The sequence below is a fragment of the Sylvia atricapilla genome, chromosome 1 (genome assembly GCF_009819655.1).
Source record: "Sylvia atricapilla isolate bSylAtr1 chromosome 1, bSylAtr1.pri, whole genome shotgun sequence".
Taxonomy (NCBI): domain Eukaryota; kingdom Metazoa; phylum Chordata; class Aves; order Passeriformes; family Sylviidae; genus Sylvia; species Sylvia atricapilla.
Genome location: NC_089140.1, coordinates 128629009 through 128689956, shown reverse-complemented (window position 1 = coordinate 128689956; position 60948 = coordinate 128629009). Strand labels below are relative to the sequence as shown.

General features: G+C 39.3%; 1 long non-coding RNA gene across 1 annotated transcript; it reads left to right on the top strand.

Annotated features, from left to right (window-relative positions):
- The first annotated feature begins 24932 nt into the window (after window positions 1–24932).
- Window positions 24933–27234, top strand: LOC136371640 (uncharacterized). The gene is made up of 3 exons (XR_010745385.1): window positions 24933–26118; window positions 26769–26843; window positions 27194–27234. It is a non-coding gene; the product is annotated as an uncharacterized lncRNA (long non-coding RNA).
- Window positions 27235–60948: the final 33714 nt, after the last annotated feature.

Sequence of the window (60948 nt, the reverse complement as noted above, 5' to 3'; positions counted from 1 at the left end):
GATTGTGCTGCAACACTGTCCTGGTTGAGGGCAAATTTGGGAGGAAACCTCCAAATGGGGTTCCTCTGGAGACAAAACCCAAATGGCCTCTTCCCCCAGCTGGTCTGGGAAAAGAATTTCCTCAGAGAAAAGTGGAAAAAACTATTTAACAAACAAAATGCCCACGAGCATGAGGAATGAAAAAAAAAAAAAAATTGAAACAATAAAACCTCTCGCTGCTCTGAAGAGAGATGGCAAAACTGAGGAAGTCCTTGCCAGGAGTTAGCTCAGCTCTCTCAGTCTCTTATCAATCCCAGTCCGTTCAGTGCTGGAAAATGCCGAGGTCCAGGCCCCGGTGGGCCACGGGTACCAGATCCCAGTCCTCCTCTGGGTTTTCAGTCCAGAGCAGATTTAAACAATCCCAAGAAAAGGAAAAAAACAGTCCAGGAAGCTTCTTTGCCTCAGCTAGCTAAACTAACTAAAAGTTAAAAAAAACCCTCTCTCTTTGCTGCTGTCCGATGAACACATAGTCCCGAGGAAGAAGGACAGAAGAATGTGGAGGAGTGAACACTTTTCGAAACAAACTTCGTGCATCTTCTTTCCCTGCTCACCCTCCAAACTACTCTTAAAGGTACAGAACACAACATACGGCACACACAGAACAGACAATTGGGGATACAGAGGCATCATAGTCACCCCACAGGACAAACACCTAACTGCAGGTAGCTCCAACACGAGCAAACTCATCTGTTTACTTGGGTGTCCTCTAGAGCAGCTGACCTAAAAGTTTTGTTTGAAAACATAGGTTTTTGAACAGCTCTACTAAAGGAAAACGCAGTGAAAGCCCTCCAAAACTGTTCATGCCTCTTCCATGAAAGTTGCTACCATGGAAGAGGCTCATCTGCTGACTTAGGGCCAAGTTTTGAATGCTGCCATTTTTAGAAGGAAAACTCTGCTAGGAGCTCCCAGTAGAGTGCTGATTGATAAGGGATTGTCCCTGCAAGGTGCAACTGAGCCAGTTGGGGAAGGTCAAATGCATTCAGGAGATTCTCTGCAGAGAACTGAAAAGCCGAGTAGGCAAGTTAGACTGCCAGCAAAAGAGATACTAGAGATCTTGATCACATTTCAAGTTCCACTTACAGTAGCATAGTAATTAGTGGTGCTTATGACTAAGAAAATAACAATATGGCACCTCAATAAGACAGCAGAAATGTGATTTTGGAACTGCATCCTAAAAGATTTTATAGTGGATTATGCCTGCACTTTGGGAAGTGAAGCCATGAGATGAATAAATTGGCAAAGATTATCTGTGATCTTATGCTTACAATATTTTTTCCTGAAAGAGCCGGCAGAGATATTTTGCAGTACTTTTCCCCATCATCCTCTTAGTTTGCTGTAATGCATTTTTGTAGATGTATTTCTTTCTACACATTTCCAAGAGTGAAAAAAATATTTTTTGCAGTTCATCTATTCATTTAATTGACAGAATCCTCTACTCATCCTTTTATCCCCCCTTAATCACAATCAAATTAGTGGGGAGACAGCCAAAATGTTAGGTACCAGTGTCTCTCAAGCAGATGTCACACCACTATTTTTTAGCTCGTTTAAATGAATAAACATGTTAAACTGTGAAGTATTACATTTTAGATTTTTTCATTAAAAAAATGGGACAATCTGTTTACTGTCCTTAATTGAGACAACAATCGTGGTGGGTGCCAGTTTTGGCAGTTGTAATGATGAACTATAAATATTGGGACAGACTAACTGATGATTGTGGAGGATAGTTCAAGTACAATACTCATTCTGCATGAATACTTTTTTCAGTGCTACATTTTTTTCTAGCTTCCATGATTGTTGTACTGGTTTTGCCTGTTAAATAAATACCTGACTAGTCAATCAATAGGTTTGATTCTGTTGTCTTATTCTCCATAGCCATATACAGCATGGGAAAGCTGTCCACCCTGGACTGCAATTCATGCCTTGCCCAAACTCTCCCTAAAAGGTGTATGTCCACATCAGTTACAAGTATGAACTGCAAAGAGCTTGGTTTTGCTGAACTGTGGAAAAACTGAGCAATATAAAGATCTTTCATACTCTTTTTGCCATTTCACAAAGATATTGTAGACATTAAAATCGTGCAGCCACAGGTGAGTATGCACTTTGGAGTTTGATGACAAACAGGTGTCGTTGTTCTATCACACTTCATCCAGAAACAAGACTGGAAGAAAACCAAAGCAAAGTGGCTGGTTTTTTCAGGAGCCATCCACCTCACAACTCACCCTGTTGGTCAAGAGGAGCTAAGTCTGATACAAAGTCAGAGCTATCACAACTTCTGTTTTCACAGGATGAAAAAAGGACCGCAAAGGAAAAAAGGTGCCTGGAGCAAAGCAGCTTCTTGGACCAATGGGTCATTTATTTAAGTAAGAAAGAAACAAGGTTTGGGAGTGTACACAAAGCATAAGCCAGAGTAGTTGCTGCTACCTTCATGTGTAAGGAAGTCACATTATGCCAAGCTAGAGTAGCTTTGTGTGTCTGTTGCAGCGTTAACTGTAAATGTTTTGATACTGGCAATGTCCACATTTCTTTAGAGGCACCTTCTCTGTGAGACTATTGGCAGAGAGAAGGGATGTGGAGGGCAAAGGCCGGGGAGCCCTTTTGCTGATTCTGCACTCCTAAAGCATTTCTCCTGCTCAGTGGGGAGCTGCTGGTGTTTAGAGTAGGACTGCAGTCCTGGATTGCTTTGGACAGGCTACAAAAAGAATAGAGCAGAGCTTAACCTACAGGGTGAGTCTCCTACCATTACTGGTGTCTGATTTGTTACCACAAGTCAGCAGAAGCTGAAACATTCAGCCTTTTCACTTTTATTTATTAGGTTCTCGGGAAGATGCCAGAAAAATTGTCTTTTGTTGTCCTTTTGAAACTGTTCTGCATAGTTGCTTTGCTTACTGTCTGTGGGACTCCTGTCAGTCAAAGAATGCCTCACCCATGCCTACTGCTCTTGGGTAGTATGAGGTCTGCTGCATTATCCTTTTGCAAGGATGGGCTGGGGAATGACCTGTCATCTCCCCTGATCTCATCCGGCTGAAGCTGAAGAGGCCTCAAGTCACTATTGCTGTGTAATGTGGTAAAACCTTTTCTGTTTTGGTGAGGACAGCAAATTGTGAATTCAGGGCAGCTTTATTTAGCCTTTCCTGCCTTAGGAGCCTTTAGAGCCACAAGCATGGTGAAACTCAGGTTTGTCACAACTTCCCTTTTGATTACTTCCTTCAGCTTAAGATGAACTAGGGTACTATGCTTGTCTACTCAAGGCAGGGCTGTTTTAACATGGGGTTTTGCTGCCCTAAAGAGCTCATGACTGCAGGTGACCATGTTTATCTTTATCTGCTCATTAATCATAGCCTGTCTTGAACTGCTCTTCTCAGGCAGTATTCTGCCTTTGTTTCACTCTATCTCTGCTGCTCCAGTAATAACAGGATGCACTAAACAGGAAAGAGAGTAGAGTGGCTTTTTTAGATCATTACCAAAGCCACAAATTAATTTAAAGTTGGGCAATATATGTGTGGGCATTCTTCCAGTACACTGTATAGATGTTTATTTTGAAGAGCAGCCTGTTCTTGTGAATTACATTTTACAGTCCTTGCACTTATACATGGAGGCTTCTGAGTTCACTTTAAAATAAGTTACAAACATGACTGTGTTATTCATGAGAATAAATCTGAATTTTTTATTTTCTCATAAACTGATCATCAGCTGTCTTTAATTAATAGAAGAGGCCTTTATTTTTTAGTGATACAGTTCGTTCAAATACAACTTCTCATCTGAAATGTTACAGAATAATATATGCATCCCTTTGGTTAAGGGTTACCTCAAAATAAAAATTACTTGTAGTATGTATAACTGTTTCTAAAGACTGTGATGATGAAATTTGATAAATTCTCCACAGGAATATCAGATGTATGACTCCAACAAGAGCAATGGTTTTGAAATTTTTCCTTGTCAGTGAGTTTTATCTTCTGTCTTAGGAAATTCTCAAGTTGCTATCACAATGGAGTGGGAAATGTCTGAAGGACAAATGAAAAGACTAAAATAAATGCTCAAGAGACTGTTCCCATGCATTATTCAACCTCTCATGTACACACAGCTGCAACTGGGCTTATGTCACTGTTATGGGGTGATGGAGAGGCAGCACATCTGAGACAGCCCACTTTGCTTCTGAATGTAGCACCCTCAAACCCACAGTGGTAAGTGCTTCTTCTACACTATATTAGGCTCCTATACACAGAAGAGATGTCTTTTGCTAAATTAATTCCTATCTACAGAAAAAAAAAATCTGTTTTATACATTTTTACAGATAGAAAAAAGAAAAAATGTTCCCCATGAGCAAGAGCATTGAAAATAAGAATCATTCCTGCAACACAGGATTTGTGCATAGTCATCAAACATGTTCATTCAATTTTGAAGATAATACAAATACAGAAAGGAAGATTTCATTGATCCACCATTCCTTACAGAACAGATCTCTAGAATAATTTCCACAAAGCTATTTTTCCACCAGTAGTTTAAGGATTGTCATTGCAAACTCAGAATGAAAAATGACTTTGTATTTCCCAGAACTTAAACAAGAAAATTAACGTATCTATGTTAAACATTGAGTTACTCAATTGCTTTGAAAGGGTCTACCAGAGGGTGTTTACAATAATGTATAACTCAAAGTGATGTAGAATAACAGAAGAAAATATATAACTGGATTTCAGCCAAACAGCTATGGAGCTGACCTGGGCACCTTCAGCACTTCCTTGCTGCTTCCTTGCAAAGCCTTGAGGAGCAGATCTGTCACATCCACCCACTGACATTTAGATTAGTTACTTAGCTTTCCAGTCATCTGTAAAGAATTAAAACTCCTTGATCATTGGTCTGGAGAAGGCTGGATCTTATCTTTGCACCTAGATCAGGCTTTCCAGCTTGCTCAAATCTCGGTTCTTCATCAGGTTCCTTCCAGAGAGCCTAAGCAGTTTGAAGAGTCTGAGTAATCTTCCATCAGGTGAGCAATGAGGTAACACAAGATAAACACACTGAAAAACTGACACAGCCTCCCTTGGAGAGAGAAGTACTTGCTGAGGTTGTCTGGCAGTGGGGTACAGGATCTGTCAAGTTCTATATGAAGGGAGGAGTGAGCCTGGGCAGACAGATCTGAGGATGTCAGCAGGGACTTGATGCAGATGTTCTGCCAGATGCTGCTGCTTATGGACTCCCTCCTCCAGTGGCAGAAGCCCAAGAAAACTTATGAGAGGACCCCAATGCAATCTTTTCATGAGTAGGATCGTGAGAAGTGTTTCTCATGCTAAGAAGGAGGAAAAGTTGTCCAGTTCCTTAACAACTCAGGATTATGGGAACTGCAGGTGCTGCAATAAACCATTTTTAGCCTAACAGCAAATGTTCCTTTGTAAATGTTCACAAAAGTCTATGCAAACTAAACAATTTAATTCTTTTAATCAGGAAATTGATGCAACTGTATATGAGAGAAAAAAAACCACACACAACAAAAAAAACCTCAAATCCCAACCCCCAAAAACATTTCAATAAGAAGTATGCTAATTCTCTTCCTGAGGAACCACAGAGGCCCTAGATCTGATGGAGTCTGAGGAAGGATTCATGTACACTACTGATGTCTCCTTTTATCATGTGGTAGTCACAGAGTAACACATCTTTCTACCCAGCTAGCAGGAATAATTTTATTAAGTAAAACAGGATTAGGAAACACTAGGCTACCTAACTGCCCCCTGCAGAAATAAATTCAGTTCATTGAATTACAGCTTATATAGATACCCCACAATTACATCCCTCACAGCCAAATATCAAAAACTGATCCACTAGCAACATATTCATGCTCTGTCAAGTTCTCCTGTGTCTTAGAAGTCTTGAGGAATACAGAGACACTGTGGGAGATTTTGTATTATACTGGTGCTCTGACAAGGTGTTTCTTGACCTTAGCATGGGCTGAGAGATGAAGTTGGCAGACTAATGAGGAGGAAAAGAAGTCTGTAAAAGCCTCTTCTTTAAGCTTATCTTAATTATTTGGAAGCCTTCCTGGTTTGGAAAAACAGATATCTGTTAAGGAAGGCAGGACCCTCCCTTGGAATGAGGAATATAACCCCCCTCCCTCTGAATTATTATTATTTTGAAATTAAGGGGCTCTCAGGCAAAAATATGGGAATAGGTATAACAGTTCTTTACATGGAAAATAAAAAAAAAAATGCAGTAGTACAAAAAAACCCACCACTGACAGAGTCAGAATGCAGCCTGGCACCCTGTTGGTCAGGGTGTTGGTAGCAGTCCAATTAAAATTGTGGCTGCTGTCCTCCTTGAGTGACAGATGCATTTCTGTTGAAATAATGATCCTGTAGAAGGGTGTAGTTTCCCTGAAGGTCCAGTGATGGTGTAGATGGGTCCGGTCTTCCTCTGGGAATCCAGTGGAAACAGGCTGCTCTGATGTTCTGACTCTCAGATTTTTAACTAGGTAGGAATGCTTGGCTCCTCCCACTGGGTGGAGGAGCAATGGCTCCTCCATTGAGCATATCTCAATGGAATGATCTCATTTTATCAGTCATGCAGTGAGCCTCAATGGCCCATTAACAGAAGATGTCCCCTGAAGGGAGGATGGGTCATGGAAGAGAGAAAGAACACTGCCCCTCCTGATTTCAACTGATGGTGATAGAATATGTACCCCAGTTACATTTTGCATTGCAACCCAAGACGGAAGCAGATATCACAGCTGTCCTTGGAGGTGGAACTGGAATAAAGTATTTCAGGAAAGAGACTGTTGTTCCTCTTTGGAAAGCACAGTGGAAAAAGCTTTGGACCATCTATGTCCCAGTGGAGGAATAGATGGTACTGAAATAAAGAAAGCAACCAGCAAGCAGAGCAGGCTCTTCTTCCAGAGCCTCAAATTCACAGCACTGCCGTGGCCTGGAGGAGCAGCATTTCCTCTCCATCTGAATCCCAAGCCTTTGGCCAGTTCGCTCTGCCTGGGAGCTTGGGAAAAACAAACCTTGTGCGACCTTCGGCAGCAATTATGCAAGAGGTCACTGCAGGGATGAAAATTTGGTCACATGAAAGAAAAGAGCTTGGAAAACTGCGTCATACTCCCACCCACTGACACTCACTACTTGTGAACTGTATCACTGCTTTTCATCCCTCTGAAAAACAAAGTTCATTTGACTAATACTGCTATGCTCCTAATGACTTGTTTTTTGGATATATGGCAGCTGCATTAAAGGGAAAAAAGCACCCACACAGATAATGGCTTGATTCACTGTGGCTGGCACGGAGATGGGTGCAATGTCTCTGGCAAAGCAGCTTGTTTTGGAGAGGGCAGGACTCTGTTCATGGTTACACCATCATGACACACTTCTCCCAGTGGTATTTCCTGCTTGGGAAGTCGGGAGTCCCTGCAGGGCCAATGCAGCTGATGTGTTCTCTGCTGTTGCATCAGCCTTCCTTTCAGGCAGATTTAGTATTGACAGGGCTTGTCTCTGCAGTGGACCTGAGCAAGCAAAACCCTGGAGACAAAACTAAGTCATGAATGCGCATGGCAGTATGAGCAGAAGCCACAGGGGACACAGAGCCTAGACTTGCTAAATGGTCAGGGCTGGTGTCTAAATCCAGTCCTGGTCAGAAATTAAGGGAATTTAGAGGTTGGTTTGGTTAAGGACTGATTCTCAACTAACCCTGAATATACAGTGAACAGCTGGGCACACCATAAGTCTCTGTAGAGCAGAAGGCAGTCTGGAGTTGCAGATATATGAATATGCCACCAAAGGGCCACCACCTGCCAGGATGTCTGTTGCCAGTCCACAGTGCACAGGTGACTTGCAACAGCCTGTCTGGTAACACACTGACCCACTTCGTGCCCTAGCAATATTAAATTTACTTGTGGATGTGCTTGGGTGTATGGTCTCTGAAGGCTTCTCCAGCTGCTCCCAGATTAGCCCATGTTTGTTGCCTATATGAGGGACAAATACATGATTATGCATGATATTGTGCTGAGCAAGACTCTGCGGGCACATGCATAGAAGCATAGGATGATTTGGGCTGGAAGAGCCCTTAAAGATCATCTAGTTCACACCTCCCTGCCATAAGCAGGGGCACTTCCACTAGACCAGGTTGCTCAAAGCCACATCCAACCTGGCCTGGAGCACCTCCAGGGATGGGACATTGTGGGAACTTCTGTGGGAAACTTGTTCCAATGTTTTACAATGCCACTCTCACAGAAAATAATTTTTTACTAATATCTAAACCTATCCTTTTCCTATTTAATGCCATTACCTCTTGTCCTCTCTCTAGTGGTATAAAATTTGTAAATTTTCTCTGGCATAATTATAACCTTTTTGTTGATGACTTGTGATTTGTTTTTTTCCAGTGTTCTTCACACCACTGTATCTAATCACCACTGAGATTTTAGCAGAGTTCTAGGAAACCATGTCACTTTCTTTTTCCCGCATGCATGTGTGTTTTCTTGGACTGCATTAAATAAGATGTTTTGCACTCACTACATTTTGCAACAAGCCAGTATAACAGAGCTCCAACTTCTAAACAGTGCTGAATTGAAAACGCAGGGAACAGAATAAACCTAGACCATTATTTGCAAAAGAATGGAATTAATAATATGCATTATTCAGTCACTGATTAAAATACTTATTTCTAATTATTAATTCATTAATAATTTAAATACTTTAAATATCTTTAATTAAATCCACTGTGCTGAATAATACCAAATTCATTAAGATGAAAGTGATAGGTTGGGATGTAAATCGCCATCTTAAAAAGCAGTTCACTTCATTCAGTGCATGGTGCCAATAGGCTTCCTCCTGAAACTTCCTCAGGATATGTTTTACAGCCTTATTGGGAATTTACAGTGCTGGTATGTCACAGCCAGGTTTTGTCCTTCCTCCAGTATGATGTTGGGATCACTGCACAGCTTAAGGTTTTGCCATTAGGTTGAAGCAAAACTCAGAAACCTAACAATTTCTAAACACCATATGGGACTTTTCTTGGAAGCAAAGAGGTTTTAGCTGTTTTTTTCCTACAAACCTGAACTCAAATACTTTCCCTTTCATTATTACATAATAGTAATAATGGCTTATTCCTTCTCCTGATCATACAGGATTGACCTTACCCATATTTGAGCAGATGTTGTGATTGACTCCTGAGGTGGCTGCAGTTCAGTAACTGAGTAAAGTGGTCCCACTGCATCATTTTGCAAAGTTTATAGAATTATTTAATGGAAACATTTTATTTAGATGTAAATTATTTCACTATTATCATCATGATCATCATCACTATTATTACTGTCATTGTCATCAACTACTAGGGGTGAATACTAAGAATTTTTCTATCCACATTAGGAGTAGAAAGAAACACAGGAATACACCAGTGGTAATTGTCTGCCTATTCTTTAGTGTGAATGGACTCATAGTTTACTATCAGCTTTGTATTTTTTACTTAACTCAGGTGTTAGTAAACGTAATGAAAGCAGTTCGGAGGTATTTGAGTTCAGTAAACAAGTTGTTTTAAACAGATTTAACATTAATTTTACATTATGTCTCTTAATTTTCCTGGCAGACTTTATTATTCCTTTGTAGGACATCATTACACTGGGTCTGTGAAGGCTTCAAAGGAATGTTTTACAGGTGCATCTCACCTGTTGTTCATTGTGATGAAATTCGTGCCATTAAGAGAATGGCTGTAAAATGTTCTGCATGGAAGTGCATTACCTTGTTATCTAAACATAGTGCATGAAATTTATTCCTAATAAAATCTCTTAGTCATTATAAACATAGTCTGTCCTCCAACAGTGGGGAAAAGTTTGTCCTTTGTACTTCTGAAGCATGCTGGCCACTGGCAGAAAAATATTTGGAGTTTCCCAAAAATACAAATCCCAGGATTTAAGAGGGTTTAGAACTAGTGCAGGTTTTACCCATCACAACACTCTACCACTGATGTATGCAATTTCTCAGTCCCTGGTCCTTGACTGTATGTCCAGAGCATATGAACAGTCCATGGAGGTGCTGGTAGGTGGAAAATGCCTGATGACAGGATATGGAGATGTGGAATTCAAGAAGGAGCCTGTCTGAAATCCCATGCTCTTCCCTACTTTGGAATGACTTTTAACAGTCTTTTTAATTTCAATGCCATCAAGAAGACTTGTCCATTTCCCCTCCATCTGAATGCTGTCTTGATGGCAGTAGGTGCCAGCTCTGTCAAAGGTGGAGCACCTTTTAGACCTCTTAATCGTGGTCCTGATTGAAATTACCCTTCCTTTTCTATGAGAAGGGATGAGAAAATCTCACAATGACTTCCAGGGAGATCAAATTTTCTGACTGGAGTCTATCACAAGAGGAATATGTTCCTCCGGAGTTCCTGGTCAGTGAGAAGTTGAAATATGGGTTGGCAGTGGCCCAGCAGCCAGGAGAGCCAACTGTGTCCTTCAGTGCATCAGGCACAGCATGGCCAGCCAGGCAAGGCAGGGGATTGTCCAACTCTCCTCTGCAATGGGGCAGCCTCACCTCAAGTCCTGTGTGCAGTTTGGGTGCCACAATATAACACAGATAATAAAATATTAGAGAGTGTCCGAAGGAGGGCAACAAGGATCGTGAAGGGTCTTGAGGGGAAGCTGTGTGAGTAGCAACTGAGGTCACTTGGTCTGTTCAGCCTGGAGAAGAGGAGACTGAGGGGAGACCTCATTGCAGTCTGCAACTTCTTGTGAGGGGAAGAGGAGGCAGGCACTGATCTCCTCTGTCTGGTGACCAGTGACAGGACCTGAGGGAATGGCATGAATTTGTGTCAGGGGAGGTTTAGGTTAGATATCAGGAAAAAATTCTTCACCCAGAAGATGGTTGGGCACTGGAACAGGTTCCCCAGGGAAGTGGTCACAGCACCAAGCCCGACAGAGTTCAAGAGTTGTTTGGACAATGCTGTTGCTCAGACAGTGTGACTCTTGGAGATGGTCCTGTGCAGGGCCAGGAGTTGGACTCAATGATCCTTGTCACTTTCAACTCAGGACACTGCAGTTCTGTGAGCTCTGACTGGGCATAGCAAGGTGTAGAGCTGCTTCTCTCATATCCCATTCAAATACTACAGTAGCTCATAGCAGGGGAGGACTCCAGCAGCTGTATTTCAAAAGAAATCAATAGTTGCCATTGTGTTTTATGAAAAATCCAATTTCAGAGCTCTGGTAGAAATTCTTGGAGTGCTCAAACCAGCCCTTGGGGAAGATAAACAGAGGAACATATTTTTGTGTCTGAACTAAGGTGGTGCCTGAAGTCAATGCTGAGCAACTTGACCTTTTTAATACCAGAGAGCTCTTGGGTATGACCCAAATTCAAGATGCCTAGGAAGCTTTTGTACTTGCAACTGAGCTTAGAGTTTGGAAACCTTCTGATGCAGACAGCAGAATCTCTCTTCTGGCTGTAACCACATAAATTGCAACTCTGACACATTTTAAGCACCTAAGTCCTCTTCTGAGTATAAAGCCATGGCAGATACATGCATGCCCTTCCATCTGAACTCCAAGATTTCATTCTTACTGCACAAGCCAGGAAACTTTTAAACCTTAATTTATGCTGAATGTATATTGAGGAGTATGCTGGTTTTGGCTGGGGTAGAGTTAATTTTCTTCTGGGCTGGTCCATGTTTTGGATTTGTGCTGAACACAGGGCTGACCATATAGAGATGTTTTGGTTATTGCTGAGCAAGGCTCACCCAGAACCAAAGCCTTTTCTGGTTCTTGTACTGCCATGATGGTAAGGAAGTTGGGAGTGCGTGGGAGACTGAGAGGAGACACAACCAGGAAAGGTGACCCCAAATGACCAGAGGGATATTCCAGACGTTATTATATGCTCAGTATATAAAGTAGTTGGAAGAAGGAGGAAGAGGGGATGTTTGGATTGATGGTGCTTGTCTTCCCGAGTAACAGTTATGTGTGTTAAGGCCCTGCTCTCCTGGAGATGGCTGAACACCTGCTTGCCCATGGGAAGCAGTGAATTAATTCCTCGCTTTACTTTTCTCGTGTTCATGGCTTTTGGTTTCCCTGTTACACTGTCTTTATCTCAACCCATGGGTTTTCTACTTTTTGTCCTTGGATTCTCTCCCTGATCCTGCTGGTGGGGGAGTCAGCTAGCAGCTGTGTGGGACTTGGCTGCTGACTGGGGTTAGACCACAACAAAAAGCATTTTCATCCTGAGTTTTCCTTTCACCATTTCTTGCTAAACTATCATACAGCAGACATGAAAACACATGAGGGGTTTCTATAACAACACTGTGAAATAATAAATTCCACAAAGCAGCTCTGGAATCTACAAATGATGTAAATGTTTTTTTCATTTAATTACTATCCACATTTGTGTCCAACTTCAGAATAATACAGCTGCAAAAGTAATTAATTAATATAGGAATGCAGTTTAATAACAGCGCAAGGGTTCTGTGTTCACCGGTTGGTTATGGGCACTAGCTAGCATGTTGATAACAGGTTGTTGCCATTGTTGCCACCTCATTAGAAAATTAGCATTTAATTAACTTAGGAAGATATGGAACAATTTTGGTATGGGAAATATTTGTACACATTGTCTATTGGAATTAAAATCTCCCATCCAGCAAAAAGCACAGCAGCCTCTACAGCTGGTGGCTGTTGGCCCACAGAAACTAAACAGACTCGCTGGTCTGTGCAGCTGCAGCCGCTGCCTTTGATTTGGAGGGGAAAGGGAAGCTGTGAGACAGTTATCCGAGGCACCAGCTGAAAGGAATGATCCAGCTGTGACGTCAGTGCTTGCCTTGCAGGCACCCAAAAGTATTAATGTGTAGACATTTCAGGCTCCGAACTGTCCAGAAAAAGTTTTGGAGGAAAGATGGGTCTGCTTCAAACTGGGCTTGATGCAGCCTCCCCTGAAGTCAGTGGGAGTATTTCCACTGACTTCACTGGGCTTTGGATGGCCTCGCTGGGATTTCCTGGCCTGAGCATCAGTGCTGATTTGAGCCAGGTGCAGGGAGAGGCAGGTCAAGCTGCTCGAAGGAAGGTTAACCACTGCTGGTTTGGAGGGGCAGAGCGTGGGGAAGAGGAGACAGCTAGGAAGGGAATGGACTGCTGAAAGGCAGCTGGATTTTCTTGCCGTTGCTTTGTTCCTGTTAACACTGGCTGAATGGTCTGAGATTATGTATGTTCTTGTGGATTAGAAGATCCTCTTTAAACTTCAATGTTGAAAAATAGCCTTAAACCTCTTTCTGTCAAACACAAAACAGAAAAAAAAAAAAAAAAAAAAAAAAAAAAAAAAAAAAAAAAAAAAAAAAAAAAAAAAAAGCTCCTGGTTACTAGGGTGAATTATTTTTCTGACCAGCCTCTTCTATGTAGTTAGATGCAAAACCAGAGGAACAGTCAGATGACACTGAGCCTCGCTCCTGCGGGGCAAGGAATTCACACTTACGTGTGCCAGCTCTGCCATGGGCATCTGTGGGGGATTCCTCCAGGCGGGGGTAAATGGTTATATCACCTCTGTCATCCCTTGGGCTCAGGAGCACATACTGCAAACCCTCTGCACGTGTTTAATGTTGCACATGTAAAGCCATGGAGTCGTGCCAGCATCCCACAAGTTTCTCCCACTGACATCCCCTCAGCTGCAGCTGCAGCAGCAGGATCTATCCTAACCCCAGGCTGAACCAGCGCTCTGCAGCAGCCAGCCTGCCTCAGCTGCTCTGGCAGCCCTGCTCCAGCGTCTCCAGGTACTTGTGAGAGAAATGTCACTGCCCTTGCCAGCGAAAGCTGCGCTCCCAGCTCTTCATTTGCCCTTCCCCCGTCCTGCCAGGCAGATTGCCACCTGCCAGGAGCGCTGCAGCAGGACATCAGGGTGTCACTGAACAGGACGGGTGGGCTGTATTGTGTAGGGCTGCCTCCCCTGGGGGATGTCACTGCTGTCAGTGCAATGAGCTGACAGGTAGGGACCGACAACACCCATCAATCACACCCTTAAGAGCCTGAAATGCTGCCATTTCTCTTGTGGAGAGCAGCAGCCAAGCCGACAGGCTGCGTGGGGCTGTCAATGAGGCAAATGTCCTCGTTGACAGAGTTGCTCCTGAGAGGATCTCCCACAGTCATTCGTGTTTATCCCGAGCAACTGCCCCCTATTCTTCCTCCTGGTGTGAGGTGAACAAATGCCAGAGCTGGAGGGATTAAGAATAATTGTGTTGTGATTGGCGCAGATGCTTTTTAAGGCAGATGCTGAGGTGTGTGACACTGCTCTGCACTGTGTGTCAGGCCGTGAGGGAGGCAGATAAAATTCAGTGGTATGCCTTGACACAAGGACAGACAGACCTAGCACAGTGGGGGTGAGGGGTGCATGCCTGCACTACACGCCCTTAATTGGTGACAGCAATTAAAGGCTCTTCACGCGTGTGAAGGAAGGGATGTAGATGAGCATAAGTACCAAAGCTTCACCATTTCTTTGAGGAGAAAATTATTTGGGCTTGAGAACTGCAGCAGAATTTTATCACCCTAAAATAATCTGGCCCATTCACAATAAGATTAGTTCTGAAGGTCAAAGGTGCAGGTAATGTAGCTCAAAGTCTTTTCACTGCCCAGCAGCAATGGTTAAATACTTGAAGGTGGGACTAATAAATTAGGAAACACCGCAAAAAGCAGCAAACAAACAAAACATCTCATTAAAATCTCATTCACTGTCGGTTGTATTTTTTCCCATCACTAATTCAGAAGAACTGGCTGCTTGTACCTTACAGTGATCACACAGGCTTATTGTATGGAGCATGGATTGGGCCCTCATGGACAAGTGAGTGTTGCTGTGTGTGTGGCTCTGTGGGAAGCAAAAGGACAGATCCCTGTCTAGCAGGACCTGATGAGCCACTGTGTGACACAGACTGACGTGGGCTGAGTGTTCAGAAGAAAACACCTTGTGGTTGAGCACTTTTATGCTGGCCTTTCCATTTACACTTTCCTCTGTTTACTCATTGCTGTCACAGCCAGTAATTTATCTTTGATCGGATTTGGACCTCCAGCTTTGGCACTGAAATTCAAGAATATGATTTAAAAACCTACAGGCCCCTCTAATTTAAGCCTAGAGGCACCTACACCCATTCTAGTAGATCCCCAAAGTCCCAGGGGCAAATGCCTCCTATTCTTGAAAACATTTGGGCATTTAAAGGAGTAGAAAATAGAACACAGAGCCATCATCTTGTCACATCCTTGCTCCATATACTTCATTCCCCACACTCTGAATACCTGTGGGACACATCCACATAAGCAAACCATGCCAGGCCAGAACACAGTTGTGCCTCCTGCAGTTGTCCAAAAGGCTTCTTCAGCATGTTTCTCCCCAGCAAGATTGATGCTTCAGCCCACCTGCTATCACCAGTCAAGGTCTGGTGACAATCTGGGACACTATGTCCATCTCTGCTCATCCTTTATCTAAGAGCCACCTCTGCTATCCCTGGGTACAAACATGCGGTAGCCAAACCCTTACAGCCCATCCAGTGCCTCCTCTCAGAAAATGTACAGACAGTTACGCTGCTGAACACTGATGAAATTTCAGGTAGTGCTAAATCTCCACTACACACTACCTACGTTCTAGCATTTCGCTAATTTGAATTGCTGATCTATTTAAAATGTAAATTGCTGATCTATTTAAAAGACTACAGCAGGAGCACAGTTTACATGGAGATCCAGCTGGGATGGAGGGTCAACATTCAAGTTCAGTGTTTTCTTTCTAAACAACTTGGCTGCTGGAACAACACCTCGAGGATTTGAATTTAGTAGATCAAATTTTCTTCACAGTACATTCCCACTGACACCACTTAGGTCAATGGACCAGCTTGTGAACTCAGTTAAATCAGCATGTATTGGGAGTAACATTACAGAGAGCAGTGGAACTATTCCAGATTTAAATTGGTGATAATGAGACCAAAATTTGGTCCAATGTGCTTGCAGAGATCTGAGAGCAAAGCATTCATTTCAATCCTCAAGTAAAATACACCACCCTGCAGACTGTTTTAAATCCTTGAACGCAAGTCTCTGTATAACAATAAGCATAAGCAGAGTGAACACTAAGAGAATAAAAGATTGAAAGTTATCCACTAGCTTATACCAAAGCTAGTAAAACCTGGGAATGTTCCTGGGTAGATGAAAAAAAAAAAAAAAAAAAAAAAAAAAAAAGTCGTATAAGCTACATTTATTTTCAGGTTATGAGTTTGCAAATATTTTTAAATGTTCTAGTTTAACACAGTATTTTGAGATGAGAACTATAATTCAAGGTTCCACCCTTACAATAACTAGGTGCACTACTTTTGTTAGTGGCACTAGCATCCCATTTATTTTATCCATGTTTTATTAATCACCCATATCATTCTTTGTACTTCTGGACTTTGGACTTCTGACTAAATACCAGCCAATTTCTTTCCTTTTACTCTTCTCACCTTAACTGCTTAGTGATTTACCAGATTTTTCAGTGATTATTTCAGAAATTATTTATTATATGCATGAAAATTTTATTGTTGATTAGTTCAAGTTCTTGAATTCGTATTCATAGAAGAGACCTCCCCCTCTTTAGCTTATTAGAAACATCTGTATCCTTCCTGTTTGGACAAGGAAAAGTGATAACTAGCACTCTGACAGCTGAGCTCCCAGAGTTAATACATACGTGATGCAGTTGTAGAAACCAATATGCCAGCCAAAAATAAAAGTAGGAACTGGAAAACAACCATAACATCTCCAGCTTCTCCAGCATTACTGGAGCTCAAATACCCTGCCTATCTGGGTGGAGGAACAAAAATCTGTATATTGCTTTGCACCAAATCATTTACTTTTTCCAGGTGTGCAAAATGATGGTGCAAAAGGGTGGGATCAAAAATGAAAACCAAACCAAACCGAAACCCACAAAATACCCCCACCAAAACAAAAACCCCACACAAACAAACAAACAAACAAACAAACAAACAACCCTAAAACAAAAACAGCAGGAAAGATTTTTTGTGTTTTGAAAAATAGAGAGAGAGAGGTACAGCAAACATAGATACCTAAGCTCTCCTACCCCTTTCCTTTCAAATTAAATGAGAACACAGAAGTAGGTGGTAGGAGAGGGAGGTTATGGCAGGGAAACTGGGGAAAGCTGAAGAAAAGTTTTAATTCCTTTTATTCAGAGATACCTCTGAAGAGGGACATTTCCTATCCTCCTGTTCTGCAAGTCCTATTTCTTGGGGCTTGCATTTTTTTCTTTTTCTTTTCTCCTTACTTCTACAGTTATATATACATGGACTGAACTTCAAGACAGAAGAATGTATATACACATGGGGGAGGTTCAGCTGTGTAAACCACTACAGTTTTTAAGTGGAGCTGTGCTGATTTACATGACAATCGGATCACACTTTTGTACCTGGTATTTAAACTGAAATAGCAAACTACTGGTGGCTAATGTGGACAAGGTTTGTATTTCTGCTTTAGCCGGTTTCTGATACGGACTAGGGGGGGGAAAGCAGAGATCTTTATTATCATCTTTAATAAAAATCTGAGCTCCAAACTTGATAGTATGTGACGGTGCATAAAATTAACTAGATGTGTCAGATAGCAGATCTGGCTGAAGTTGTGCCTGATTATATTCTGCATGCATGTTTGTTTTCAGTCATATTTACAGGGGTGCCTCTATCCTGATGCTTCAGTTAACTGTTACTTTGAGGAAATAAACAGAGGTGAGGGTCCAGTCACCTTCAGCTGTTGGAAGTTAATAAGGTGTTAATGAAACGTTGGCAAATAGCAGCAGTTTAGCACTTGGTTGACACTTGATTTTTAAAAGAGACAGAGTGTAAATAAGCTGTGTTTGCAGTGAAAATTAGAAAAAGTGGGAGGTGGGGGGAAAAATAACACTCTCACAGCTTATTAGTTTTAAGCAGGAAATACTCGATAGACCACATCAGGGAGAGTAACTCTGATGCTGCTGTCACTGGCAGCAAACAATGCCCGAAGGCAAAGGAGTCTGTTTTCATACAGGCTTTTTAAGACACTTTTCTGATGTAAGACCAGCCAATGCACCTAGCGAGTGTAAGAGGACCCTTGGGCACCGCTGCCTCTGACCTCTGGAAGTGCTCTGAGGGAGCATCTGGCCCGTTTCAGACCACAAATCCTATGGACCCTTGTAGTTGTTTATGAGGGATGGGCAGTCTCTTTCTGCAGGACACTCAAGGCTGTCAAGGAACATGAATTCTGTTATTCCTGCTGCATTAACGACAACAAACTACACCTTGAGAAATGGTAGCACTCTGAAGATTTATTAACTACTGTGTGCTGTAGCGGGGTTGTGGGAGTGATCTTTGGGATTCAGGGAGCAATTTAGGCTTGATATATATTAGCAAACTCTACATAAGATGGTACAGCATCATCCTGAGTGAACCTTGCCTTTTTACACTTCTTGTGGTATATGAGCGTCTACGGGAGGTGGTACAGTCAAGCTTTCTTTACGCGGTATCTTGCTCCTAGCCCTGAAGAAAGAGAAGGATAGTGGTGAACCAGGAGCTTCCCTGGTGTGGGAGTAGAATTAAACAATGGTAGTTCAGCAGGCTGGCATTTCAGTTGTTAATGATCTGTGGGAAGATCGTTAGCAACTTGTTTCAGAATGGCTTCTTTGAATAAGGATCATTGACCAGGATACCTAGCATAGATCTGGACTCAGTAGAAATATGAACATTTGTAACTAGTGCATTGAGAATTTTCTGTTTATGCAATATAATCAGAAAGATTTCTTGATAAAATGTTCAGCGATGGAAGAGTTAATGGCAAGGCCATTCAAAAAGGGAGATACCAGGGGGACAACACTTTTTCTGCATGATTACAAGGACATGGTTTGTTTTTGCAGGTGAGTAGTGTGTGAGTGATGTTTCTTTGCCAGGCTGGAGAGATTGGTGGGTTTTGGCAGATTATCAGCCACATCTAAAATTACTTTCGCAGTATGGAGTTGTTATAGTCAAAAGCTGGAGGTACTTGATGTATCTTTTCCCTCATTCTCATATGTCACATTCATTCTCAGCAGTCCTTACTGTGGTGTACCTTGCCAGCATAAGGTAGCTCCTTTGGCACACATACTGTATAATAATCTCTTACAATGTATTACGATTGCAAATTAGAGCTACCTTTAATTTAAAATTTCATTTTCCTGAGGTAAGCATTGTCAGAGGAATAAACCTGTGGGTGTAATATACCCATGAGTATTAGCAATTCTAAAGTGTTGAATAAATGAAAAGCACAAAGCCTGTATTTTTGTGTAGGGTAAATAATGCCATACATAAATATTGAAGTGTTGAACATAAATACTCTATGCAGAGACATAGACTTTGTTTGCTTGGTTCTCCTGATGTGTTGGAAAAGCTTTAACCCAAGGGGGACTGTAAGTACAGTCTTTAAAATTAATTCAAGTGTCACACGTTGTCTATAAATTTCTGTATTGAATTACTGTCTTATTTTAGTTAGAGGCACTATATTGTTTTGTTTATGAAGACTACAGTGTAGCAGGGATCTTTTTCATATCAACACACTGTGAGATAAACATCTTGCTATATTTTTGAATGCATCTGCAAATCCATGCTTCCCAAATGAGGCAGAATCTCGAATTCTGTAATGTACTTCCCAGTAGCACAGGAGTTTGGCTACAGTCAGAAATGGGATATTGGGCAAGGCACAGGGGGTGTCCCAAGTTGATTGTGAAGCAGTTTGGGCACCTGGCTGTTCAGTCACTGAGGACTTGAGGTCAGGATTTCCCTCGACAGGCTAGCAAAGAACATTGAGAGTCCTTTCTCTGCCTTTGTAGTATATGGCCAATTTCCTAGGATAATCCATTTTTTCACTAGCAGCTATTATGGAGCCATAAGACACCAGGAGGTGCACTTTGACCTCTCCGGTTCTCTTCTGTCATACACAGAGCATTTGAAGCTTTTGGCCTTTTGTACCAAAGGTCCAGTTTTGTTGTAGGATGTCAAGGCTCCTTTTGTAAGAGACACAGAGCATAATTCCTGTGATGCTTTTGTCACAACAGTGTATTTGTTTTAATGACAAATAAGCCACCTTTAGCAAAACCAATTGACCTTGGTGATGGATTGACTTGCTTGCCATCAGAGTATGGAACATTTGTTTTGACATTAATACAATAATATCAGTACTGCTACTTTCTCTAACTATTTTTCTCTTACTATTGTATCTACAATTTTTGAATGCAAAACCCTCATGTTCAGTAGATACAATATAGAAACTGAGTAAAAAATCTTTTGCCAATGGAACTTTCATCCTTTTTCTCCTTGTTTAGCATTTAAAATGTAGAATACAAGTCCTGTTTTCTTCAGATCCAGGTCAGTGCAGCAAAAGATTGTGTAATCACTTATAAAAAGAATCATCTGGGGCCATGAAACGAGAGAGAAGGTGAAGCAAAAATGCTATAATTTATGGTGTAGCAGAAAGTAAAGAGGGTACCAAGATGAATAGAAGGAAAGAAGCACTAATGTTACTTGAATGAGATTATTTCCTCTGGAATATTTTAAATATATTATAAAAACGTAATAAGGGATTAATACTTGAGGAAAAACTGCTCTGTGATTTTGCTCTGAGTTGCTCTTTGCTCATAAGACTGAAAATAACCCATTTTGGTTAGTCAGGAGCTAAAAAATGCCTGCACAGACTTCTGTTTGATTGAAGACCTTGGGGGAGATTATTGCGGGTGTACCTTTTCCTCAACCTATGAAAACAATATTTTCCTAGGCTAGGCTAGAAGCTTAGGGCAGTGTTCAGTCTGATATTAAGACATTCATACTTGAGTACATAAATGCAAGTGTCTTAATCTAAATCAAGTTTAAACCATCTGACCTTCCATGGCTATTCTGGCTATTTAATTTCCATATATGCACATTGAACATGAACAGTCTTCTCCAGAGGAACTGACATCCAACCAGTGGTCAGGATTTCAAACTAAGTGGGAACAAAATTCCTGGATGTACTCAGGTGGCTAATTTGTACTGGATACCTAAGCAAATTTCATTAAGATGACTTCTACATCAAGGCTTTGAAATTTACTTTTCAGCTATTCCAGATTCCTGTCAGTCCTTGAGCGTCTTTGAAAAACACGTTGTCCTGTATTGGCATACACGTTTGTCATACCACAGGGACAGTGGTGTTTACAGACACTTCTGATGGACAGGATGACACGTTGCTGGGGACAGAAGTCAGTCTGTGAACAAGAGTGTGCTGGACATGCCAGGATTTCAGCTTCTGCTCTGGGCAGCTCTGGAGGAACTTATGGCCTCCCCTCATGGAATTGCCACTAGTTTGCTTGCAGTGTGCAGTGGAGAGTTGTTGTTTCCCATGCTCTGATCAGGACTTTTATTTAGCAGTATCTAGAATGTACTGCTTATTTTGCTGCCCTTCTATACTATCTGTGAAATTCGCTTTTGGGCAGTCTTGGTGTTTGTTAGCTGCTTTCCTTGTTAGCTGTGGCACATGGAATACATATATAGCTTGCATTCAGGCTGCTGCCCTGTTTGGGTAACTTGTCTGGGGCTCATAAATGTCTTGCACAAGCCCAGTCCCCTCACCATGCATAAATCACCATTGCAAATGAGAGGAAGGGAGGCAGACCTGGACAAATGGGCCAAGTTCCTAAACTAGCAGTGATGCAAAGGATGTTGAGACCTTTCTCCCATATGTAATAATACGTTGTAGTTTCTCTTACTGTGGCTAGTTTGAAGTTTACACAGGTGATTTTCTGATGGATACCTATTAGGGTGCTCTGGTGCCAAGCAGCTGAACCACTAAAGTTGCAAGCTGTGTTTAACTGCATTCTCCATGTCCAGATCAATAGTCATTCTGTTATGAAGCAACAAGCATGACTGTGCACAAAGGGTTGAGTCCTTTTTAATTAAGTGCTCCCATGATGATTATTTTCCTGACATACAAAAAAAGGAGAATTAACCTATGCATAGTTTGCCTCCAAGCACTCTTCAAGGGTTTCATTTAATTTGTCAATGATACAGAAAGAGGACTAATTTCTTAGTAGATATTTATCTGGAGGGAAGAAGGTGGTAAATAGTTACCCATGCCTGTGAAGTGCAGGTGTTCATTAAGTGTACCCTGACATAAATATCTTCCTTTTTTTCTTTTGTCTCTTCTATTTGTTTGCTCTCTGCTGTTTTATTCAGGAGCAGCCAAGTGTTACCCAGCAGGGATATCCACCTGTGGTCACTGGGGTAGATATGTCATAAATGTTCCTGGAAGGTCATTAAAATTAATTTAACTCCCATGCAGCTTTTGTTTGCTTTTGAGCATTCTCTGAAGAAACTCTGTAGCCAACATTTTTTCTTACATCAAAACTCTCTTTCTACTCCTTTCTTTTAAATGGACTTGTCTTTCATATCACTTCAAAAAGAACTGGCTGTGCTCTTTCTTCGAAGTGAGAGTTAAAATTTCATTTGTAATTACAGCAAGACCACGCTTCCTTTATAGGCTAGAATAAGAGCCTTAAAAGAAATTCAATAACAAACAAAACAAACAAAAAAAAAAACCAAACCAAAACAACAACAAAAAAACCAACAACAACAAAAACCCACACAAACAACAAAAAAACCCCCACCATAACCAAAAGCCAGAACTTCAGAGAGCTTTAAATTTTAGTCTGCAGTTTGCATTACTAACTTTTTGTTTGTTCAAAAACTGGCCAGACAAAACTCCCTTTTTATTCTTTCACATTTTTCTCAGTTTGACTGTCTGCGTTTTTCTGGTACAAATATTTTACAGGTATGCCTCTTAAATGATTGAGAAGCATTGCAGCCAGCAAAAGCAGGTTTAAGTCAAAAGGACCTTGAATATGGAGTCACATTACAAAACAGCTGCACTTTGCGTTTTGCTGACCTGTTTCTAGGCATTGGTTTCAAAGCTTCCACCTCTTCAAATATTCTACTTCCAAATTTCAATGGTCTTCATTATGGTCACAACCACTTACAGTAAACTTTAGCACGTGGAGTTGCAGCTACCTTGGTGATGCCTGAGTTGAAAGCAGCTATTATTATGGCAATGACTTTACCTGTTATCTTCTTTGAAAATTACAATCAAGGCACTGACCTCATGGGGTTAGACTGAGAATTAGATATGAGTTTGGAGCAGACAGAAACCCCAGACTTTTATTGCCTTTCTCTTTTATTAAAACTATAATTCCCTTATTTCTATGCAATTTCAAGAGTATCTTAGGATTTCTGATAGATGCATGAAACTTTTCCAAAAATAATTTTATTTGTTAATAAACAAAGTTATTATATAATAAAACATTGTTTTCCTAGTTTGTTAGGATTGTCATGTATGACACAGTAATAAAATCCAAATACTTAAAACAGAAAACTTGGAGTGTTTTTTTGCCATATTCAAGTTTGCAGAAAGCTGTTATTAAGGGACTGAATGCCATTAATTTTAAAGTTTTTTGGCTCTTGGTCAAAAGAGAATAATGATGTTTTTGTTTGAATGCATATGGTTGTGTCTATATTTCACCAGAAAATAGTACTAAAGAGCAGAATAAAAGTAGTAGGCATCAAAACTCCATTGTCATCAACTCTGAGAGTAATTTCTCAAGGTGGGTGTGAAAGGCCAGCAGAGAAGACCACATAGACCAAGAGGTGTCAGCAGTTAAGGTCTGGGCACAATGAACTTGAATCAAACACAGCCTGAGAAATGGACTCTGCAAGGCTTAGGGACCCAGTGTGGTCTACTGGTGGGTTTTGCCCTTCCAGCTGGAGAACCCTGGGCAGTGATGTCAAATGTAAATCAACTACAGATGCAGATGGACTGTCTAGAGTGTGCCCATGCTCAAGGCATCACATTTCACACAAAGCATTTCTGCTGGAATGACACTGCTCTTTTCTGCCTGTATTTGGCAACTTCTCTAGCCTTGCCTAATTGATAATGAAAAGTTTGGTCAGCAAACAGATATTGGAAAAGAATATTTGTCATTTAGATATTCATATAGTTATTATTCAGCATATGTTATATTCCAGTGGGGAATAACAGGCTGGGGTGTTTGGGGATGAATGCATAAACCATTCAGGAACTGTTTGATAGTAATTAAGGAAATAAGATGCCTAGTGTATATAAAGTGGGCTTTTAATTATAATAGAAAAGAAATTCTTCAGAAATAATTTGTGAGATAACTTATTTCTCAAGTATGTTTTGGCAGGGTTTCAAATAATGTATGAGATAGTGATCACATATTCTGTGAATGAATTGCAGCTAACCCAACACATTATGCAGGCCAAGCTACTGAAGCCCAGCTCCCATGCAAATTTAATGGTATTCCAGGGAGATACTGGAAAACTTCAATCTGTGTGCAAAATTTTCTGAAACTGAGTCAGAAGCGAAAGCATGTTGATAGGATGATCTTTGCTGAGAATGTGAGAAGCACTTACTCCCCCTTGCAGGAAGCTGGTGGCTGCAGAGGACAGTATTGGATCTGTTAAATCCACACCTGATCTGGGTCAAATACCAGCATGTGATAATTTCTGATAAATTAGCCAAACCATACACTAGGGTTTAGACCTCACTTTTTTATGTTATTCCTTGTCAGGACAGAGAATAGGACAAAGGCATTAAGGCTGTCAGAAAGTTTTGTTAGAACTTTTGTGTGAATTTGTACTGGGAAAGCGAAAGCTTGATTAGCTCTTTTTATCATATCATTACTACAGGTTTTGCCCCATGAGAATTTATAGCAGGAGGTTTGTGCATGTTCTGTTTAGTGCACTTTGGTCTGGTGGGAAAGCTAATGCTGACCAGTGCTTATGCTTGTGAAGAGAGTATGTGCTGCTCTTTTCTTTACTCAGAAAGACAGAAGATGGAGAATAACTGCAAGGGAAGATTGTCTTAGGTTTAGCTTCCTCTTTGTTCATTTGCAGGGATATGACACTCTACCAGCAAACTTCCAGGAGACAGCTGCAAGTGACTGAAGACCTTATGGGATCTGGAGGCGAGCTGTTGGCAGTTCTGGGGACAAAAAAAACAAGGAGGTTCAGTGGTTCTGGCATTACCCAGGAAAGAAATACTAAATTTCCAGAGTTCCAAGATATGTTGCAGTGCATATTTTGGTGTTTCGTATGATAACACGAGTGTAGTAAAGCTGCAGCTAATGCTTTTGTGTTCATGCTTTCTACTGAGCACAGGAAGGCCAAGCTTGCTGTGTCCATTCATTTACCAATAATATCATAGTAACACCTACAGAGAAGATAGGAAAAATTCAGAAATTTCCACCTTAGATTACAAGATGCTGATTTAGGTGTTTTCTTGAGAAGATGAGGGTGAAAAGGAAGGTACCTTGGATGTGGTATGTGAGCAGCCATTCACGTGGCTGTGACAGGGCACAAGGCTGTGTACCATAGCTGGTTGTATATCACAGTTGCATGCCCATCACCTGAAGGCTAGTTATTAGAGAATCACAGAACAGCTGAGGTTGGAAGGTGTCTCCAGAGATTACCTAGTGCACTCTTCCCCCACTCCAGTTTTAGGAATATTTCTACAGAACAGGGAGTGAGTCCTACTTAGCTTTATGCTTTTGAAACCTCTAAACCTGTGATACTCTTGACAATATGACCTTTGCATGTAATACCTTGAAAGTTATTATAGTAAGATCTCCCTCTAGAAATACATATAATTCTTATTAATTCTCTAGCTTAGAAACTGGTGTAGTATTTGCAGTTGTTGTAAACTGCCCTTTGCAAATGGTTTCTTCTCTTCAACTGTGAATCTCAGGCTATATACAAAGCCAAGGGTATAGCCCACAGTTTGCATTAAGTAGCATTTGATTAGGTGGTAATAACATTAATTGGCACCCAGAATCAGTTGGCTGTAGGTGATCTGAAGTGATAATGCACTAGAGCCTCTAACATTCTAAGTCGAAATGCTCCCTTAGCCTGGGGAAACATGCAGGTGTTTGGGATAAAAGAGTGTTTTGTAAATGAAGGACTTGAACACTGTGATTCCACTTCATTGCTCCTCTCCTGATGCTTAATGTAAAATGATTACTTTATTGCCTTCTCTCTTCTGTGTTTTAAAAGTATTAGAAAATTAAACAGCAAACTTTAAAGGTAAAATATGTCCCAAGCTATTAAAAAAATTCAACGCAAAGAAGCAAAAAAGATACTGAATAACTAAAAAATAATTTCAAAACATTCCCGATTCAAGCCAGCATATCTATTACTAAAAGATACAATTATAAATGATCAATTCTTGATTATCTTGCTTGCCTTTATAACAATGAACCCCCTCAAAACAATTGCCTTTCCTGAAAGACTGTTTCAGCTTTGTGGATTAGGGGTCTTCATGGAGATAAAATATATGTATGCAGCTGGCAAAGCAAGTGTCTTAGTGAATGGTAATTGTTCCCCAATTCCCACAAATCCTTTCATAAACCTTAGGGCTCGTTCCTTTTTTAATGTTCTTTCTTATATTTCATTAACAGCTGAGCCATTACTGAATTATACTTGATATAATCAGGAGTTAGGCTTTAGCAAAAATAGCATTGCCAATTGAGGGGCAGTGAGTGTTCCAGTAATTTTGCACTCTTTGAAAAAGGAAAACATGAGAAAAAATATGAAAATCTCTAAAATTTGTCTACACTATATATGCCCATATAGAATACTGGCATAAAATTAAATTTGGCATTGTTGTGAAATTGCAGGCGTGCATTTAATGTCTTATTGTCTTCTCTGAAAACTTTTTTCCTGTATTTTTCAAGGCCCAGGACCACGTCTGGGAGAGATGCTCTGTGCATGTGCAATGACAGAACCAGAGCAAGCCTGGGGAGAGCAGGGTGGTCTTCTGCAAATAGAGAGCACAGCACTTGGTGCCTGAGTCAGGGAGAGCATGGCATGGGGTGGTCAGGCAGTACAGAGGGGGTCTGGCTGAGGTGCCTTTGACAGGCTTGTGCAGGAGTGTGGTCTGCATCTTGTGCTGGATGGGTGGACAGCACTCGAGCACACGGTGGAGGCGAGTGGTGTGATCTGCAGGATTAAACACATCCCTCTTCTTAAACATATGCACTGTATTTGTCTGTGGTCTAAATTATTCCCAGGGATTGTTCTGAGCAAGGGTTTGGTGTCCTCAGTTGTATCCCAGAATAAAATTGGTTTTCTTTATTTTTAAATAACAGGAAAGAACAAGCATAATAGAGAAGAACAAGCTAATAATGAAGACACATGAGGTGAGTAAAGCTGTGCAAGGAATAAAACAGCATTTAGACATGTAGATCAGTATTTCTTAAACTATGCTATCATAATATCCATGGAGTTCTGTGGGCAAATCATTTGTATAAAACACTGAAGAGAAATGTGTAGTGTAAACACAACAAAGATCTGATTCTTTTCTTAAAGACTACTATGCAGTTTACATAGCTTGTGATTCCCAAACAAAGACTGGTTTTGTCAGACAAGGAACAATGTGCATTGCTGCAGGCATGAGAAAGGAAAGCTGCATTTGGAAAGTATTACAATTATAATGGGAGTAGATTACGAAGTAGATAATTAATGGTAGAGATACAGGATCTTCCTTTCCCACTGGGATTCATTCTCACTCTGTTGGTGTAACTTATAGCCCTGAGGAACACTCTTTTTAGTTTCAAGACTCTCTTTTCTAATCTCTAGGTCTTTTAGTGTTTTATTGCCTTGGTCACAAGGTTCAAGGAGGTCACTCCAGAAGATATTCTCTGCAACGGATTAAAGTGACTCAGAGGAACAAAGTAATTTAGAAGTTTTTGCAGAAGCCTTCTTCCACCTTTAAACTAAAAAAGTGTTCTTTTCCACTCCTACAAGACCATTTCTGAAGTGTTTTGCTCTTCTGATTTATATAATCCTTCCTTCAGGAAGATCAGAAAAGAATATGTAAATCTAAATTGACTTATAAGTTCTGTCTAAACAATGGAAATGGTACATTAAAAAATGTACATGCTTGGAATGATGAATCAGTTAATGATATTATTACTGATAAATATAGTGTTGTTCTCTTCAATAACATTAAAAAATATAATTTTCTCCCCCCAAAAGTAAGTTTTGCTGTCACAAATAAGATTTTGGATGAAAAAACCTAATTGACAGAGAATGATACTTAATAGGGTAGATCAATGTGTGAGATTTATTCCTGAAAAACTTGGAATAAATATTGAACGTAGTAATTCACAAGGACTTAAGAAAGCAACACAAACATTGCAAGCAGACAAATAATTTCTAGATTTTGAATTGTGGTTTGAATTGACTGGTCAAGTATATAAACAATAAATAAGAAGCATAGCTTACTATATTCTTTAGATTATCTGATACAGATTGTTTTTCACTTAGTGTCTGGCCTCTAAATAGAAATCTTCCAATTTGCATGCTAAGCACATATATAAGAACAAGAGAAGACTTGTAAGTGGAACACAGCATCACCTTGAAGTCTTCAAAGTTATCCAGAGTCATCAAAACAGTAACTCAAAGTATCATCAAAGCAGTAAGCAGCATAGCCTCCATATAGCAAAATGTAAATAATTAGCAGAGAACCATCTGTAATGCATTATGAGCAAGTGTGTTCTGGGTATTGATCTATTAACGCATACATATATTAATGTAGTCAATGTGTTGGGATATGTCATGCTGTACAGACTGCTAAAAAAGAGGAAAACTATTTCAAAAGCTTTTATTTTTCCTGTGTACTCTAGCATTTCTGCCTTTTTTTTTTTTTGTCTTACATAATATTTATTTTAAAATTCATTGATTATATTCATGTGAAGATAACTTGAGTCTTTCAGTAGACCAATTGGTATGGCCTCCTGATAAGGGTAAAAAAGGCTTTTATCTTGTCATTCAGTCCCTTGTTGTCTAAAAAGCATGCATATCATCCATATACATACATCAGCATGTATTTCAGTGCAGAGTAAAAAAAAAAAATTAGGCAAGTTTTATAATTGCTGAGGTTGCTGGAAGAAAAGGTATATATATTCATGAAGTGGGCCCTGTACTTTGATGTTTTGCATAATATAAGCCCTAGAACCTCACCAAAAGACAGTCCTGCTTAGAGAAAAATGCTGACTATATTGTTTAATAAGAAAATGGAAAATATTATTGATTTTATAGTTAAATTATATATGCAGACTTATTTAAGATTGAATGATGTTTAATTCATAGCTGATTGTATTTATTTTGCAGAAAGTTTTCTGCAGTTCAGTATTACTGAAAAAATAGTATTTCTGCAGTCAAGTTTAGGGCTTGTGATATGGTAAGGTTGAACAGTGTTGAAATATGTAATCTAAATATACATAAAATTTGTGTTTTATGAATAGCATATACATATGGTTTCACCGAGTCCTCAGCATTTGTCTCTAGCAATTCAAACAGATTTTTTTTAAAACCAATCTTACTGTCAAATTTTGCATTTCAGATTCCTTTAACCTAAGTGCCATGGGGTATTTTTTCATGAAAAGGAAAAAAAAAATATCTAACTGGCATTTAGGAGAGAGAACTTCCCATGCCAGTGTTTCTATGGGTGAAGGTGAAGAAAGAGGACAGAGAAGCAGGAAGACAAACAGGTGCAGGTATTATCATATATAGGAAAGTGATGTGGAAGAGGGACTGGCCAGCACAAAGTTATTCAGGGAAACTTCATCACAACCAAGAAGCAGGTCACTTGTCTGGTCTCAAGTACTATTACAGGTTCTTAACCACAAGACTGTTTTCCTTCTTCAGTTGCAAATAATTAATAGCATTCTGACATTATAATTTCACTCAGTCTTCTTTCCTGTTGTGCTGGCTGGTGGTTTTCAGTGTAGCTGGTATCTTACCTCTTATTTTTCATTAATTGGTTGGCATTTGATTAGCCACCAGCCCCTCAAACCACAGGGAGTTTTCTATTTGAGCAAGCTGAGGTGAGAATTGAGTCCAATATAAGTCATTTGAGTGCAGCTGAGCTGGAGATTCAAGGTGTTAAGTACTTACTGAAGACTGTTCTTATAAATCAGGTCAGTCTATGTGTATACAACTGTGCAATTTGAATTAATACACTTCTGCATGTGCTGTATTTTAATAGAGCTGGACAAAGGAGGTACAGTAAGGAACTGAGTAACTCAGGGAAAGCTAAGCTGCCTTAATGCCAGTAGGATAAAAATCTTGCCATATTTACCTTCAGTGTAACCAGACAATTTTTTATAAAATTAGTCTACCCTCAATGTGAAAATGGAGGTAATATGGGACATTAGGTTTGTTGCTGTGTTTTTGCTTCTCTTTGCAACTAACATCTTGCTTTTCTCCCTCAGCTAATATTGAGTTGAGGACACCTTATAAGAAAAGAAGTTCTACAGATGTCTGCTCTGTTCCCTAAAGAAAGATTTTATTTTTTTTAAAGGTTTTTGCTTTCGATTTTGTTTTCTTTATATGTGGTAGAGCAAAGGGCTCCAATTCACTTCTGGCTGGTGTTGAAAAGGGCTTCTTACAGTCTGTCTCCTTTTATGTTTTGTACCCTCTGCAGTGCTCCTTTGCTGCCTGAATATTTACTGCGTGGCGGAGGAACAGAGATCCCATAAATGTGAAACAGTTTGCAATGTTTTGGAATCAAAATACTTTAGCACTAAAGCTTCCTGTTTTTCTAGCACTATTGGAAGAGAGGAGTCCGTAAATTTGTAAAGCAAGTCACTAGTCTGAATGTCATAGACGTGACTGTCATACAAATTTGGAAACTGATTTACAGGCTGAAAATGTTGTCAATTGAGCTAGAGTATTATACCTGAAGTAACTGCTCACCCTGCATTATTCAGAAGCATGTATTTATTAAAGAAAAACAAGTTGAGCTCAAGTTTGGTTTTTTGTTAAATTTAAAATGGGGAGGAAACAGACAATTAATCAGTCAGAGCTTGTAAAAATGATTTGTGACTAGAAAAGGGAAGGGAAGGGAAAAAAAAGATGAGGGGTAAGAGGTAAACATTGTACTCTGCAGATTGGTTGTGCTGTATTCTGAAGTAAACTTGTCCAAATGTGTTATAAATGTGGTAGCTCAATAAAAAATGAAGAGAAAGAGAGTACAAGCAAAAAAATTAGGTGAATTCATAGAGTCGTCTGTATTTAAGTGAAGTGGATGCTGTAATGCCCACATATCCTGTTGTAATGAACATTGCTTCATTATACTGGTGTAGTAAATGTTTCTCATTTCCAAGAACAGAAGAGGGTATCTTTCTGTGGGGGAAAAAAAATATATTTATTAAACTGCAAGTTGCCAGCATGCAATTCTTGACAACCACATACACACACACACACACGCATACATATGTATAGAAAGCATAAAATAATTAAAATACTCCTGAACCCATGCATACAATTTCATTTTTGTTAAATTCATTTCATCTGTTATAGAGAAATGCTGTTTAATTTGAATGAGGCTGTGAATTTCGCAAAATGAGCTGGTAATAGCATTTTACTTAAACTTATGGCATTTCTGTTCATATTGTATGGTTCCAGGAATGGTTTCTTTATAATTAAAGTGTCAAAAACCCACATTTGAATCAAGAATGATGAAATTAATTCAGGATGATTTGCTAAAGAATAATAACTTTAAACTTTCTCCCTTTAAACAGAATTGTTTAGGCTCTCTCATCAGCTGTCCAGGGTTTCCTTATTTCCTTTTCTAGCTACCCTAGAAAATGAACTGGTCTGTTACAATGCTTTCTTTATTTCCATATGCTCTGCATATTACACACATTTTATGGGTCAATTATTGGAGGCTGTTGTACCAATGGTCTACATGAGCATCAGTAAATATTTTTTAAAACATTGCTGAATAGGTAAGAAGATGCAACATATTGCACCTCCAGTACAGAGACTGAAAATCCAAATTTTTTGCAGAAATGTGGAGACTTCCAGGAATCCAAGCTGATAAATGTGAATTTGTTGGCATGTTGAACTTGACTCCACAATATTTGGCTTATTGGTTCACTGCTGAGCACAGGATGGTACCTCTGGCCTTGATTCAGCAGTCTTTAAATAAATGGATAAGTGCTCTGCTGAATCAGGGCCAGACTAGTGCAGTGTCAATATAGGGCATTTTGGGTGAAAGAAAATGTTGACCCCAGGGGGTTGATTTCTTCTTCCTTGTAGGGGAACAAATCTGAAATAAATACACCGAAACATTAGTGGGAAAGAAGATGGACTGAAAAGTTTTACCTAAAATTAACTTTAGGTTGTATGTTCAGAGCAACAGTGCTCGTTCCATGAGAAGGAAAAGATATGCTTGATCTTCAGCATTATTTTTTTAATTACTCGCTGGGGTTGTATATAATAAGGGTGGGATTTGCTGCACCTTAATGGCTATCTGAAAGCTGTCTGGTCTGAGCTTCTGTAGTTGGAAAGAGACAGCCTCTCTCTAGGAGCTGATTTATCCTGTTGTAAGGTACGTGTGGTTAATTACCCCCAGAGATGCTGCTGCATGGAAGAAAACTACTGGACCCTGATCAGACAGAAGTGAGGTGAGATAAAGAAGATGCTACCTGACTAAATGAAAGAAAAAAGTTTATTACACAGGTGTCTGTCTTGTCTATTGCCCAGCAGAATTAAGACATGAAACAAAGGGGAGAAATTAGGTTTACAATTTACCCCTGTGCCTGTGTGAAGCAGGTGTCTGAATGCGAGCCAAATAGCCAGCCCTTAGATCCAGCTTAATTTCTGGAGAATGACTGTCGTAGCAAAAGCTCCCAGTGTTCCTCACATTGACCTAGTTTTCAGTCATCTAGTGACTCTGTGCTAATGTGACCCAGTATTTCTTTGCAGTTCCCTGTCTGGTGCATTTAGATTTTTTCCTTTTTGTTTACCATTGGTGTCTATACTCACCAGGCACCTAATCCTGCAAAGTCTTAAGTCCTACAGGGGAGGTAAGGGCTGTTTTTTTTTCCTCATCTACCAGGAGTCAGGCAGCCCCATTTCTCCCAAGATTAGACTGGATAAGAGACAGGTAAGCATAAACAGCATTGTAACTGGTTTTAGGATCATACCCCAGCAAAGGTCAGGCATAATGGTGCAGTGAAAATAAAGCATTTTGAGTCATTTATTCCTTTAAAAAGGTTTGTATCATCCATGCAGCTGCAGAGCCATAATGCTTTCATTAGAAGTCACATCTGTGCTGAATTAAAACAGGAGCCTTTTCCAGCCAAGGAATATTTGTCAGCTTGAAAGTTTTTCTCTTAGCTCCTGAAGCTTTTTTCCAAAATCCACGGGCTAAGACAGAGAGCAGACCTTGTCACGAGCTGGTACCGAGGTTTAAGTACATTCCTGCTCTGTTATTCACCGTCTGGCTCCAATTTAGAGGTACATCTCCCTTGTGTTCACTTTATTAACCTACATATGACTGGCTTTTTTGTTTAATGTGGAAATGAAAAAATAGACGCTGGGCCCAAGAAAAGTAGTCTGAAAACATCTTTTTCCAGATTTTCTGTTCCTTGTGGCACATTAACCACTTGCAAAGAATGGTGAAAAAATATATTTTAAAAGAATTTTTTCAAGAGCAGGAATTTTTAGCTTTATGTGAAAAGATTTAAGCAATCAGAAAATCTTAGTCCTCTCATCTCCCCTATCTTTTTTTATCCCATTTACCACTTTTTGCGAAAACTGACTTCAAAGATATGGATGTACCAAATCAATTAAAATTTGCTAAGTGGATAGAAGAGGATAGCCAAAATTAATTCCTTAACTGAGAGTGTGTCTGCAGCACGAGCCCAGCAGCTGTGTGCTGTGTGGCTGCACTAGTGGAGGAACAGATGTGTTTTCCTCAGCACACTGCTGGATGCCTGTTCCACAAAAAGCCACCACACAAGCTACTACTGGTTTGTCCACCTGATGGGGATGAACCATCCACCATCCACATGATGGGCAAATGGGAGGACTTGAAGGAAGAACTGAAGGTGTTGTGGGAAGATCTGTGGTGGATGTGAATGTAAGTGTGGGTTACTGGAAGAAATGTTTAGGACAAGAGGCTTTGCTGGTTCTGCAGTTCACAGACCAGACAACTTAGGAGAGGGGTAGAAAGCTTCAAAATGTGTCTTTTCAGTGTGATCACTTCAGTTAGAAAAGGACAACAAGCAGCTGTCTGTACAACAACTGTGAACAGGGGGCCCAAGTAAGTTTGGTTTCTAAAGCACAACAAATTATCTTTATTTGTTTACTGAAATTTTCTTTTTAAATGCAACAGCAGCAAAGCTTTGAGAAATAACTAGGAAGAAAAAGACAGGCATATCTTTATCAACACTAGTGATAGCAAATAGTGCAATGGACAAGAAAGGTAACCTATGCAACTGTGCTGTCCAGGAACCTCTGGTATTATCCAGGATTCCTTGTGCTGATCTTTGAGAAGAAAAATGCCCTGCCGTTCAAGGATCTTTATCTGTTTTTCTGGGTAAAATAAACAAACTTCCACAATTAGTTGGGCTTTTAATGCGCAACATACATAATATATTTGCATAAATCCACTATTTATCTATATATGTGTATACATAAAACCTGAAGTGTGTCTTCAGTCGTTTAAAAAAGGCCAACAAGCAAAAAGATCAGATTTTATTTTAGAAACAATGGCATTTCAACTATATTTTCCCTTTCTTAATCTAACTCCCCACATTGCTGATGTGGATGTCTTCCCCAGTCACAGAATTATGCTCTTATTTTTCCCAGTAAGGACTGGGAAAAGAGGAATCTCAGAGGAAAGGTTGTACCAAAGTTTCCTCCAGGTTTTTGGCTGTGCTGCTTCACAAGGGAAATATTTTGTTTGAAGAAGATATTTGGATGTAATACAAACAGTGTGAGGAGCTTCCCTCTCTGCAGAGGAGAAGGGGAAACCACCTCCAATTCTTTTTTCATGAGACGTGGCAGATTTTCAGGATGTGTTTAACAGCGCTGTGCTGAATCTTGTATCCTGGAGAGAAGTTCTGGCTTCATGGGAGCTCCCATTAGTGCTCCTGCCAGCCCCTGTGAAGTCAGGCAGAGGCAGGACTCCCAGGAGCAGGGAGGAGCTCATTTCTTCCTCAGTACTCTGGAGTGTGGTTTGTGGGGGGGTTTCCTCTAGAGCTTGCATCATGCCAGGTCTCTGAGTTCATGCAGCTGCAGTTCTCCCTTCCTCTCTGTTGTAGAATAGATAACTTGTTTCCACTGAATATTTTTATACAAATAAAGTTAAGGAAAATACCCCTGAAGGTAACCTTTGACTTAGGTGTTCCCTCAGGGTTGATTGCTTAACTTTCTCCTTCTGAAATTATTTAAAAGGAGAAGAGGATGGAGATAAATGTGAGGGAAAGCAGCAATATTCTAAGCAAAATGAAGGGTATTGAGAAATAAAAGTTGATAAAACACATTTCTGACACAGTCCAAGCTGGATTTGCAATGATGCAATTTCCTTCACCCTGTAAGGTTTCATTGCCCCATTTCTCTTGGGAGCAGAGCAGGAGATGGGCAGTCTATGCCCATGTTTCTTCCAATGGATATTCTTGGAGTGGTGATGACAATCAATATTGAAGCAGACTTTTATATTTCTAGGTTCCAGTAATTGAGAGTTTCTGAATTTAACTGTCAGGTGCAAACATTACAGAGGATGAAAGGATTTCATTATTGCCAAGTTGCAATATTGTTCAGAATCCACTGTCTCTGGAGGCTGACTGGGCTCCTGTTCTTCTTTCCTTGCAAATTAAAGGAGAGGACTTCAACAGAATTCTCCAATACATTTTGGAGAAATTGCTAGCTTTTGCTAGCTAAGAATAGGCATCTAAAAATTAGAGAGAAGTAACGTAAGTTTAACACTGATGTCTGTAAACTCATAGCAGTGGAAATTTGTATGCTGAAAAGCTGTTAATTCAATGTTTGTTTTATCTTACTCTTTATTGGATCATTTTAATTTCCAATAAATTTAGCCTTTAGAGCCTCTGAACTCAGGAAGAAGTAATTATTTGTTTAACAATAAAATAGTTTTCTTTATCCCCGCCTTTCTCCTTGTGCCTCATCACACAGGAGGAGTGGGGTGGTGGGACAGGGGTGTGACTGTAACAACTCCTGCGCTGAAGAGGAGATGCAGATCATCTCCTGGAGCTATTAATTTTGGATCATTGCCTTGACTTGTTAACCACTGGAAATAGATGCAAGGTGGATGCTGCTGTCTGATGCAACTTTGCATGATGGAATAATGTGTGTTGGTGAAGACTTGGGTGAAACATCTTCTTCCCTGACAAACTTACTGTGAGGAAAGCACTGGCAGAAAAGCTCCATGGGGCTTTCCTTGTGAGTGTTCAAAGAACAAGGCATTTCCCTGTTTACACCCCTGGAAGAGAGAGGGCTGAAAACCTAAAGCACATAAACATGAAATTAGAAAGAGTTATCTTCATGTTTGCAGGACCACAGGTTTGGTGCTTAAAGGGTCTGGAAAGTGGAGGTAAGAGATCCTGGCAGCCCCAGGCCACCAGTGCCCAGGACACTGGCAGTGTTTTGGTTAGTTAGCCAGGAAGTCAAGCAGAAATGTATGATCTTGAACCTTGATCTTCTTTAGGTAGGGGAGGTTGGTTCAGGTGTCTTTCCTCTGTAAAGTCACTGACTTCTGGGTGGAACTTTGTATGTTTCACACCATTTTCAGTTAAAACTGCTTGAAAGTGGTCAAGTTGGTTCTCGGCAGCCAAGGAGGACAAGGACTTCTGGGAAGGAGGTTACTTGCCTGTAGGTGCTTGGGCAGGGTTTGTGGGACTGGTATTTTGAACAACAGCATCTAGACTTATCAAGTGGATAGCTTAAAGGTCTGGATCTGAGTAAAAAAGCACTTGCTTTTCAAAACTTCAGGTGTTTTCCCTGCATCTCCAAGTACAGGTGCAGATTCCTCTCCTCAGAAATGCAATGTTGCACCCACTTGCTTTGCAGTTCTCCTTATCTGTCATCTGCTAAGGATGTCCCATACTGTTTGCATGTCTGTCGGACAGCTGTGTTGAGTGATCAGGATTTGCATTTCTGGACATTATTTGGGACTAAGAAAGGTGATGTTTCTGTAATTTTTCCTATCTGTAGGCTGCACTTTACCACTCGTTTTCTCAGAAGAATGTTTTTGACCCCCATTTAGTTTTCCTTGCAATGGACTTTTGTCTAAAATTAATGCATACCAAACAAGTAGCCTGATTAAAAAGGGAAAAAAAAAAAAAAAAAAAAAAAAAACAAACAAAAAACCCAAACCCAAAACCAAACAAAAAACCCCAAACAAACAAACAAATAAAAAAGGGAAAAAAATGAAAAAGAAAGAAAGAAAAAAGCCAACCTAACAGCAAAGTAACTGCGACAATAATAATAAAATCCTAGTTCTTGCTAGGTTGCAATCTCAATCCAATCCACTCTGACTGTAGCCGTGGCAAATTGCTGTCTGAAAATGACTGCCCTATTCATCAGTTAATATTGTTAGACAGAAAGCTACAACTGTACCTATCAGTGTAACTAAATTAGAGCAGGTTCACATAAGGCAGGCACACATAAAAATGTACTTATGAAACAGATGTATCCCTCAACAGGAAAATGACAGCAATTCTGATAAAATGCTTTTATTATTTACTTTCAACAAGTATCTATAGCTGCAGCTTGACTATTGTTGAATCATTTCAATAATCTCGTTATAGGCCTGGCAATAAAAGGAAAAGCACTTCAACACAGTGAAATGGCCTGGCTTCTGACATCTTCAGTGGCATGTCAGTGATACTGTGACAGTTTTTTAGCTGTCAAAACAAACAGCAGCATTATTTATCCAGGTGATGAACTGTTTCAAAGCCGAGCAAATCCCTTGTGTGGAAGAAGGCAGCTTGCAGAGGTTGGGCCCTGCTGGTAGGGATGGATGGATGGATGGATGGATGGATGGATGGATGGATGGATGGATGGATGGATGGATGGATGGATGACTCTAGTGTGAGGGAAGCCTCAGTTCTGCTGGGTGCAGGGGTTGCACTCTTGTCTCTTGGAGGTACACACAGCAGTGTGAAAGATTACATTTGGAAATTAAAAAATTGTTTTGGTCTTAAACTAAGGCAAGTGTCTGCCTGGTATTTGCAGGCTTCTGCTTCTTATATGCTGTAAAATTTATGGCCAACTAAGTTCTTCTTAAGCTATTAGTGCTTAGAGCATATCCTGTTTTCAGCCTAAAGTTTTTTGGATATGGATTGTGTGCATTTTGAAAATGGATGTAAAAGGAGATGGGTAGTTAGCATTTATGCATTCAGTGTCTTTCCAGGTTTTCATAGATTTCAGAAGAACTGTGAGATGATAGCTAAGTATATGCACAAAGCACTGCAGTTGGCAAGTATAGAAGTATCTTTTGCTATCTATAGGAACACAGAAAATTAGACTCAGTGGCTTGAATATAGTCATGTAGGTTGTTTGTAGCAAACTAAGGACTATCTTTAGAGTATTTAATTTTAATCTGCTTCAAAATAAAATTGATTCCACTTCAAAAGTGTGAAATAGCTTGTTTTCATTTGTTCTCAAACTTGCAGAAATTTTCAGAGCAGAGAATGAGGTTCAGAGCATTTTGGAACAGGAGCTGAAAATGTCTAAAAATGTTCAATAGTGGACAGTATCTATGAGAAGTGATATGAAATGCAAAATCTAATGTCAAAAAACCTGTTCTGATTCTTCTGGTGATTCTGGAAATTGCTCCGGGTGGCTATAAAAAATTTACACTTTAGCAGAATATGTTAAATGACAAGCTCTGGTAATGGAAGTGCAACATTTCTGTAGCAGCATCGCTTTACTTTTTATTGTGTATATTATTGTAAATAGTAGAACCTTTATTTTAAAGTTTCTGAATATTCAGTGTAAGAACATATGGCAACTGAAGTCTTAAGCTTTTTAATCTTTAATATATTCCTTATCATAATATATATAATAATAAGGATCTTGCAGTGAAATTTACTATAAAAGTTCTGCTTTTTATAATTGTTTAAATTTATATTTCGTCTGCTATATTTATATCTCTACTTTTAGTAACTATTTCTTTTTACAGTTTCCTTTAATATCTGTTGATTGAGAGACAAATAAATGTATTTTTAAAATATTTGTTTGGTATTTATAGGTTTCTGAAAATTTCTCCCCTTACTCTGAACAAACTGTGATTAGATCCCATGCAAAGGAAAATAGTTATTCTAAAAATTAGAAATAAACCCTGTAATCATTTCCTTTTTGTTTTCTTTTCATTTCAGACAACGGCAAGTGGAAAAGAGCTCCATATGTCAAAAATGTACAATTTTAATCTTTGCTATTCCAAGAAGCAAGATAAATTGTCCAAGTATGTGGTCCTCACTGAAGACAACAGTTCAAAAGTCAATAATTTGAGCGGAAGCTATCACAAATATCTCAGGCAGTTGCCTAAACTCTTCCCATGCATGCTTAATGAGTCTCTGCCAAAATATTTCAGGCAGCAAATAAAATTGCCACTCCTTTGAGATCCCCCATTGCCTTGTTTCCTTGCTCAGCCAGAGACCCCCAAAGGAGGGCTTTGAATGGGGAGATTATAAATATCTCAGCAGAACAGACATAACACCTACAGTGAAAAGGTAGTGGTAGAAGGAAGGAGGAAGAAAGGAAATATGGGATATTTTTGGGGAAGGTGTTTTTTTTCCACTTTCATCAGATGCCCAGCTGATCCTGACTCAGATTAACTAAGGTTTACATCTAGAGCTCTTTTTCTAAACCACATGTAAACTTCATAGTCAGTTTTACCTGATAGTTCCAAATACTTTCAGCTCTAAAAAGATATTTTCTTTTAGGTGACATGAAAATTGATTTCTGCTCAAATCAAATATTCTGAAATGCCCATCCAAAGCCTCTAAATGGAGAAGCCAATACTGTATCAGTGAAACCTGGCAAATGCAGGGAAAAAAGGTTTACTCATTCTGCCTACAAGAGCTGTGTAAACAAAAACAAAACAGACTTTCAGGACAGAACATGAAGAACTGGCAGGAAAACACAAGTGTAACAGAGAAGATTTCTAGGTCACCCAACTGCCTAATTGCTGGCAGCATCTCTGGATTTTACAGCATGTCTCTCTAACACAGTCCTTTGGAAAACAGAACACTATATATTGCAAAGTAGTTACAAATCTAAAGCATTTTGTGTCTTGTAGACTTCAGCTTTTACCTACAGCAGGGTTTCTGAGAGTCTTGTTCTGCACATTGAGCTAAATAGACCAACCTGTCTTTTCATTACATATTAAAATTTAATGATGAGTGAACTGCAAGACTATTTTCATTTTCCACCTTGATCTGGAGGACAGTCGTGGCATTACTCACTGTTTTCTAGGGACAATAATGAAAACTCTGGATTTTGTAGAGCCTTATGCCTGCAGTGTCCATGCTGTACTGCTATGGAATGATTCAGTCATTCTCACGACTGTTGGGATATCATCAGCAATGTTTGATATCTGATCCTTTAACAGTATTATTAAGACTTGATGGGATGGAACTAGAATGTTTTTAACCTCTGCGAACAACCTGTATCAAGATGAAATACCAGAACTGAAAAAACAAAACAACAGGAGAAAATCCCCAAACCTCAAGCCTGCAGGGACAATAAATAGGTTTTATTCAGTCTCCTGAACATGTGGTCCTTCTTCCTTATACATAGAAAAGACCTTTGGTTGTTCTAATGTTGCCTTCCCACCTGTAAACATCTGTAAAAAATAATGCAGATGTATGTAATTCCAGAAGTATTTAATACTTATTTAAGATTTCTTGGTTTTAATCTTTTCAGTCTTTCGGGGTTGAAAGAAAACCACGAAAACCATGTTGAAAGTACCTGTCTTTGTTAGGGTAATTTTTTTTTCCATATTTGAACAAAAAAAACTTAACTCAATTTGTGCTTTAGTTACTACTCTCCCATGATGCATTGTTGATGCTGTTAATACTTTTTCTATGTATTAAACTTTGTTATCACAGTATTACTGGGGGAGTAATTGCAATCCATTTAGCAGAAGCAAAAAAAAAAAAAAAAAAAAAAAAAAAATTAGGTGAGTTACTGCTCTCTCCAGTGACTAGTGCTAATTAACTCTGCCTTCATCTGCATTATGAAAATGAGCTCTTTTTAAATGGTTGTGAAATAATCTTGTGACTCAACTATATTTATGAAGTGTATTTCCATTCTTAACTCAAAGAAACTATCCAGTAGTTTGAACATTTTACAGACCACACCAGTTAAGGAAAAAAAGTCATATTACTCAGGCGTGTACATTTACTTCTGCTTTCAAGAAAATATCAATATCCTGTTCCATGGACACAGGAAGATCAAATTATTCCAGATTGTTTAGGGGCTTTACTTTGTCTTCTCTTATCTGTATCTTTAAGCCTATCCAAGACAGCACCCTTTGCTCCAGATGGGTTTTTCCACCGAGGCTCACTGCAATCCTAATTCTGGCACTAAGTAAATCTGCCTTGTCTGCCTCCAAGAACATTTCTTTCTCTTTCAACCTCATCCATTCCTACACACAGAGATCAGTAAAGCTTTGGCATCTATGTAAGTTAGGTTCCTGAGGGTATTTGCATACTTTTGTATTTTGGATTAAGAAGCTGGTTCAGTCCTTACCTGTTTGCCCAAATATATTTGTTGCTTCCACCCAAGCATCTGAATATTGGCTCAGTAGTTACCTAAGTCTACTTTAACAATGCTTAATACTATCTCTAATGGTATATTAGTTTTAACTTCATTCGTTGGCAGGAAAGACTATGTTATTGGTGCTTATAAAAACATATTTAAATATTTTTTGATGTCTAGTTTCTGTGCATAGCATCTATAGGGCAGAGTTTGCAAAAGGGTTGTCATCTGATCGCTGCCCGATGTAATTAAGCTAGTTCAGCACAGGGCCCTCTAATGATGAAGGTGAAAAAAAGCAGTCAAATTAATACAATGTGACAAAAGTGTATCTTGCTTGTGTGAACTGGCTTGTATGTCATTTTTAGATAAAAGACACAAACCCAAACCACTAGCAATGGACAGTCTATGGTGAATGTCCCAATATATTGAAAAGCTGAGCTCGGCAGATTACGTCATCCCCAGGGCATCAGAGTGATTGCAGGGCACGAGCTACAGTAGAAGGAGGAAAGTGTGGTACTTTGGCTGATCATACTCTCTAGACTTTCCTTTGCCTGATCGCCCAAATACATTATTCACACAAGGTCATGGCATAGTAATCAGTGCATGTTTCAGAGAAGGCACTCTGAACTCATTGTCTCAGGTGACTAAAAATGTCATTTCACTCTGCCTGCACATATTGATCAGTTATTCTGAACAAGTTCTATTACAAATAGCACTGCTGTGGTGGTTGCCAAATAAACATATCCTAAGGTATCCTCAGCCTTAAGCCCATTAATTCACGACCTGACCCAGTTCAGATGAGATAGATAAAACATGGATGCCCAGACATCTCATACATAAGTTCAATTAGATCAAACATGTATCAGTGGATGGTGACATACACCAAACCTATGAACTACACTGCTGTGTGTTACTCAGTCCTTTGAGATGCTGTAGTGGTACCCTTCAGTGATTTACAACCTTTAGAATGCAAGGGAGACAAATGCTAGCTTGCAATAAGCACTGTTGGTTTGCTAATTGCTAGTTATTTTGCTAAATCTTTGGTATTTGTGTATAGCTTGCATAGAGTGGGTAGCTGTGTTCTGTCTCATTCAAAACAAACCCAGAAAATATTACACTGTTGCCCTACACTACTTGTGTTATCTTGGGTTGCTATGGCATTGCCACACATAATACAACATAATGGCAACAGAAAGCAAAAAAGCATTCTGGCCTGTAAGAGTGCTGATGTAAATAGATAATGAAGCTTTCTGTTGTATACCATGATAATAGCAAAGTAATGGAAACAAGGCTTCATGTGATAGCAGTTTTGATTTATTTACTAGGATTTATATAAGATATTCTTCATGATTCTCTCCTCCTGCACAAATAATTGCATACAAATTGCTCGTGCCAAGATATCAGAGCTGCCATCTAATGCAAGGTCTTTTTCACTAGTTGAGACCATTTAGCCACTGAATAGGATAAACCTTCTTTAACAGCTACACTGCTTATGATCCCAAGTCTTTTGGGATGCTGGCTTTTGGACCATTGTTTTTAGTCAGGTGAAGGGATAATTTCATTTGGGTTCTTTGCACAGGCTGTTTTCATGTCTTTTCATGTGAAATATACTGGTGGGCACCCTAGAAGTCATTTGCTGCAGCAGTATGACGCCAGGAGAGATAGACTTTCCTTTGGTACTCAAGTTGGGGTCAATGTGAGAAAAATTTTAGCCACACCAGACAACCAGCAATACAGTGACATAGCCAGTGAACGTCTGCAGCATCAACCACAAACTGAAGGCTCCATGGATGACATGAACATGCTGAGAGACAGATGCACTTTTTTCCTGCAGGATGTTGAGAACTGACCCGATTCTCTGGGCTCAGACATGCAGGAGCAATACTACAAGTCCTCCTTCCTGACTTCTGGCAGCTCTGCATCTGTCGCCTCTCTCTGCTACCCATAACTCAGTGACATGCAGACTGATTCCTATAAGCCTCCCATAGCATGAAAGAACCTGAGTTATACTTCAAGGTTACCTTTGAGAGTTCAGAATTGCAACGTGGACAACTTTGCTGAAGGCTATAGGGCATGGTATAGATGGAGTTCTGTGCTAAGGGATCTGTAAGGTTAAAACTATATATTGGAGTAGAAACCATCTAAGTTTGCCCTCAGCTGAAGTCAGAGGGGGCTTTGACAGCATGTTAAGTCTCCACAGGGAGTAAAAAGGTTGAAATAATTTGAATTGGGAGCCCTCCCCCTCCCTAACCAGTTACAATTTTAAGTACTTTAGGGCTCAATAGAGCAATAGGAGTGCTTTGCATTGGCCTCCAAAACAAACTGTAAAGTGGTGCAACCTGAGAAGTTCTGCTGTGAGTATATTCCCTGGCGGCTGCAGTAAATGACTGTACGGGTATTCTGGTCCCAGAATGAGAGTTTTGAATTCAGTGAGAGTCCTCCCCACACTCATACCACTAAAAATTTGTCAGTGCTAAAGTCAAATGAGACAAGAAGAAAAACTGTACAAACCTCTCCCACCCCTTTTCTAAATTTATTTTTCCCTAAACATCCACTTCTGCACTCATTTTGACTGCTGGACTGAAAATCCACTATTTGATAAATCCTGTTTAACAGCAATGAGAAAGGTGTCATATCAGCTGTCTTGTGCAAGGGACTCCAGGAGGTCCCTGATACTGGGAAATGGTTTATTTGTGTCTGTTGGAGATGGATGACATCTTTACAGAAACAATTTGTAGGTTAGACTGAGAAAAGAAATGGATGCTTTAAGATGTCTTCTTGATTCATTCAACATAAGTCATCCGAAAAAATAAGCTTGCTCAGGAGCATGGTACAAAAAGGGAGAAAAAGAGGGCAATAGCTGGTGATAAAGATACACAGGAGCCAAAACTCTTGGAAACACCCATCTGGACCTTGGCAGTGCCCTGGAACTCTCAAGAGCTCTGAACCTCTGGTCTCCTGTACCACAAAGGAGAAAACTGCATGAGTTCACTAGGAGCTGTAATGACAGTTTTATTCCATCACTCTTTGTAAGTCTTTAGTAGGTAACCTAATTTAAAAAATGCAGATAGAAAAGAAATTAGCAAGGATCGTCTCTTTTAAGGTTTAAGATATTAATATATATGTTTTCAGCCCCCATAAGTAGTCCGTATATTATGCATGTTAATATGTACCTTTGAGTGATAATAAAAATAGAATCCTGGTCATATGACAAACCAGTTGCTATAGTAACTACATTTTTTGCTGTAGAACAGCAAAGTAATAATGTGTAAAATGTGTAAATTATCAGTGTGCAAGAGCAACTGATGTGTCTTTGCTCTGCTACTCTGTTTTAAAACCAATCTTTCTATGAATATACATATCTCATTCATGTATTCTCATGACACTCCTGTAGCTGGCTCCATCTCTTCTGTTGGCCACCCTTCTATGCTTAAGTGAGATGTGACATTTCAGCCAAAAGAGAAAGAAGCAGGAGAAACACAGATAATGGACTTGATCCAAAAGAAAAAGGCTTATACTGATTTCAATAGACTTTGCCTTGGGCCTTATGCAAACAAAGGCGATTTATGAGCGATAGTACAAAAAGGCAGAGTTCACTCATTTTTGCATGCCTGTTACCACATTCTCCTGCAGAAATTTGAAGAGATGTTGTCCTTGACATTGGGGAAAGGTCAGATAAAACACTAACATGTTGGAGATACCCATAGCAGGCAGAGCATATCTCAGTGAATGTGGACCCTGTTTTTGAGAACTTGTCTTCCTTCACCCCAGACTCCAAGCTCCTAGATTTACAAGCATGTCAGATGTTGTTTTGCCATTTAAATTTCTTAGGATAGATAAGATAAGCGTTATTAAAATTTAAGAGTGGGTGAAACACTTGGAATGAAGTCCTGGCTTAGATGAAGTCAATAGCAAAACTCTCATTGACAGTATTTCACCTTTTCTGTTTAGCGTCACACTGAAGAGGGCACTGACCTGCAGTAGATTGTAACCCCCCCAAAATGCAACAGAGATATTTATTTTGGGCTCCAGAGAGAGGAACAGTGTTTGTAGCAGTGCTGGCTACAGATCTGATGTATTCCTATTGAGGGAGAATTATACCAGTAAATCTTTTGGATGACTTGCTTTAATTATACTAGGTGGCTGTGATACTTTATTTTATTGGGCTTTCTAGTTTTGCTGTAGTCCATATTTTAAAGAGAGCTGGTTGAACCTGAAGTCATTCTAATTTTAAGGTTTCAAAGCTCTGTGTTTTTCTTTTTGCAACCACAGCGTAGATGTAATTATAATCTGCCTTGTAACAGCACCTGCCTGAGTGGAACAGTTAGTTATTTACTAACACTCCAGGAGGGACTCCAGATTGAAGGAGATCAGCTGTGTCTCTGAGCTCGTGGGTAGCCCAGTACTAAAATATGGCTCCAGATTTACTGTGTCTGAGCTTCATGACACAGCCCACCCCCTGTTCTTTATTGCAAGGAAAAGACTTTTTGTTCAGATGAGACAAACCCCATTTTGTATGCAAATACATGTTCTAAAATAGAAAGCATTAGTTTAAAATTGGAATTTATTTTTCATCTTTACTCATCTTAAGGAGCTTCTACCTTTCCCTTGCAACTTTTGACAAGCAGAGCCACTATCTTAAGTTCTGCTGTAAAATTATATTATGGGACCCCAACCAAGAGTGCTTATTTTGTAGCTTTTTGGAACAAAGCTCTTTATAAAGTAGTGTTCTGAAATCTACATATGGAAACCAACAGACTTTCTATCAGATTTGTATTTGTGAAATATTGTTTTTAATGGTTTTATGTGACAGCAAACTTAACATTTTCCCTGTTTCTTGTGTCATTGTTGCAGTATCAGCTCTCTCATTTAGTGTCAGATTTTTGTATCTATATCAACAAATTGTGAAATAACAATTTGCTGGAGATCTCTTTTCTTTGGAGTGGAAAATTTCAAATTTTGGCATACATCAGAACTTGTTAGGTGGAGATGATATCTTGGTACCTCCATTTCTCTTCTTGCTCTTATGGACTTGGTGCTCAGGTGGACTCTCACAACGCTCTGTAGAGGCAGCAGGAACTGAGGTGCTCAGGCTCCAGAAAGATGTGGGACTCTTTCTGTACATTATAATATGCAATAAAGCTTAATTAACTCCAGTGTTAAACTTATTTGGATATTTCTATGCTATCCTAAAATACATTCTTGCTTTTTTATCAGTAGTGTGGTGGAGACAAATGTAGTGATAGACAATCCAGCCCAGAAAAGTGAACAGCAGCATGAGGTCTCTGTCTGCAGTCCTTGAAATATTTTCCAAAGAGAAAACCACTGAATTGTTTTCTTTAAAAAGGCCTCGGGGTAGAGGGCTTGTGTTCAAACATCCACCTGGAATGTTTTTCCTTTGAAACTCGAGATCTTTAGGTGGAGATCCGAAGTTCTCTAAACAAAGGAAAAATCCTTCTTTTTCTCTTTGTTGGTGTTTTGTGGCTTTTTTTTTTTTTTTTTCAAACAACCAGAAAATTTCATGAGATGTAGTATAACGAAAATGTGCATCAATTATCAACAAAATAAATATTTTATTAATTATCTGTGGTAAGAAATAGTTAGGAAAGGTAAGTTCTTCAAAATGGCAATCAGCTCCATTATTGTTACATATTGCCACATTATTGTCATTTTCTCAGACTTATTTTCCACTAACAGTAAAAGATTCAGTAATATATTACTTTCCTGTTTTAAAGAAGTATGGCAAAATGTATTCTGCTCTATGTCTTCCTACATTTCCTTGATATTGAAGTTATAGCTCTTATTAGTGAGTCACCTTTAACTTGATAAGTCAATTTGTGGAGTCAGAATTGAGTAATTTAAACCTGTTGTCCTTCCAGCAGCATGATCATTACAGAAGGTTGTGAAATAAAGCTCATAATTAGGAACTACTCAGGAACTGCTCTGACAAAATAATTTTGCCAGGAAACAATTAATTGACCTTCAGGTTGTGAAGATATGAAGTGGTTTCTTCAGAAAAGATTTCTTGGATTCTGCCTGGGATTTCTGAGCAAAACAAAGACCTTGTGGGATGCTCTGAATTAGTTTCCCTCCCTTCTGCACTTGTATCCCCTTTGTATGAGGGATCATGATTTTGCTCAGTGGTTAGGGCATTCCCTCTCAATCCTTGGACTATTCTAAGTACATCGTACATCAGGATTTTTCTTTTATTCTCCTTTACCATTTCTTCCTCAAAACCACTGATTTTTAAGCTATAATGAATTCATGCCAACATGGAAGGGAGGAGATGCCAATGGAGAAAATTTTCCTAATATTAAAAGAGGAGTCCAAACCTTTTGTTTTGATCCCAAGGTTCAAGTGCTTCAGCTTTGCAGGTAAGAGACACTATTTTTCAAATGAGAAGTAGAAAGCTCACAGATGAACACATTTTGTCATAAAACCCTTCACATGTAGCTTACATATGGTAGCTTAAGTTATGCAAAGCTTTAGAAATCTATAGGAATATTCAGGGAATAGTTCACAACTCAGTGGAGATAAAGACAGCAGAATCTAGCATTCAATTTGCCAAATATTCTGAACAGAAGCCAGAAGTCCATTTACATATAAATATATAATTTATAATGTGAAATGCTTCAAGGCCTTGAATGCAAATGCTTTGGATTTTTCTGGGGAAAAAAAAAGAAAAAAAATCTTTTCATCCTCTTGTCTTTTGTTTTAATTAAATCGTGTTTCATTGTTGCATGCATTAAAATAAATTAAGAGGGCAACCTTTTCTCTCTTTGCATACAACTGGCATATAAATGACACTTCCTGCATGACATAAAAATCTCAGCTAATTGTTTTATAATTAATTTACCTAAATTAATTTAACAGATAAAAATTGCATTATTTTATTATAAATATGTCCAATTCATTTTGAGAAAATAAACAGACTATAGTTTCTAACTCCAGCCTTTTTTCTTCAAAATACCATTCCTCCTGAAGTGACTAGATCCTTGGGGTTTTTAGCTACTGATGTTTTTTTTCCTTATTACTGTTTCTGAGTGTCAGTGTGTTCTGGATGTTGGCTGGATCAAAAGGAGATAAATACAAAAAATCAGATCTGAGAAAATGCTTTTGTAAATATTTTCAATATTTTTAATTTTTTAACTAAAACTTTGTTTCTTGTTTATGTTCAGCTGCTGTTTTAATGTGTTTAGTTTGCTGGCAATACTAATGACAAATAAAATCATCTCAGGAAAACAAATTCTGGCTTTGGAGAAAGAGCTTCTGATCACAGGAAATTGTTTTTCAGACTATGGAACTGAGTATCAAACGTGGAAATGTTTTACAATAAATTGGGTTGAAGTTATTTATTCAAAACCAAAAGTCATTCAGCAAATACTTTGATGAATGGTTACATGAGAAAACCATTCTACTGAAACCATTTCCTCAGCTAGAAAAAAGAAATCCCAGCAGCTTTCTGCCATTTCTACAATCCAAAAATAAAAGCTCTTCTTATGTGCATATAGGTCTCTTGAACTCATAGATAAAGAAAGAGCAGGTTGTGAAAGAATGGACACTAAGAAGAAAAGGAACATTTAAGCTGATTAAATAGCTGGAAGGATAAAGTGTATTGTCTGTTTGACTAGGAAAATGTGTGCCTTTTATAAGAAATAAGTATTTTACCATAAATGAAGAAATATACTTTCCTGATACAGGTTATGAAAGCAGATAATCCAGAAATAAGGGAAATGTAGAATCACAGAATATCCTGAGTTGAAAGGCACTCTCAAGGATTATTGAGTACAACTTGTTGGCTCTTTGCAGGGCACCCCAGGAATCACACCAAGTGCCTGAAGGTGTTGTGCAAACAATTTTTCAACTCTGTCAGGCTTGGTGCTGTGACCACTTCCCTGGGGAACCTGTTCCAGTGAGCAACCACCCTCTGGGTGAAGAACTTTTCTCCTGATATTCAGCCTAAACCTCCCCTGGCACAAATTCAGGCCATTCCCTCAGGTCCTGTCACTGGTCACAATAGTGAAGGGATCAGTGCCTGTTCCTTCACTTCCCCTTGTGAGGATGTTGAAGACTGCAACGAGGTTTCCTTTCCCTCTCTTCTTCATCAACCTGAACAAGCCAAGTTATCTCAGCCACTCTTCATATGGCTTCCCCTCAAGGCCATTCACCATCTTCATTGATTTCCTTTGGACACTCTTTAATATTTTTATGTCCTTTTTTATGTTGTGGTCACCAAAACTGCACCCAGGACTCAAGGTGAGGCTGCCATAGCTCAGAGCTGAGTAGGACAACCCCCTCCCTTGCCCTGCTGGCAGTGCTGTGCCTGATGCACCCCAGGTTGACACTCTTGGCTGCCAGGACACACTTTTTACTCACCTGAAAACCTGAAACTTTTTATGTGAACTCTGGTCAAACAGAACCTGAGCTTGGAATGTGGCAATTAATAGGAGTGGATGGAAAATAGCTCAAAGAAAATTGAAAAAAAAAATTAAGTTAGTGCAAGACTTTAAATGCTAAGAGGGTAATAAACTGTTTAAAAAGAATACAGCATACAAAATAACAGATTTGGAGAAGGTTAATGAACACCTTATTTTCTACATGGCAGTAACAGTGGTAATCAGCACACTAAGATTCAGAATGAGCAAACAGCTTATAAAATAGAGGGAGTGTGGCCAGGAACTGTAAGGCTGTGCCATTAAAGGAGACTTCAGCCACAGTCGAAGGAGCCAGCACAACATGAGAGGTTTTCCTGGTGCAGTTCTTTCTGGATGTGGTTGCTGCCCTCTTGCCACAAAATTGCTGGACCAAGAGTTTATGAATTGGTGTGAGCAGTGAGAGTGTTACAAAAATTATGGTCTCAGACAACAGTATTCTATTCTGATCAGCAATGATTTCTTTGTTAATTGAATGAAGTCTAAATAAAAATAGGTGCTTAGGTAAGGTTTATTTACTGTTGAAAACATTAAGAACCGAATTAGCAGAGTATGCTGGATTTAAAAAATCAGTGTCTTGAATATGGATGAGCCCTGGGATATGTTAAAGTCAAAACTGCAAAATCTCTAAAAATTTTAAGGAGAAAATCTAGAAAATATATCAGGTACAAATACACTGAAAGCTAAAAAGGCCTGAAACAAGACAGGCTGAGAGAGCTGGGTCTGTTCAACCTGGAGAAGAGAAGGCTCTTGGAAAGATATTATTGCAGCCTTCCAGTATCTAATGGGGTCTATAAGAAACCTTTAAAAGGGCTTTTTTCAAGGGTATGTCATGAGAGGACAAGGGCAAATGAAGGAGAGTAAGTTTAACTTAGATATTAGGAAGAAATTATTTACTGTGAGAGTGGTGAGACACTGGAAGAGATTGCCCAGAGAAGCTGTGGATGCCTCATGTCTGGAAGTGTTGAAGGCCAAGATGGATGGGGCTCTGAGCAACCAGATCTAGTGGAAAATGTTCCTGCCCATAGAGGGTTTGTAACTAGGTGTTCTTTTATCTGGTCCCTTTCTATGATTCTGTGATTCTAGTTGTGCAGAGGTTCTAGATGGACACAAAAGGGATAATATTTCACAATGAGAACAATCAGCCACTGGAATAATCTCCCTAAGGAAATGGTAGGTTCCCCAACATTGGACAATTTTGATATTCAGCTGGACAGGATGCTGGGCCATGTTGTCTAGACCATGCTTTTGCCAAGGAAGTTTGGACCAAATAATAATATTCTATGAGTCTATGAAGCAGCAGAAAGCTATTTGTAGTAAAGCTAACAAAAGAACAAAAAAGAAAGCCATTCTTCTTGGCAGGGTGTGAGTGAGGTTAAGATTTAGCTTTGGATCAAAACCAAAATGTTTGGGTTTTTCTCAGTTTTTGCCAAGGAAAGATGAATAATTATTTAATAGCAACTATTTATTGAATCATTGTTCAGTAATGACAAATATTTCAAGATTCAATATTCAATAATCATGGTACCCAAGGGAAAAAGAAGAGAATCTGAAATCTCTACAGTTGACATAAAATTGGAATCTGGTAAGTTTTGTTTCATCATGCATCAGGAGTAAACATGAACTTAATTTTCAATGACACATGAAACAATAGGAGTTTGATATAGCTGTTATTTTTTATAAATTAAAAGGTGGAGAGCATAAATGGAGTGTAGGAAGTATAAATCCATATTAAGAAAGGAAAAATTGTGATCTGGGCAATTACAGGTTCATCAGTTTTCCCTGACTGACTTGTCTAAGAAATAGGGTAGGTCAAATCTGTTTGGACTTCAGTAGGGCATCTCACATAGTACTCCACTGGAATTTACTGATTGCAATAGGGAAAATGGGGGATTAGCAGGGAATTTAGAAAAAAGGTAAAGAGCTGAATGAAGACAACAATCAGGCAACGGCTCTTGCTTGAAGGGGATCATTAGGCCGGAAGGAGGTACTGTGGATTCTTGAGGGATCATTAGGGACTGATTAAGGATACCTAATCAATTGTGATGGTCATCATGGGCAAGAGTGTGAGTTTGCAGCTTAAGCACAGTACCTATTTCTCTCAAGACACTTGCCCCTCAGTACACTGTGATAAACAGGAGACAGCTACTCTGTTTCACTACAGGTAGTTGGATGCATGTGGGCAGTTGCTGTACAGTAAATTATGTGTTCAGGTTTTCCCTCTGGTAACTATTTCCTCTCCTCATACCTTTCCTTAATAGCTTTAGTAATGACAAAAGCATAAAAAGTGGCAGTGTGGTAATGAGATAAAATTGGAGGTTTTGTCAATATGGAGAAGATCGAAGCATAATGCAGGAAGATCTGTGTTACCTAGAGGACTGGAATAGCAGAAAAGAGCTGTAATTCAACAGCAAAATGTGCAAGGGCAGTCACTTAGAGAGGCAACTAGGAGGAAATCTCTGATGAGCTCAATGGCAGGAAATGGCAGAGGAGAGGGAGCAAGATCCCCTCATTGGTTTCAGGATATGTCTGAAATCCAAGAGACGCGTCCGAGAAGGTGGCCAGCTCTGCCCTTAGATAAATCAGCTGAGCCTCATGTCTCACCCTAAAGACATATTATGAGCATACAGAGAAGCTTTTGCAGTTTCTGGTCACCCATATTAAGACAGCTAATTTCAAACTGGAATAATGGTTGTTTCGAGGAAAGATGGATTACTTTCACAAGCAGAAATTAGAAGATCTTGGTGTGTTTGCCTTATAGGAGAAGGAACTGGGAAGAACATACAGGAACATGTTATTGTCCAGCAGAGGAGTATATAAAACAGGAATAGGAAGGTATATTTGAAAATATGACAAACCTGATGAAAGGCAATACTTATAAGCAGACCAGACCATACAAGAAGGTAGAACTGGGAATGAAAAGTTGTCAGATTATTTCAGAATAAAGTCTTGAAATTTCATGGAGCTTGAATCCTCATGTAAAACATAGAGGGAAAAAAAAAAAGATTAATTTTAAAATTTGTAGGTTTTTTAATTGTTTAGAGATCTAAAAGTCACTTTGTACCATGTGGCTCTCAGTCTCAGCTGTCAGTAAGACCTGACAAGTGGGTAAAATGCCCTATGGACTTCCAGAGGAAAAGAAGATGAGAGAATGGTTCAGGCTGGTAGTTCCAAAGTGTTGAGCAGAGTGCATATCTGCTGATCTTTTTTTGATATTTATCCAATATCTGCTATATTGGATCTCAACCCCAATATCCAGTTCTACTACTGATATTCTTAGCAATAGTTAGTTGTGTGCTACAGTGTTGTGCTTAGTGTGGAGGGCTAAAGGACACGCTGAAATAGTTTGCAGAATTAAGATCACAGAGATTTCTGGGCTGATATTTTAGAGGTTTTTAACTAATTTTTGTGGCAATTTTGTTCTGTTCTGTCATTTTAAGATGCATAGGAGAATATTTTAATATAAGTATAATATTTTAATATAAGTATTCTTATGTGAGGCATTTGAAATTTTTTTGTTGTTGTTGTTTACAGGACTCAGAATAAAAGTTAGGAAGATACAAGTCCAGAAGTTCCAGTAAAACATAGTTATTTTCAACTTCTAGCAGCACTAATGAATCTGTTCCTTTAATTATGAGCAGATTAGGTGTGTCAACATTTTATCTTCAGGTCATTGTATACATATATATATATATATATATATATTCTTGCCCTGTAATTAGTGTAGCTAAACCTTTGTCCACTTTAGGTGTATTACTTAATGGAAATTATTCTTCTGAATTTTTAATGCTTCTAGAATTGCAGTTAATGAAAGCCAGATGGAGTTCCAGCCGTGCCCAGAAGTAAAAATCCCATTAACTCAAGAGACACAGGAGTAGATCCACAGTCCATTGAAAACCATCAGTAACTTGTAATCTTTAATGTCTGGAAAGACACTTCTATGATCTCAGGGTTAGTGCCAAAAAAATCCTTGATGGCTTCATCTGAAAGCTGCATAACTCAATGAGAATTCAAATGTGAGATTTTAAGAAAACAAGAATGAAACGTGTTTTACGGTTACGAGTCATGAAATTCCAATGTGATCTCATAGATAATTCAAAATTTCAGTGGGAATCACCTGTGATGAAAGACAGGTGCAGTGGGGAAGGGCGCATGTAGATAAATAGTTGGAGACTTCAAGGTCTCATTGCACCATAGAACAAAATAATACGTTTTAGAAACTGGAACACTGACAAGTGAAGATTTAAAAAAAATAAACCATTCGACATCCTGGAAAACTACACGTAAACAAAAGATCACATTGCATAGGGGTTAAGAATGTGGCTTTCAGCAGGCAGAAGAAGAAAGATTAAGACATGCAGTGTAAATGTCTATAGTGGCCTTACATACTGAATCAGTCTGAAGGTGGAGAGCTGCCTCAGTATCTTAGGTACCTGTAGTGTAGACCAAGAGATTGTGGAACAGCAGGAATGGCAGGAGGAAAACAATTTACAAGAAATCCTTTGGCAGAGTGAAATACTTGTAAGTTATAGTTGGGATTACGTTTGCTGATGTAGGAAATTATTTATTTGGAAAACTCCTCTAACTGGAACACATCACTTTTCAGTGAAAAACCTGAGAAGTTAAAAATGTCCAGTTGTAAAACTTCAGGGGGGTTGTCTAACTGATCTCCTCTTCAGGTGTCTAGATTGGCATCAAAGCTATTGGAGTGAGTCACCAAAATTGTGCTTAGATTTTGTTTGCCACATAGAGCACTACTTCTGAAATAAATACCTAAACTGCTGCTAAATGATGGCCACTACATTTAGAGGATGCAGAGGACATCTGAAAAGACACCAAACAGAGAAAAGGCAGGTGACTTTCAAAATCACTGGAGAAATCTTCCAGGCCTGTCACCTCAAGAGGGTTAGGAAAATTGGACCCTTGGAACATAGCTGAGCTGAAAGGCTTTGGGAACAGGAGGAGGTGGGAGGTGACAAACTGCAGATCTTGACTTTGTGTGAAGCAATTTAGACCAGGACAGAAATTGCAGTGGGCTGGGTGAAGAGCTCTGGTGCAGCACAGGTACATTGCAAAGATACCAGGCACTGTGGAGGTCTGTCTTCAACCACATCTAGAAGATCCATCTTCTACCCAAGACTGCATCTCCCAGGACTCCTAAATCCCTGCTCACACCATGCCCTTTCTCCTATCTGAAATGGGGCAGCTGTGCCATTTGTGAGGAGCCATGCACTGTGCAGACTGTGGGGATGCCTATCAGCTGGAAGTGGGTGAAATTCACTGACCCCAAGCTTTTTCTGACAAAGGGAGTATTTACATTCATTGCCTTTAACACACAAAACTATTTTAAGCTTCAATGTAAGTAAAGCTATTTTTGCTACATGCACAGAGTGTTTGCCATTGTTCTATGTACCTCGTCACATCTAGTGTGTAAAAAACCTCTCAGTGGAAATACCTGGATCAAAACCAATGAAGAAGCTGCACACACACTTCAAACACCTGCATATCACAAAACTTTTACAGCGCCAGCACCAAATAGTTCTGGTTTATCTCAGAAGAATGTTTGCAGCTAATCCTCTCTTGTGGACATAGATAAACATACTGCAGCTAATACATACTTATCATAATTCAGCGGAGACATTTCGGAGTGCACCACTTAACTGCTTTTCAATTTCTTTTCCTGTTTTGTCATTATCATTGTTGTGAGCATTTGGTTTGGTTTTATTTTTTTTTTAATTTTGGTTTTTGTTTGTTTGTTTTCCAAATAATTTACAGGTGATTGTTTGGTCCTTTCTTGGAACTAAGCCCCCAGTGTACTTCAATTTTTCTTGCTCTCACTGCTGCTTCTCTTAGCATAGAGATCTGCAGAGCTGTGGGAAAGGTACACATAGAGCACCTATTTGCATTGTAGGTTTCTTAGACCCCATGGCAGCACTGCTAGAGTCACTTTGGGCATTGCAATTTAAATTGCAGGTATGTGATCTACATTCATTCTTCTGTGAGACTGTTGGTTTTCTTAGTCAGATTTCAATTCTCATTTCCTAAGTATTATATTTTCATTCAAACTAATTAAATGCTATTTATTCTTTGCCTTTCTTTTAAATTTATAATGAGTTAAAATCCTGAGTTGTTATAAATCAAGACATATATATCAATATAACAGTTTGCATTAGCTGTGACAGTACTTTCCTGTCTTTGTATTCTTGCTGCAACTTCAAACATGGTTTTCTTCAATTCCCCCTGTTAAGATGTTATTCTTCTCCTGCATGTCTCTTTCTGAATTTCTGCTCCACAGACTTCAGATTTTCTTAAATGTTTTTGAAGTTTTGCTCGGGTATCTTGTGTCACAAACTTTCCCTCTGCTCAGTCATATAGTTGCACTGTCTCTGATATGAATCTTCTGTTGTGAAGAACGGAGATTTTATCTCCTGAATCTTCCTCATAATCATATGACAATGAGGGTTAATGCCAATCTCCAGGTAGATAGCTAGGCCAGAAGGCTGTATTTTAATGTCATGCCTCTAATGGGTCAAGCAGTTCAGTTGCAGAAGTGGATAAAAGAGAGTGTGTTTGGCAACAGGTTTAAGCTACTTGAGTTTTCTTATCATGTGGAGACTTCTTTGCGACCTTGTCCACTCTTGATTCCACAGTATCTGTCCACCTTGCATCGAACGAGTTGTTACATGCACTACAGAGATTTTTTTCTTGTCTGTGTTTTCTTTGAGACTATGCTGAAGTTGCAAAGTTGGGAAAGACAGAAGCCATTAAGAGAAGCATTGCTTGTTCATTGTAGCAAACTTCTAATTTAAGAAAACAAAGAATTCCTGATTCCACTTCCACAATGTGGAGCCCTCTGGTCTGCTCCATTTCACCGCCATGGGTTATATCACCACCGTGCTTCAGGATGGGTGCAGACTGAATGTTATTAATCTTTGATTCCATCTTTTGGACTAAGAGCAGGTTGGTATCTTAGGGGTGTGGAGGCTGTTAGACCAGGCAGTCCTTCACACCAGGCAAGTGTATCTGCCATGCACAGAGGTTTGAAATCGTAGCAGGATAGAGTTTTCTTTCACTTCCTTCACCAAAGGTCATAAGACAGTTTTCAGGAAAAGAAAGTGTTAACTTGGCACAATACTTCTGTCATCTCCAAAAGAACTGTATTTCAGTGTTTTCTCAGTCCAAATCTTTCCCTGTTCATGCATACCTGAAATTGGTAGTTTTGCCTCTGTGCAAATTTCTTCTGCTGATAGACCTGACCTTTGGATATTTACTGATGTGCTTCCACCTTTAATGGTTCCTGCATGACCTAACTCAAAATATGCCCCATGTGAGACCAAGAATTAAATTCAAGGTTTTGTGTATTTTTCTTTGAAACGTGCATTTGGCAGTATGGGAACTTACCTTTATTGTGCTTTAGGAATGGTGTTCTCCAGTTTGGTGTTCTCCAGTTTATTGTTCTCACTGAAGCCACTCTAAACCACTCACCAGTTTTTCACTCCTCCCTTCCTCACTCCTCCTCTTCCCCTACATCAAGCTGGAGAAGAGAATTGGAGACACAAAAGGTAAAAATCACAAGTCGATATAAGAACAATTTACTGGACCCAGCAATTAGATAAGAAAACTAACAGTAACAGCAACAATATTTAATAACAAAGGTGTTTAAGAGACGTGAGATTCACACGCAAATGCTCATCACTGTCTCACAGGGAACTACCACCACCCAACCCCTACACAGAACGGAGCCCTTCCCCATCCTCAGAAAGTCAGGTGGTACAGAACAACCTCCAGGTCCTATCCATAGCTCTCTGCAAAAATTAACCCTGTCCTGGCATGAACCAGGACAACCTTCTATAAAAATGTGTTCAGCTTATGATTTTCAGTGTTTGTCTATAACAGTTTGGTAGTGCAACTCCCCCTCAAAAATTACTCTTTTTTTTCTTTTCCTTTGTTTTTTTTTTTTTTTTTTTTTTTTTGTTTTTTTTTTTTTTTTTTTTTTTGTTCATTTGTTTGTTTGTGTGGTTTTTTGTTTGTTTGTTTTTGTGACGGGCATTCCTTACAGAAAATACATACTAATATTTTGTTCCCAGGGTGGTTTGATAGCCATTATTCTTTTTGGGTGGGGACAGAAAGTATGTCAGAATGGAGCATAACTATCAACTGAATGAGCAGGGACTGATTTTACCAACTAGGGATGGCATAACAGGGTAATCACACATTCTGACAAGATCAATGTATACCTGGCTGTCTGAATCTTGAGAGTGGTTAAGCATCTCAGTGTTCTAGGGTACTACAGCTTCTCCTTATTTTCTCACACTCTTGTTCTTTGACTCGATCTTCCTTTTGTCTTTTGATTTACAAACCTCGTTTAAATTCTTTGTGAACGGAGATTATATGTTTCTACAGTGGTTGGTGAGTGATCCCATTCAGAGCTGGAATTCTCCTCAATAGAAATAAAGACTATACTTTAGATGCTGGTGGGTATCCCTTTGCAGATAGGCATAGCATGTAATATCTGAGAGAGGGCATGTATATGTGATTTTACATATTAAGTGGGTTTGAATCATTCATAGGCTCTAGGAAGTGCCTTTAAACCTATTTCACCACCATAGTAGCCTTGAAGCAAATGCAATGCTAATACTCCTGCTTAGTGATTTTAAACAGTTTGTGAGCTGCTGTAAAAAAATGTGTTGTCAAACTCTGCAACTAATTTACTTCTTCCAGTCTATAAAACAAGGAAACGAAACATCTGTTTAAATCAGAATGTAATGGCAGTGGGGATTATACTTTTCTTGTCTCTGTTGTTGCTCATTGTGTTTAATTGATTTAAATATACAAAAATAATGTCACTGATTAATAAGTAGTAGTATTTATTAGAGCATGAGACCCTGTACAAGCCTATGTAGATGAACATTTTTGTGACACTGCTGGCATTTCTGAAACAAATTAAGCAGATGTGGGAACATTCCAGACATTGCTGAAGACATAGTTCACTCCACATGGATGAAGTTATGGCAGAGTTAGCACAGATGACTGGAGCTATCAACACAACATCTTTGTCCATAAATTTTCTGCAGAAAGGGTTAACATGTTGCAAAAGGCATATCCTGCATGGGAATTTTCATATTCCTCTGTGTGATTCATTTATTTATATGTCCTCTATGTCTGTCTCTCAGATTATTCAGCCCCTGGAATGCCAGAATAAAGGCTTTAGAAAAGTCAGCCCTGCTTACAGGGAGCCAGCCTTGCTGTCCTCCAAACTTCCAGAACCCAGAGACTGTTTCCTGTGTGTGCTTTTTAACACCCCTGAAGAAAATGCACTAGAAATGGAGTGTGAAAAGCACTAAAGAGTTTTACCCTGACCATTGTTTCCTGTGAAATGCAAGTCTGGTGCTCTAGCAAAATTTGGGCTGAGAGGTTGTGCCTTGTCTGCTCTATTCTACTTGGTTTATTTGTGGATTTTTCATCTACAAGCTATGACAAACCAAGGTTAAGCTTGTTTGCTTATTTTTTTGCTTAGAGAAAGGAAATAAATAACTTGATATGAGTGTTTTGACATTAAAAAAGTGAGATGAACAAAAACACTGGAGGCACGTTTTATTGATAATTTCTTTCTCTGGAGCATCAGCACTCTGTGGCTGAGCTTTAAGGACCATGGAAGAAAACTGGCCAAGGCATGAGTGTTATTTTATAGGTTTAGATATAGAATGTAGATGACATAGAATATGTAGCAGTAAAATAATGTGCAGAAGCTTTTCACTGATTCAGGCACTTTGGTGGTATTTGTAAGATCATCCAGAAAAAAACATTCAGGAGCAAACCCAGAGGAACAAAAACCATGTAAGCCTCTGCACTGGAATGCAAGGACAGGAGAGTGACGCAGAGCTGGGATCCTCCAGAGACGTGGCTGGCTGTGGCTCAGGGTAGAGGGTCTCCACTGACTGTGCAATAGTGCGTGCATACTTCATGTTGTAGTTTTTAGAAAGATGAGCAAATCCAGATGCATTCACACTTTTGTTCTCCACACAGAAAAGCATGAGTGATCATGGATCCTTTTAATTTACCTTGGGTAACTGGAAAGGGCAACTAGAGCTTGGTGAGATTGTGTAAGTGGATCAAAGTCTGGGTATTTAATTTCTAATTTCCCTAGCAAATTTTTGTCTTTAACTAACATTTTCTTATTATCAAAACAAAATAAGACAAAATTCTCTTCATCAAACCATTCCTAAGGCCTTGTTTGTGAAGTGTCATTCTTCTTCCATGGTGACTGATAGAACAAAACCAATGGTGGCACTTCTCTAGTGAGCAGAGAGGTAAACAAAGAGCATGCACTAATGGGAAACTCTTGGTGAGATGTCAGTACACCAAACTTAAGACTTAAATCTGCACAAGGCACAATTAGGGGCCTAATTATTATTTTTGTGGGAAAAAAAAATCAGTTAAGAGACACAATTGGATTTTTGCAAATTTGAACTTCCTGAGTGAGAGCTCAAATGTCATTCCACAGGATTAAAATGAATTTTCTAAGACTAGCATTTCTTTAGACTAAGCAGGAAAAGGCAGCTAAAGACCTCTTTAAAACATGGGTTATGTATTTTGGTTTTGTTTTTTAGATCTTTGTACGCATTTTAATCACTCTTCTGTGTCTAACGCAGGTATTTTGGACTTCATAATGACCCTTGGTCAAAGGGTGAAATTCAAGGGGGAAGGCATTTATGTCAGAATAAAGTATATTTTTCTAACTCAATAAAGACACTAAGATGAAAAAAAATTATCTTTGATGTTTTGTTTTAAACACGCCTTTATTTCTTTGGAGACTCACCAACCAATGCAATTTTAAAATACTCTTTTATCAACTAGGAAAGGAGAAACAAATGTGTCCTTTCAAATATGGCCTCTT